Source organism: Loxodonta africana, chromosome 9 (genome assembly GCF_030014295.1).
Source record: "Loxodonta africana isolate mLoxAfr1 chromosome 9, mLoxAfr1.hap2, whole genome shotgun sequence".
NCBI classification, from domain to species: Eukaryota; Metazoa; Chordata; class Mammalia; order Proboscidea; family Elephantidae; genus Loxodonta; species Loxodonta africana.
Genome location: NC_087350.1, coordinates 116249565 through 116320810, shown reverse-complemented (window position 1 = coordinate 116320810; position 71246 = coordinate 116249565). Strand labels below are relative to the sequence as shown.

Here is a 71246-nt window from a genome sequence, read left to right as displayed (position 1 = left end):
GGCACTTGGAGCCTGCATCACTTGGGCCTTGCTCCTCACCTACTCCTGTTCTGCCTTTGCCACCTCCAGCCATGTGATCTTCTTGCCTTTTCTCAGATCCATCAACCTTGTTCCTGCCTCAGGACTTCTGCCTGGGCTATTCCCACACTTCCCCAGGCTGTCTGCTTGAGGCTTCTCTTGGGAGACCTTCATTCAACCCCTTTATCTTAAACAGCACATTCTATCATTCTCTCCACCACCTGTCTGTCAGCGTGTTGTACTGCGGAGGCTTACATGTTGCTCTGATGCTGGAAGCTATGCCCCTGGTATTTCAAATACCAGCAAGGTCACCTGTGGTGAATACGTTTCAGGGGCATTTCCAGACAAAAACAGACCAGGAAGAAAGGCCTGGTGACCTACTTCCAAAAATTAGCCAATAAAAACCTTATGGATCATGACAGACTACTTCCCAGCTCACTTGCTTTAGACATGTCATCAGGAGGAATCAATCACTGGAGGAGAACCTCATGTTTGGTGAAGGAGAGGATGAGCAAGGGCGAGGGAGACCCTTGGTGAGATGGATTGGCACAGTAGCTACAACAACGGACTCGAACATGCTATCAATTGTGAGGATGATGCAGAACCAGGCAGTGTTTTGTTCTGTTGTACAAAAAATCATCATGAATCAGAGCCAACTGGACGGCAGCCATCTATATCTATCTGTCTATCCATCCAACCATCCATCCATCCGTCCGTCCGTCTGTCCGTCTGTCCGTCCATCCGTCCATCCATCTGTCCGTCCATCCGTCCATCTATAACCATTCAAGAAGCCCTGGTGGTACAGTGGTTAAACACTTGGCTACTACGGAAAGGCTGGTGGTTTGAACCCACCAGTGGCCCCTAGGAAGAAATATGAGGTGATCTGGTTCTGCAAAGATTACAGCATAGAAAACCCAATGAGGCCGTTCTACTCTGTCTTATAGGGCCACTATGAGTTGGAATAAACTTGACAGCAGTGGGTTTGGTTTTTCTATCATTCTTTACCCCTTTAGCCTATTTTGTTTATCTTCACAGCTCTTATTATTCCCTGACATAGTGAATGTCTGGTCTGCCGCTGACTCTGGCGAGAATCAATGCCATGGAGGATGGGGCTTTGGCCTGTCTTGTTCTCCATTATTCCCAGAACCCAGGACAGTGCCTGGCACATAGGAGGGGTTGGACAAATGAATGCAGAAAGACAGAGTTTGTGTGTGGAAGGGGAGGGAGGGTAACTGAATGAACTGGTACATACATCCTTCCTCAATGTTGTTAAAATTTCAAGAACAAATTGTGTTTCCCGCCAACTGATGTTCAATCTGGGATATGCCAACTATGAAACTGTCCCGTAACATTTGGGTCCTATAACATTTGGGTCCTATAACCTCCAGCATTTATAAGCCCTTCTCAGAAAACCACAGGGCTACTCATCTAGGGTCAGGTCAAAAGGCAAATCTGCTTTCAGCTTTCAAGAACTAATCTTCCGTAAATCTCACAGGTAGAAGCGTGAACTTATGAATACATAAATAAATATGGAGGATTTAAAACGTACACCCTGCCCTGAACCAACCAGCAGGCAATAAATGCCTCTGAATTAGAGACTACAGTGTTTGCTAAATGTTTAGACCTGAAAGTTAGCATCCTCCAATGTTTCCTGGCTGACGGGCCAATCCCATATCCAAACACAATAAATCCAAAGAGTGTACTAACCTTAGCTTGTTGAGTGGTGAACATGTTAGCCTGTCTTCTTTCCCCACGATTAACCAGACCTCTCTGTATAATCAGTGAACTTAAACCAGTCACCTGTGTTGTTTAATCAACATAGGGTTTTCTTAAGGTTAATAAGTGTAGGACAATCAACCATCTTGATTGTTTGAAGTAAAGAAGATTGTCAAATGCTAGCTTTATAAAAGGAGACCAAACAAAGAGCATGGGGAAGAGCTGCCTCCTCAAAGTAGAGTCGACCTTAATGACCTGGATGGAGTAAAGCTTTCAGGACCTTCATTTGCTGATGTGGCACAACTCAAAATGAGAAGAAATAGCTGCAAACATCCATTAATAATCAGAACTTGGAATGTATGAAGTATGAATCTATGAAAATTGGAAATCATCAAAAATGAAATGGAATGCATAAACATGAATATCCTAGGCATTAGTGAGCTGAAATGGACTGGTATTGGCCATTTTGAATCAGACAATCATATAGTCTACTATGCTGGGAATGACACCTCGAAGGGGAATGATGTTGCATTCATCGTCAAAAAGAACGTTTCAAGATCTATCCTGAAGTACAACTCTGTCAGTGATAGGATAATATCCATACACCTACAAGGAAGACCAGTTAATATGACTATTATTCAAATTTACGCATCAACCACTAGAGCCAAAGATGAAGAAATAGAAGATTTTTATCAGCTGCTACAGTCTGAAATTGATCGAACGTGCAATCAAGATGCATTGATAATTACTAGCGATTGGAATGTGAAAGTTGGAAACAAAGAAGGATCAGTAGTTGGAAAATATGTCCTTGGTGATAGAAACAATGCCAGAGATTGAATGATAGAATTTTGCAAGACCAACAACTTCTTCATTGCAAATACCTTCTTTCACCAACATAAATGGCAACTATGCACATGGACCTCACCAGATGGAACACACAGAAATCAAATTGACTGCATCTGTGAAAAGAGACGATGGAAAAGCTCAATATCATCGGTCAGAACAAGGGGCTGACTGTGGAACAGACCATCAATTGCTCATATGCAAGTTCAAGCTGAAACTGAAGAAAATCACAGAAAGTCCATGAGAGCCAAAATATGACCTTAAGTATATCCCACCTGAATTTAGAGACCACCTGAAGAATTGATTTGACGCATTGAACACTAGCGACCGAAGACCAGACGAGTTGTGGGATGACATCAAGGACATCATCCATGAAGAAAGCAAGAGGTCACTGGAAAGACAGGAAAGAAAGAAAAGACCAAGATGGATGTCAGAGGAGACTTTGCAACTTGCTCTTGAGCGTCGAGCAGCTAAAGCAAACGGAAGAATTGAGGAAGTAAAAGAACTGAACAGAAGATTTCAAAGGGCGTCTCAAGAAGACAAAGTAAAGTATTATAATGACATGTGCAAAAAGCTGGAGATGGAAAACCAAAAGGGAAGAACACGCTCGGCGTTTCTCAAGCTGAAAGAATTGAATAAAAAATTCAAGCCTCGAGTTGCGATAGTGAAGGATTCCATGGGGAAAATATTGAACGACACAGGAAGCATCAAAAGAAGATGGAAGGAATACACAGAGTCATTATACCAAAAAGAATTAGTCGATATTCAACCATTTCAAGAGGTGGCATATGATCAGGAACTGATGGTACTGAAGCAAGAAGTCCAAGCTGCTCTGAAGGCATTGGCAAAAAACAAAGGTACCGGAATTGATGGAATATCAATTGAGGTGTTTCAACAAACAAATGAATCGCTGAAGGTGCTCACTCGTCTATGCCAAGAAATATGGAAGACAGCTTCCTGGCCAACTGGCTGGAAGAGATCCATATTTATGCCTATTCCCAAGAAAGGTGATCCAACCGAATGTGGAAATTATAGAACAATATCATTAATATCACACACAAGCAAAATTTTGCTGGAGATCATTCAAAAACGGCTGCAGCAATATATCAATAGGGAACTGCCAGAAATTCAGGCAGGTTTCAGAAGAGGACATGGAACCAGGGATATCATTGCTGATGTCAGATGGATCCTGTCTGAAAGCAGACAATACCAGAAGGATGTTTACCTGTGTTTTATTGACTATGCAAAGGCATTCGACTGTGTGGATCATAACAAACTATGGATAACATTGTGAAAAATGGAAATCCCAGAACACTTAATTGTGCTCATGAGAAAACTTTACATAGATCAAGACGCAGTTGTTCGGACAGAACAAAGGGATACTGATTGGTTTAAAGTCAGGAAAGGTGTGCGTCAGGTTTGTATCCTTTCACCATACCTATTTAATCTGTATGTTGAGCAAATAATCCTGGAAGCTGGACTATATGAAGAAGAAAGGGGCATAAGGATTGCAGGAAGGCTTGTTAACAACCTGCGTTATGCAGATGACACAACCTTGCTTGCTGAAAGTGAAGAGGACTTGAAGGACTTACTAGTGAAGATCAAAGACCACAGCCTTCCGTATGGATTGCACCTCAACATAAAGAAAACAAAAATCCTCACAACTGGACCAATGAGCAACATCATGATAAACGGAGAAAAGACTGAAGTTGTCAAGGATTTCATTTTACTTGGATCCACAATCAACAGCCATGGAAGCAGCAGTCAAGAAATCTAAAGACACATTGCATTGGGCAAATCTGCTGCAAAGGACCTCTTCAAAGTGTCGAAGAGCAAAGATGTCACCCTGAAGACTAAGGTGCACCTGACTCAAGCCATGGTATTTTCAATTGCATCCTATGCATGTGAAAGCTGGACAATGAATAAGGAAGACCGAAGAAAAACTGATGCCTTTGAACTGTTTTGTTGGCGAAGAATATTGAATATACCATGGACTGCCAAAAGAATGAACAAATCTGTCTGGGAAGAAGTGCAGCCAGCCAGAATGCTCCTTAGAGGCAAGGATGGCGAGACTGTGTCTTACATACTTTGGTCATGGTGTCTGGAGGGATCAGTCTCTGGAGAAGGACATCATGCTTGACAGAGTACAGGGTCAGCAGAAAAAAGGAAGACCCTCAACGAGATGGATTGACACAGTGTCTGCAACAATGAGCTCAAGCATAACAACCGTTGTAAGGATGGCTCAGGACCGGGCAGTGTTTCGTTCTGTTGTGCACTGGGTCACTATGAGCCAGAACTGACTCGACGGCACCCAACAACACCAACAACAAGGAACATAAGGAACCCTGGTGGTACAATGGTTAAGTTCTTGGCTGATAACAGAAAGGTCAGTGATTCAAACCCACCAGTCTAGGAAACCCTATGAGGCAATTCTAATCTACCAGATGGGGTCACCTCAGAATCGACTTGAGGGCACACAACAAGGAGAACATTTGCTTGCAAATGGAATTTCAATATAAGAATGTAGAGCAAAAATTGGATCCCCCAAAAGGACACAAGTAATGGATTTTAACTTCATTTTTATTTTTAAATGAATATTGGTTATTTGGTGCTAGGGAGAGAAACAGAGGCCGTTGTTCGAGTAAAGCACTTTATACATGTCGGCTCTATTTCTTAGGAAAACCCAGTGAAGCTAGGTTTTGTGCTTTTCAAAGGAGGACAGAAGCTTGGATGGCAAGCAACTCACCTATGGCCAGAGCTGGTTAAGTGGTGGAGAAAACAGCAGAACTCACGTCCATCTCACTGCCAAGCTGGCATTCACTCAACATCTCACTCATGAAGGACTCACTATGAAGTTTTTAAAGATTTTCTTTTTGATATTTTCCCTCTTCCCCAATTTTCTTCCCACTACTTTTTGGACCACCAGCCACCTGTCAGCTTGTCGTACTGTGTTGCTGTGATGCTGGAAGCTCTGCCATTGGTATTTCAAATACCAGCAAGGTCACCATTTGTGGACAGGTGTTACTGGGGCTTCCAGACTAAGACAGACTAGGAAGAAAGGCCTGGTGATCTATTTCCAAAAATCAGTCAATATAAGCCTTATAGACCACAACAAAATATTGTCCCATATAGCACTGGAAGATGAGCCCCCTAGGCTGGAAGATGCTCAGAATACACAGTGGCCACAATGAACTGGAGTATACCAACAATCGTGAAGATGGAGTAGGACCAGGCAACAACTAGTTGTGTTGTGCATAGGGTCAGCATAAGGTGAAGCCAACTCTATGACAAGTAACAACCACAACAGCAACACTTTTTTGGATTCCTTTAGGCAATTTCAAGGTTTAGCCCCCAGTATAATTCAAACAATTGAGCGACATTGCTTGGAAAAGTCTCAGATGGAATAGCCTAAGGTCATGAATAGTTAGCTGTACCTCAGAACAGAATCTCAACACAGACCACTGAAGGGCTGATGAGGGGAAAGTATGAGAATGACTTTTCTTGTCAAGGCCAGTCTTCTCCTGCCACCCTGGGACATCCCCCTTTAGCCGGGAGTCACTTGTTCTCAGTCACTCTACGGAGGAAGCTCTGGACCCGCGACCTTTGGTAGTAGTAGCCCTGCCTTTCATGGAAGGGGCAGAAAGGAATCTGGGAAGGTGACACACTAACTGCCTCTGGGGACCCACAAACTGTGTTTCAAAGTACGGCAAGGGTTTTGGGTCCAATCTGAAGAATCCAGGTCTGGGTCCTGCAGTTATTTCCCAGACAGAAGTGACTGAGCCATCTTCAGCGAGTGAACAAAAAAAAGAAAGAGTTGACCGAAAGCATTTATAAACATCCTCTAGAAAAAGGAAAGGCAAAAGCAATTGCTATCTCAAAAATAAACTTTTATTGAAATTAAATGTACAGTTCGTTAACAAAAGAAAAAAATTGTTTATCTACAGGTAGCAGGACTGGACACGCTCTAACACACGCTTGCAGAATTCTGGAGATTCTGAGTCTGATTATTTGGTCGCATGCCCTGGACTCCTGAGGCGTTAAAAAGAAACCAAACCAAACCCGTTGCTGTGGAATCAATTCTGACTCATAGTGACCTTATAGGAGTTAAAAATCACATCTTAGTATCAAGTGACTTTTTCAAAAGGGCAGTATGGTTTTGTCAAAGCGATTTATCTCGTTCAAAGAGTTATTGTCCTCCTGTGCAATGTGTACAAATTGAGAGACACCCAGTCTCCGGGGTAGATCCCAGAATACCTAAGATCTAGGCATGCAATTACGGCATCATCACTAAGCTCTTCTGATCTTCTCGGGCATGCCTCTCCCGACGAGAGCCTTAACATTTAAGTCATAATGTGTCACAGCTTGTTATCCCCAATGTCTGGGACACAGGAGTGATGTTCATGACCATAAATTCCTTTATGGAGTTTTTATCTTTTGCTTTAAAAAAAAAAATCCAATAATCTACTTCTGTTTCACACGAGTCACCAAGGAAAATAACGCTGGACACCCTAGCATTTTGCAGGCATGACATATAACCAACAAAGTAATTCTGTGCTGACCTGATGGACTTCCAGGACTCTGCCATATTGGAAGCCAGCTGTATGGGCATCTGAGACACCTGAGAGGAAGCTGCCGAAGCATCCTGATGTCCGTAGTGAAGGAACTCAGCAAACGACACAATCAATAGTTTTCCCATTTACGATGGTTTCCTATTGCCAGCTTTCCTGTCACCTCCTGCCTTCTCGTCCTTGCCCCTGGGTTAGTGTGCCCATTTAGTCTTGTTTTGTTTTATGGGTCTGTCTAATTTTTGGATGAAGGGTGAACCTCAGGAGTGACTCCAGTACTGAGTTAATTGGGTGTTCAGGGGCCACTCTCTCAGGGTTTCTCCAGTCTCTGTTAGTCTGGTCTTTTTTTGTGAGTTAGTATTTTTCTCTACGTTTTCCTCCAGCTCTGTCTGGGACCCTTTCCTGTGATCCCTGTCAGAGTAGTCAGTAGTGGTAGCTGGGCACCATCTAGTTAAGCTGGACTCAGGCTGCTGGAAGCGGTGGTAGTTGGGGTCCATTAGTCTTTTGGACTAATCTTTCCTTTGTGCCTTTGGTTTTCTTCATGCTCCCTTGCTCCAGACAGGGCAGGACCAGTGGAGTATCTTAGATAGCAGCTCACAGCTTTTAACATCCCAGATGCCACTCACCGAAGTAGGATGTAGAGCATTTTCTTCATAAACTATGTTATGCTAATTGAGCTAGATGTCCCCCGAAACCATGCACCCTAGCCCTCAACCCAGTAATTCAGTCCCGGGGGAGTTTGGTTTTGACTATGAAGCTTCCATGACCTTGCCTTGGTCATGTTGTGCTGGCTTCCCCAGTATTGTATACTGTCTTACCCTTCACCAAAGTTACCACGTATCGATTGTCTATTTAGTGTTTTTCCCTGCCCATCCCTCCTCTCCCTAGTAACCATCAAAGTTTGTTTCTTTTTGTATGTAAACCTTTTCATGAGTTTTTATAACGGTGGTCTCATATAATATCTGTCCTTTTGTGATTGACTTACTCCACTCAGCATGATGCCCTCCAGATTCATCCATGTGGTAAGATGTTTCCCAGATTCGTCATTGCTCTTCATCATTGCGTAGTAGTATTCCATTGTGTGTATGAATCATAGTTTGCTTATCCATTCATCTGTTGATGGGCACTTAGGTTGTTTCCATCTTTTTTGCTATTGTGAATAATGCTGCAATGAACATGTGTGTGCATGTCTATTCCTGTGATGGCTCTTATTTCTCTAGGATATATTCTTAGGAGTGGTATTCCTGGATCATATGGTATTTCTATTTCTAGCTTTTTAAGAAAGCGCCATATCATTTTCCAAAATGGTTGTATTGTTTTGCATTTTCACCAACAGCACGTAACAGTTCCAATCTCCCTGAAGCCTCTCCAACACTTGCAATTTCCTTTTTTCTGATTCGTACCAGTAATGTCGAGGTAGGATGGTATCACGTTATAGTTTTGATTTGCATTCTGTAATGGCTAGTGGTTGCGAGCATTTCGTCATGTTTCTGTTAGAGCCTGAATGTCTTCTTTGGTGAAGTGTCTGTTCATATCCTTTGTCCATTTTTTAATTGTGTTATTTGTCTTTTTGTTGTAGAGGTGTTGGATTTTCCTGTAGATTTTAGAGGCTAGAGCTTTGTCATAGCCAAAATTTTTATCCCAGTCTGTAGGTTCTCCTTTTAATCTTTTGGTGAAGTCTTTTGATGAGCCTAAGTGTTTAATTTTTAGAAGATCACAGTTACCTAGCTTATCTTTTGGTGTTTGTGTATTGTTAGTTATGGCTTGTGCAGTGTGTTAGGGCCTCTAGCATTGACCCTATTTTTATTTCTATGATCTTTGTAGCTTTTGGTTTTATATTTAGATCTTTGATCCATTTTGAATTAGTTTTTGTGTATGGTGTGAGGTATGGGCCCTGTTTCACCTTTTTGCAGATGGACATCTGGTCTTGCCTGTACCATTTGTTAAAAAGACTGTCTTTTCCCCCATTTAATGGACTTTGGACCTTTGTTGAAGATCAGGTGATCATAGGTGGTTGGATTTACATCTAGGTTCTCAATTCTGTTCTGTTGGTCATCGTGTCTGTCAGTGTACCAGTACCAGGCTGTTTCAACTACTGTATAGTCGGTTCTGAGGTCAGGTAGTATGAGACCTTCTACTTTATTCTTCTTCAGTAGTGCTTTACTTATCCAGGGCTTCTTCCTTTTCAATATAAAGTTAATGATTAGTTTTTCCATCTCTTTAAAGAATGCCCTTCATATTTGGATCAGAATTGCATTGTATTTGTAGATTGCTTTGGGTAGAATTGACATTTTCACAATGTTGTGTCTGTCTGTCCATGAATACGGTATGTTTTTTCATTTATGTAGGTCTCTTTGGTTAAGAGCTACGACTGCTAACCAGAAGGTTGGCAGTTCAAATCCACCAGGTGCTCCTTGGAAACTCTATTGGGCAGTTCTATTCTGTCCTGTAAGGTGGCTATGAGTTGGAATCCATTTGACGGCAACAGATAATGGGTAGGTCTCTTTTGGTTTCTTGCAGTAGTGTTTTTTAATTTTCTTTGCATAGGACTTTTATGTCCCTGGTTAGATTTATTCCTAAGTATTTCATTTTTTTTAGGGGCTGTTATAAATGGTATTGCTTTTCTGATTTCTGTAGCTCTCTCTATTGGTGTGTAGGAATCTCACTGATTTTTGTATGTTTATCTTGTATCCTGCTGGTTTTTGTATGTTTATTTTGTATCCTGCTACTCTGCTATATCTATTAGTTCCAGTAGTTTTCTTGGGGAGTTCTTTGGGTTCTCTACGTATATTATCATATCATCCACAAATAGGGACAGTTTTACTTCTTCCTTACCAATCTGAATGCCCTTTATTTCTTTTTCTTGCCTTATTGCTCTACTTAGGACTTCCAACACAATGTTAAATAGAAGTGGTGATAAAGAGCAACCTTGTCTTGTTCCTGTTCTCAAGGGGAATGTTTTCAGCCTCTTTCCATTGAGAATGATGTTGGCTGTTGGTTTTGTATAGGTGCACTTTATTAGGTTGAGGAATTTCCCTTCTATACCTGTCTTCTTGAGAGTTTTTATTAGGAATGGGTGCTGAACTTTGTCGAATGTTTTTCTCTGTGTTGATTGAGATGATCATGTGATTCTTTTATTTATGTGGTAGGTTATGTTGATTGATCTTCTAATGTTGAACCATCCTTGCATACCTGGTGTGAATTGCACGTGATTGTGATGTGTTATTATAATTATGTTTTTGATATGATGCTGAAATCTGTTGGCTAGATTTTGTTGAGAATTTTTGCATCTATAGATATTGGTCTGTAATTTTCTTTTTTTGTAGGGTCTTTGCCTGGTTTCAGTGTCAGGGTTATGCTGGCTCCATAAAATGAACTTGGAAGTATTTCTTCCTTTTCTATGCTCTGAAATAGTTTGAGTAGTATTGGTGCAAGCTCTTCTCTGAATGTTTGGTAGAATTCTCCAGTGAAGCCATCTGGGCCAGGGCTTTTTTTTTGTTGTTGTTGGGAGTTTTTTTTTTTTTTTAACTTTTCAATCTCTTGTTATGGGTCTGTTCAGATAGTCTACTTCAGCTTGTGTTAGTTTGGGTAGGCAGTGTGTTTCTAGAAATTTATCCATTTCCTCTAGGTTTTCAAATTTATTGGAGTGTAAGTTTTCATAACGCTCTGTTATGATTCTTTTTATTTCAGTTGGCTATGTTGTAATATCCCCCATTTCATTTCTTATTTGAGTTATTTGCATCCTCTTCTGTTTTTCTTTTGTCAGTTTGGCCATTGGTTTGTCCATTTTGTTGATTCTTTCAAAGAAATCAATTTTTGATTTTGTTCAGTTTTCTATTCTCTATTTCGTTTATTTCTGCTCTGATCTTTACTATTTCGTCTCTTCTGGTGGCTGTGGGCTTATTTTGCTGTTCTCTTTCTATTTGTTTGAGTTTTGTAGTTAATGTTTTGATTTCCTTCTTTTCTGATGTGTGCATCTATTGCCATAATTGACCTCTGAGGACTGCCTTTGCTATGTCCCAAAGGTTTGGTATGATGTGTGTTTTCATTCTCATTTACTTCTAGGGATTTTTTTCATTCCATTTTTGATTTCTTCTATTACCCAGTGGTTTCTAAGCAGAGTGTTTTCAGTTTCCATGTATTTTATTTTTTTTCCTTGCTCTTCCTGTTATTAATTTCCACTTTTATAGTGGTGTGATCTGAGAAGATGCTTTGTATTATCTCAGTGTTCTGGATTTTGTTGAGGGTTGTTTTGTGGCCTAAGATGTGGTCTATTCTGGAGAACATTGCATGTATGTTGGAAAAAAAATACATACTTTGCTAGTGTTGGGTGGAGTGTTCTATATATGTCTATGAGGTCAAGCTGGTTGAGTGTGGCATTTAGATCTGCTGTATCTTTGTTGAGTTTCTTTCTAGATGTTCTGTCTTTTACTGAGAGTGGTGTGTTGAAATCTCCTACTATTATTGTGAAATTGTCAATTTCTCTTTTCAGTGCTGTTAAGAGTTTGTTTTACGTATTTGGGAGACCTGTCACTGGGTACATAGCTGTTTATTATGGTTTTTGTCCTCATGGTGGGTTGTCCCTTTAATCATTATATAATATCCTTCCATGTCTTTTATGGTGGATTTCGTTAGAAAGTCTATTTTGTCTGAGATTAGTATTGCCACTCCTGCCCTTTTTTGGTTGTTGCTTGCTTGATATATTTTTTTCCATCCTTTGATTTTTAGTATATTTATGTCTTTGTTTCTAAGGCTTCTCTTGTAGACAGCATATTGATGGATCCTGTTTTTTAATCTATTCTATCACTTTCTGTCTCTTTATGGGTATGCCAATGCCATTTATGTTCAGTGTGACTATTGATAGATGTGAGTTAATTGGTGTCATTTTTTAGTGGTTTGTGTGTGTGTGTGTGTGTGTGTTGCTGATGTCATCTTTGTTCCTCTTACTTTTCTGTGCTGAATTCCTTTTGTTTGTATTTTTGTTTCTTTTGTTTTTGTAGATTTTGTGTTTACTGAGGCCTTATTTTTTCTTTATTTTGATGAGTAGGTTTGTTAACTTTCTTTGTGGTTACCTTGAAATTTACCCCTATCTTCCTAAGTTTAAACCAGTCTTTTATTATTTGATATCTCCTTGACTTCCTCTCCATTTGAAAGTTCTATACCTACACGGTTTATTCCCTCTTTTATTGTTCTCACGTTGTCATTTACAGATTGACTTCTCTGGTTCTCTGTCGTAAATCTTTTAGTTTTATTATTATTATTATTATGCCTTCATTTGATACTTTGGGTTGCAGGATTGACATTTGTTAACTCTTTTATTTAGCTTTTTGGGTCTTTGCTGTAGGGGGACCATATGGTGCTCCTGTCTATAGTGCTGTGTTGCCTCCACTCCCTCAAAACAATTTTTTTTTTTTTTTAATAAGTCACAGGGTAACCTGCAGATCCCAAACTCCTCACCCTTAGCTAGCCTTACTCCTGTCTTTGTGCCCATGGACAGAAGGAGATATACTGGGGGGCTGTCAGTCAGTGGTCCTACCTCACTACTTTTCCTCAAATAAGCCAGGCTCAGAAATACTAAGCAGACTCAGGAGATGCCAGACAGAGAGGTAGGATGCTACTAATCGGGTTCTTAGTAACTTATCTTTGGATCCCCAGATTTCACATACAGGAGCTCACCGATAAATTCTGCTTTTCAAACACGAAAGTATACATGAACGAAGTGCATACAGAGGAGGCTGGTTACCCTTTGTACAAAGCTATTTTGAGCTGGAAAATTTAAGAGAAGTTTAAAAAATTCATACCCCCAGTATGTGGAAAGAAGATAACTTGCATCATTTTTTCCTCCCTATTTTATGTATTCCTGAATTTTCATGGTTTAGGTCCACGATATGACTGGGACACAGACACGCATTCTCAACCTTTGCCCCCAAAGTCAGACTGAACACTTACGAAACCACAGTTTCAAATCTAAGGATCAAGATTAAAACCAAACCTGTTGCCGTCAAGTTGATACCAACTCATAGCGACCCTGTAGGACAGAGCAGAACTGCCCTGCAGGGTTTCCAAGGCTGTAAATCTTTGAGGAAGTGGACTGCCACATCTTATCCTGTGGAGTGGCTGGTGGGTTTGAACTGCCAACCTTTCAGTTAGCAGCTCAGCATTAACCATTGCATCACTACCAGGCTGGTATTCTTCATTTTTGGTCCTAAGTTATCATAGCAAAAGTGAATATGCTTTTACAGTTTTCCCCATCACTAAGTAAGATGCCTAGCTTTTGTTAGGGCTCAAAATAATGAACGGCTTTAATAGGTGAGATTTCACTAAATAAGAAATCTAGGAAATTATTTCAGTTCTACTACCTGGTACAAGAGTGAGTCCCACTGGAATCTTCTGGTTGAGGGGTGAAGATCGATAAGGTAGAACCTAGGTGGTGGTGGTTGTTAGTTGCCCTTGAGTTGACTCCAACTCATGGTGATCCCCTGTGTGCAGACTAGAACTGTTCCACGGGGTTTTCAGGGCTGTGCCCTTTTGGAAGCAATCATCAGGCCTGTCTTCCAAAGTATCTCTGGGTGGGTTTGAACTGCCCACCTTTTGGCTAGTAGTTGAGCACTTAACTGTCTGTGCTGCCCAGGGACCTTAGGTAGGCCTCCTGTTTCCACAGTATTCTTAACATTAGAGTTATTCCTGTAAATGATCCATAGTTTTCTCATTTTTGAGACAGGTTATCTGGCTTCCAAAGATAGAAGTGGCAAGTATCAAGGTTGACGTCTCACTTTTTTTTTTTTTTTTGCCTTATGTTTATCAAGAATGGAATACCCTAGGATTAAAAATGATATTGAGGCTTTAAACTAGGTATAAGGAAGCTTTAAGGGGCTAGTTGAATAACTGGAGCCCCTAGGTGGTAACAATGGTTAATGCATTCAGCTGATAACCAAAAGGTTGGAGGTTTAAGTCCACCCAGAGGTGCCTTGGAAGAAAGGCCTGGCAACCCATGTCCAAGAAATCAGCCACTGAAAACCTCGTGGAGCACAGTTCTCCTCTGACACACATGGGGTTGCCATGAGTCAGAGGTGCCTCAATGGCAACTGCGTTTTTTTCTTGTTGTTGTACAACTGGCAAGATTTCTTACCAAACCGGATAGTACACAAAGGCCGCTTAGAAAACTTGGACGCGAGGATGTAGCTGGATTTCTTTGCCAGAAGCCACAAACTCATCTTTCCATCAGCAATTCTTTGTAGCAATTCCTAAAGTCTCTGGAGGACCCCCTTTCAGTCACTTTGTATGTCAGGCTCATTTAACTCCAAACACCCTCTTTTAGTGTTTCATAAGGTTCACATTTTGCCTCGGAATTGTTCTCATCTCTTATATTAAGCTCTGGAGACAATACGTTTCACAAAGGATTCTTTAAGTCTGGTTTGGCTGCTAAAACCCACAGCCCTAGTCCCTTATGAACTATTATTACACGCTGAAGTGACTAGTGACCTAGCCAATGACGATTCTTATCTCAGTAGAAATATCTAACTAGATATTTCTTCAAGTGAGTTTGTGCCTCAAAGTTAGAATGTGAGTCCTTGGTGTGGCTTCTCACTGTGGAGCATGATGTAAAAGAATGAGATGCTTTAGACCCATCCAGGGCTGGGAGTTGGGGTCCAGGGCTGGGAGTTGGGGTCCAGGGCTGGGAGTTGGGGGTCCAGGGCTGGGAGTTGGGGTCCAGGGCTGGGAGTTGGGGTCCAGGGCTGGGAGTTGGGGGTCCAGGGCTGGGAGTTGGGGTCCAGGGCTGGGAGTTGGGGTCCAGGGCTGGGAGTTGGGGTCCAGGGCTGGGAGTTGGGGTCCAGGGCTGGGAGTTGGGGGTCCAGGGCTGGGAGTTGGGATCCAGAGCTTGACTGGAACACACTAGGAACTGGCTTCCAGGAGAAGATGCCAGCGAATACAGCTTTATTTTATTCTGAAAAAATGACGACTTTTGGCCTTAGAGTTGGTTCATGCCATATAATCCCTGTAATGGGGGAAAAGACCACTATCTGTAAACTCCTTAGCAATAAACTTTGTATTACTCCAATTAAAAAGTAAATCAGTGGTCTCTGTAGGATGGCAGTGTCAAAGCCCCAAACAAATGTCCTTCAGAGTTCAGACAGGATTAAAGCTAACTTACTTACAAATAGGCATGTCAGCCACCCAGCTGTTCATCCATTTATAGAGTAAGGGACAGGTGGTGAGCAGACAACCCGGCCTTAATGACCACAGCCTTTTCCTTCTACACGTTTAGCCCTCCACCTCTCCCACAAAACAAGTCCCAAGCCCATCCTTCTGCTTTATTTCCATTTGGCTAAATCACAAGGAGGAGTCCATCAAGCAAGATGGTAGAGAAGCAACTTTCGTTTCATCTAGAATTATTCATCTCCTGGCTTGAGCCCCAAGCAAGATGTCAACTGTTTTATATTCTATAAGCAAGTAGAATAAGACTTATCCACCAAACAATTTTAGCTACTCAGAGCACCCACTTTTTGTCCTTCTGTGGCTACTTTGCTCACTTCACCCCCAGAGGAATCACGACATTTTCCAAGTGGGCTCTCTATCTTGCTTTGAACTTAGGATTCCCGGGTGGTGCCAATGGTTTGTGCTGGATGACAACCTAAAGGCTGGAGGGTCAAACCCATCCAAAAGAGCTGCAGAAGAAAGACCTGGCAACCTGCTTCCATAAGGATCACAGCCAAGCAAACCACGTGGAGCAGTTCTACTCATGGGGTCTCCACGAGTTGGAATTGACTTGGCAGCAACAGGTTTTGCTTCGTTTTGTTTTTCTGCACTTGGAGTATCTTCCCTGTGTGTCAAGCCTTGTATCTTCTTTGCTTCCTGGCATCTCTAAGCTTTAGAGAAAGCAAGTTATGGTCACCCTGATGAAGAGCTCACCAAAGCCCAGTGCTGCTTTATCTGCTTTTCTTATGAAAAACTTCAGAAGTTGTCCATAGATGGAATATATTCGCAGCCAGTCAGGCTGAAAATAACATCTGGCTTAGAGCTATTACAGTGATATTCTCCATGAAGCCACATTCCAACCCAAACCCACTCCCATCAAGTTGATTCCAACTCGTAGTGACCTCATAGGGTTTCCTAGGCTGTAAATTTCTATAGAGGCAGACTGCCACATCTTTCTCCATGGGGCCACTGGTGGTTTCGAACCATGGATCTTTTGGTTAGCAGTCGATCCCTTCAACCACTGTGCCACTAGGGCTCCTTGAAGCCACATTAGAACAGAAGTTTTCAAACTTTACATCAGAATCGCCTGGAAGATTGTGAAAACAAGATTGCTGGGCTCCACCCCCAGAGCTTCTGATTCAGGTCTGGGGTGGGGCCTGAGAATTCTCACTTCTAACAAGTTCCCAGGTGATTCAGATGCTGCTGGTTCTGGGGCCACATTGAGAACCACAGCCTTAGATCAGATTGTCCAAGAAGGGTACCACTTACCATTTTTGTGGTAAGACTGTCTAGACTTACAGGAAGGTCCGTCCCCATGCCTTAGAAGGTATTTGTCCCTCACCTCTATATTAATGAAGGAACCCGGAAAACAGAAAGGACTTAAGGGTCAAGAAGCAGACTTGAATAGAAATCTTAGCACATGTTTCTAGATCAGGAAACAAGTTAATAAGAAAAGGAAATCACCTCCAAGTACCAGAGGAGTTCGAGGAACAAAGTAAGCTACTTAAACAGAATAAGAAATATTTAGGGAGCAGGTGTTAAAAGGAACTTTGTTGTGAAGTTAGTACTTGGCTGTAAGAGACACTAGTCCAATTACACGCTTTGCTGTACAACACCGAGATCCATGGCTCCCGCATTTCACAAGAACACTTGATACTATTCAGGCTATTGACGCGAGAGGAGCAGGCGCAAATTGTGGTTAAGTTGCTTGGTTTAATTTTTGAGCACTTGAAAAAACAATGTACAGTAGTTTGAACACTCAGTCTTTGTCAACCTCCCCGGAGGTCAAAGATTTCATTCATACATACAAAATCAGTTTACAATTTTTTTTTTTTTTTTTTGGCAATTTCATCTCAGTAACCCGTTTTCTCCTATTGCCATTGTCCCAACCATTGAAAAAGTTTACAATAATTTACATAGAAACATTTTCAAAGTGCTTAAGAATAGTGATTGTTCTCTGGGATATTTACAGGTGGCCTATACAACGTATGTACAGGTGGTATACACTATAGCACAAGTTTCATTGCTGGAATATGGCTTTCTAAGGAAAGTGCATATTTGGCCAGAGGTGGCAATACTGTCTACAAATTCAAGGGTTACAGATACTTGGTAACCACATCCAAAGCTGAAGTAGAATGTGGACAAGAATATTTACAAAAGTAGTATAAAAATGGTCAAAGACATAAGCTTGATCCACGCCAAGATATCTTGATGCTCTCCCAGACTGGAGGAAGAAAGAGACTTCAGCTGCTGGCTCGGTTACCATTCCGAAGTGTGGGATTATAGATTTAGACCTCAGAGGTCAAGACTTGTCCCAGAAGTCAAGCTAGGTCATCATCTGTGCTTACAACTGAAATCTGTGGAGAAGAAAGAGTATGGAATGACATTGGCGACCATTCCCTGGCAACAACTCCAGTCCCTAAAGTGGACCTTGCTTTTGAGTTGGTCGTTCAAGGACCAAATGAGCTTGAAAGGGACGGAAGACCGGATACCACGCAATATTGAGTTGTATCACTCATGCACTGCACTTGAACTTAACTGTATTCACTTGGTGGGGTGAGAAAACAGCATGATTGATTCTGCCTGTTCTAGTGAATGATCTTAATTCCTGGAGAAAAATGTGAAAAGACAAATGTGGACCATGAATTGGCCACAGTCCAATGTTTCACCAGAGACCTTGAGAGGGGAGTGTTCGGCAGTTGTTTTGTTCCAGCCTGTTCCTTATGCGAAAGCCAGAGGCTCCATTTGGGTTTCATCTGAAGGATAAGTGACCTACTCTACAGCGGAACGAAAAGCTTGCTATAATAGGTGGGATGTGACACTTGGCTGAGTAACACATTCGGTAATTTTGGCTAAGTGACTCTTGTCCACTAGGCTGACTTGAAGCCAACTCCTCTATGGTATGCTGTGCTAACTCACATTTAACAGTTCAAGAAGGAGCTACTTGGTTCATGCTAGGGTTTACATGTAGTTTCTATAACTGAAATATCCCAGAGTAGAGAGATGACCTTAATTTGACCTACGTGCCATTCTGTGTTGGTCAGGCACTTATCAGCTGACTTGCTTATGTTCTAACAGGTTAGACTGTCTAATTTCCAGATATTAGGTGAGGCACTGGGTGGCTTAACGGTCCCAATAGCTTCTCCTAGTGCAGGCAGCCACTCCTTACCAACAGTCACAAGCCATGGTGTAGAAAGGCATGAAGGTGACTTACTGCTGGGTACGTGTGTCCGACAGAGGCACTGTGTCTACCAATGTCTATTGAGAGATCCTCTTCGGTGGTCTTCAAGTACACAGGATTGTCAAAGTTCATACTCTTCGTGTTCTTGTGTTGCCAATTCCTCCACATCAGGTAGCCGCCTACCGCCGCCATCGCTAAGAGCACTGTAAAAAGACAGGGGTGAAGCTAGGTCTAGTTTCAGAACACACAGAACGGAGGTGTTCAAGAGTCCAAGACAAGTGACAGAAGTAAAAGCTTCACGGGAGCAGTGGCGGTCCAGTGGCAGAATTCTCACGCATTTCAGGCCGGAGACCCAGGTTCGATTCCTGGCCAACGCACCTCCTGTGCAGCCACCGCCCACCTGTCAGCAGAGGTTTGCGTGTTGTTATGATGCTGACAAGGTTTCAGCAGAGCTTCCAGATTAAGATGGACTAGGAAGAAAGGTCTGGGGATCTACTTCCAAAAATCAGCCAATAAAAACCCCGCAGATCACAACGGTCCGATTTGCAACTGATCATGCGGAGGGCACAGGACCGGAAAGCCAACTCGATGGCACCTAACAGCAACAACAAGGTTCATGTTTTATGGAGCTGGGACAACTAGGAGTCAGAATAGAGATGGGCCAACAGCTTCATAGGTTCAGACCAGCGGCTAAGTGTTACGTTATAGACTCACGCTGAGCTGGCCACACCCGTTCGGCCAAGCATGGAGTCCTGGGCTCCACCAATGGCCTACTGAATTAGAACGGCAGATGTTTCTAGAGAGCTCTTCAGGTTGTCCTGGTGTGTTGGCTAAGCTTGGAACCCAAGTACATTTAGGTCAAGAAGGCCATTATAGTGAACCACCTTATAATTTATATATCTAATAACAGCCTCACAGGTTCTTTTCCCTGGGTTTGAAAATTCTTAACTATTTTTAATTTACCCTCTACAAGTTCTAAAGCTGTCCAAGAAAGCATTTAAGCGCTTGTGTATCTACTCCGTACAAAGCATTAAACATATTTCAAAGGTGGATAGGACAGTAGTCTTTACTGAAAGGGACTTCTTATAAACTGGGGTAAGCCAGGCTAACAACCTTTCACATCCGAATTGAACATTTGTAACTGCCCGTCACTGTGCTAAGTACCACTGAAGAGAACGGTATGGACAACGTTATGGATTGAATTGTGTCCCCTCAAAATTAAGTGTTGAATTCCTGGCCCTTGTACCTGTGGGTCTGGTCTTGTTTGGAAATATTGTTTTTCTTTTCTTGTGTTAATGAGATCATACCAGCATAGGGTGAGTCCTAAGCCTAATCAGTTCTGAGTTACAAAAAGAGCAGAACAGACAGAGAGGCGCACACACGGGGAGGACAGATGCTATGTGATGATCAAGCTAAGGACCACCAAGGAAGCAAAGAACACCCAGGACTACCTACAAGGAAGGAATCAACACAGCTGAGACCCTGATTTGGACTTTTCACCCCCAGAACTATGAGAAAATTAATTTCTATTCTTACAAACCACCCTATTTGTGGTAATTCTAAAACAGCAGCACCAGGGAACTAGGGCAGAATCCTAACTCAGCGTTCCATATGGGGGAAGAAGCGAACGTAATCCGGCGTCCTAAGTGCTATGACAGCACCAGGGATCATGGGAACATTCAGGAGGGGTATCCCTCGATGAAGCGGGAATGTTCGTTTGGTATTTAAGAAGTTCTCTGGAGCCAGACAGGTAGGGAGTTCTACTTACAGAGAGGAAGGGTGGCCCAGGCAGCGGAAGTTCCCCTTGGGGGGACACTGACCTCCGACACTGCTGTGGTCACATTGATCCCTGCAGGGGAATAAAAGAAGTCAGTGTAGAAGGCTCCAAATTCAGACGTAGACAGCTACCCAACAGAGTAAGGGCCTCACGCATCTGTGCCCGTTATTGATGCTGGGTACCCACTCCAATACATACCAGGAAACATCTCTGGCCTAGAGTACTTGAGAATCACATGGCATAACAGCCATGCTCACTAATAGTATCTCTCTAACAGAAACCTTAACGAGTCAGGTCAGGCTAGGATTTGCAGGTTCTAAGCCTTTGGAGTTTAAACCTGGATTACCAATCAGTGGCAGAACCAGTAGATAAAGGCCGTATTAACTACTTAAGTGATAGCTACAAAGAGCATGGCTGTTAGTTGAGATGACCCGTCTGCAGTACAAAGCTCAGTACCTCCAGGAACTAGTCCACTAGTTGGTGAACCTTCTGTTCTGTGGGCATCTTTTATCTCACTGTACGTCACAGTAGTTGCAGTACCTGAATTATAAAAACCGAGAACCTGGTTAATGCCAGGGTTCCAGGGTGGCTAGCTGTTTAGTCCAGATGAGCCACACAATAGGGGGTTAACTTCACACCATTGGAAATAGACACGTCATTACTGAACTATGCTGTGACACTGATGTGTCAAAAATGACAGGGCAGTCTTCATGCGTACAAAGAACTCAAGATTCATGAGCCTTTGGGCAAAAAGGCCAGCATGTAGAATTTGACAATCCAAAAATATGCACAGACACACTTAATGAGCCCTCTAGACAATCTCCCAACCCACTGACCCATTGCCATCAAGTCAATTCCAACTCATAATGACACTACAGGACAGAGTAGAACTGCCCCATAGGGTTTCCAAGGCTATCATCTTTATGGAAGCAGACTGCCACATTTTTCTCCCACAGAGTGGCTGGTGGGTTCAATCCATGGACCTCTCAGTTAGCAGCTGAGCACTTAACCACTATGCAACCAGTACTCCTTGATAATGCCCCAGGCTCCTAGAAGTTTCAAGAAAAGCCCTGAAAACAGATTACCAGGCCTACCAGTCTCACCGCTGCCGAACTGTCTTGCAACTACTTTCTTAGTGAACTGAGCTTGTCCCTGCAGCAACCCATAATTAAGCGAATCCAAACCCTGCCATATGAGTTCCTCAATCACAACACGTGAGTTTAATTTGCCACTTAATACAAAGCTAAGGACAGAAGACAAAAATGCAGGTTTGGTTTAAGTGAGAGTTTAAGATAGTGTCACCCACTGAGGCTTTGGGGGTTCCTGTAACCACAGCCTTCCTTTAAGCATAATTTCAGCCCTCCCATCTTGGAGGTAAATACAAAGACTTTGTTTAATTATCTGCAAGTTGTCTAGCTCAGTGCAGTTACGGGCTTAATCGGTACAGATTAGTAGGATGCTGGTTGACACTTTAGTCACTTATAGGTGCATCTCATGTTGAGATGAGTTAAAAGGCAGGTCTTAAGTAATGGCATGCACACCTGCCATGCAGTTACAGCAGATACATTCTCAAATCTATTCCAAGAGTTGGTTAAAACAAGTCAGATTATATAGCTAGTGTCTTCCGGTATCGCCTGCTGTGTGTCCTGCTTATGGCTGAAAAGCAAAAAGCCTTACTTCGGCATTTGTGGCCATTCTCCTCTAGATTATACCCATTGGGACAGGAACAGGTGTACTTTGGAGAGTGGTCGTTAATCTGGGGTGCTGGCAGGCATAGATACTCGCATCCTCCATTCTCCATGTCTTCTTCACACCAGTTTTTACCTAGTCAGCAAAAAAAGTCCTTTCAAACAGGCATTCCAGTGTCTACTATGTACAAAGCCCTGTTCTAGACACGGAAGAGAGGAGTCCTTGTTTTCAAAGAGCTTAAACTTGCCTACTCTGTCCAGCATTCCAGTTAACCCAAGGCCAATGAAGAATAAGCATAAGGGCACAAGCAGCATACTATAAGAGAACGCCAGGTCCAAGGAGACTTCGTGGACGTAGAATACGCGTTAAGTCTGGTGTGGAAGGGGGCAGTCTGAGCACAGCCTGCCGCCTTTCCCTGTGACCCACGAATGAACCTTGTACTTTGGACCAGATGTGCTGGCCTGGCGTCTTGGACAGGATGAGCGTGGGATGACTCCCTTTCTAGAGCGTCTTGACCCAAAACACATCCCACAGCAGAAGGCATCCTATGAGCACATCTCTCCCCTCTTGCGCCGAGCACATGTCAACATTCCCAGGAACTACTTAGCTAAGCGTCTGTGTTATAGGGCACCTGGCCAGCCCCACAGCTATATCCATCCCCAGAGGAGGGGGGAACGGGGTCCTGCTCCTGTAGTACAAGAGGGGTGTGTGCAGACCATCTCTCTCCGTTGGCTGCAGAGTGAGACCCGCTGGCCATGGGGGACCGGTGCTTGCTATGGAAGCTGACCTTGCTCTGTCTCTTCTCTATGTGAGTTAGGCATTGTTCCAATCAATGCCTGCATGTGAGTCATGTCTTTCTTGGCAACCCCAACACCTGCAAACTACGGAGCAGGTTACTGTCCTCCATATAATGGAACTTCTCCTCTGGTAGTGGAAACAGGTGTCATTTGCTAGACAGGAGGCGAGGGGGCAGGTGGGAAGGAGGTGAGGGACCAGGGCTAGCACTCACTATTGGTCCATGACTTCGAGTGGAGGTTCAGAGGAGGAGAGCAAGCATGCTCTCCGGATTTATCCTGCCTCTCTCCTGCAAAATGGAAGGGAGCCCAGGTGCAGGGAAATTTGAGGGCTTTATTTAGCTAGAACCAGCCAAGGAACTTGAACAGGAGGCTGATATGACCAGGTGTGCTGGTAGATCTATGTGATCCTACATAAGGTGCAGAATGGAGGGAAAGTTTGTGGCACAAAAGCTACTTTGGAGACTAGTGCAATTGTCTCAGCAAGCGGAAACGAAGGAAAAGGGATATAGAATAGAAGGAAACAAAAGCTCAACACTGAGGATCGGGAGGGAACATAAAAGATGAAGTTCTGAAGCCATTTTATTGGGAAAATGGAAATAAAAGACACCAGACTCCAAGTTGGAAGTGTCTCAGGTAGGGTACAGAAGAACAAAAGTTTCATTTTAGGGAAAGTTGAGTTAGTAAAGAGTTATGGGCACCCAGCAGGCACCGCGTCATGCTGTTGCCTCTTAAGTAGCCATTGAAAACCATGTTACCTGATGGCTGTACAAGTTCATGATAGACAATGATGTCTTGGGCATCGTTAAGGTTGTTAACCAGAGTGGCCAGCTCCGATCCGGTGAATTTATTGGCACCATAAACTGCTTCGTTTTCCCCATCTATCCAGTAGACACGATCCTAAAACAGAACCCCCAAATTAGCATGTACACCAAAGATAAAACACAAGTCGATATCAAAGGTCATCATGTACTGGCCATATAATGGACCATGTTTATCTAATGTCGGCCTGAGACATCAGATGTAAGACAGCAACAAGAAGCAAGTCCAGGTTTCTCGAAGTACTTTGAGGAATTAGTATGTCAGCTGTACCAGGTTTAAGCGAAAGCTGTTTCTCAAGTCATATGCCTCTGCCCATCAAAATATGCCAGTTTTTTCTCCCCAGAGTGCTATAGGAACTCAAGGGTATACACTTAGATGTACACACACAACTTACCTCAAATATTGTTAGTGCCAGAGGGTGAGCGAGGAATTCCAGAGACTTGAGTACTATCCGACGATCCTGGCCATTCAAGTCCACACTGGATAACATGTGCAACTTGGAATCAAGCCAATAGAGGCGGCTTTTTATAAGGTCTAGGTAGGAAAAGAATTGTCATCGTTTGATATGAGGTATTAGGATGCTGGCAAACATCTTCGATACCTAAAGAATATTCTACTTTCAGGGTTCCTCCTGCAGCAGGGAGTCTTAAACGAGGTCCCACAGACCTCTTCAAACAGTACGCTGCGTCCGTACCTTTGTCCGTTTTTTTTTTTTCAGTGCTAAAAGGGTACCTAAGATCCTCAAAGTCACTGACATGAGAAATGTTGACCACATTATGCTGTTATGGTTGGCAACCGCTGAGTTGCTCTCGACTCCTGGTGATCCCATGCACAAAGGAATGAAATGCTACCCAGTCCCGCACCACCCATGATCGGTTGCAGAGCGGACCGTTGTGACCCATAGGGTTTTAATGGGCTGATTTTCAGAAGGAGATCACCAGGCCTTTCTTCCTAGTCTGTCTTAGTCAGGAAGCTCCACTGAAACCTGTTCAGCATTGTAGCAACATGCAAGCTCCACTAACAGGTGGGTGGGGGCTGCACATGAGGTGCACTGGCCGGGAATGGAACCTGGGTCTCCTGCATGGTAGGCGAGAATTCTACCACTGAACCACGACTGCCCCCAACCAAATTATAGAAGGTATTAATTAATAATTACTTAATTAATGGCTTGTGATTAAGAGGCTAGGGTTACGTTGTTCTTCTTCCTCAGTGGGCCAGAAGAAAACTGTTGTAAGATTGCAACCCAGGAAATGCTGTGTACCTGCACCAGGAATATTTAATACAAGAGGCCCCAAGATTTACTGAATCCACGTCACATATTAGGGCCAAATGGACAACAAAGCTAGTAATTACGGAGCATGTAATTTGTTAAGGCCACCATGCCGCTTGTACGGCTCAGATAACCAGCTGTCATCAAGTTTATTCCCACTCATGGCGACCCCACGTGTGTCAGAAAACTGTGCTCCACCAGGTTTTCAATGGCGGATTTTTCGGAAGTAGATCACTAGGCCTTTCTTCCGAGGTGCCTCTGGGTGGACTTGACCCTCCAAACTTTCGGTCAGCAGCCGAGCACGTTAACTGTTTGCACCACCCAGGGACTCCATCGCTCAGGTACTCTCATCCAAAACTTCCTGCTGTAGAAGGAACAATCAGAGTCGTCTGCTGTGGTCCAGACCTAACCACGGAGGGTAAGTTAAAATGCTGTGAAGCCTGTGGAACTGGTAGTCAAGGAAGGAAGGACATACGTACCCAGAGTAATGCCGTTGGGCCATTGGATGTCCACTGTCACCAGCGGCCGCCGGTCAAATCCATTCATTCCTGCTTTTTCTATCTTAGCTGGTTCGCCCCAGTCTGACCAATAAACAAAGCTGGGAAGAATTCAGTTAGAAATAAGCCTCAGTGGTTGAGAAGACATAAAGCTGTACTTACAACAGTTCAAAGAGTAAACAAAATGCTAGGGGTTCATTCTCTAGGGACAAATAGAAACATTTAAGGGTCTGAATTCTGTGCTTAGTAAGCAAATCTTAACACTAAAATCTACAAGCTCATTGCTAACTATGTTAACCTACATACAGCTGACATTTAAATTTCAGCCCAAAGTCTCACGGTTGTATGTTTGCTTTGTAAAAGATCAAGTTTTTCAGAAGAGTGGAAGATGATTGTCCTTCACATTTTATAGTAGGAGCTGGCTGGTCATGGTCTAGGGAGGCTTAATAAGGACCACCTGGGTTTACTACAGTCTCACAGCCCTGGTGGCATGACCGTTAAGCGTTCGGCTCCTAACCTAAAGCTTGGTGCTTGGAACCCACCCACTGGCTTTGCGGGAGAAAGGCCTGGTGATCTCCTCCCGTAAAGATTACAGCCTATGAAACCCTGTGGGGTGGTTCTACTCTGTTACATAGGCTCACTATGAGTAGGAATCAACTCGAAGACCTGCGACAACAACAGCCACCTTCCTAAGCTGCCTTTCTATGTAACTTAACAGTAATTTAAGAAAGTCCCTCCGCGAAATGTTTCCAGAAAGTTCTGTTATTTCCAGGGGACTTCCAGACAACTTGCACTTCTAGACATAAGCCTGGAGGCAAAGCAGTTACCTTAGTTCCAACAGTTTATGCTAATATTTAGGTTTGATCAGCTGCAGCCAACCCAGCCAAATGTTCAGACCAGAACTAAAATCATATCCACTGAGACGGGGTGGGCATAAGGCTGCAGATACAGCGCCTGGTGCTCATCCAGTCAGGAATGCTGTTTTATTAACGTCAACTAGCAATAATCATGGAGTCCACTGGCCGTACAAATGGTTAACGCCCTTGGCTGCTAACCCACAGGTTGGCGGTTCGAGTCCGCCCAGAGATGCCTCAGAAGAAAGACCTGATGGTCTGCTTCTGAAAGGTCCCAGCCCCTGAAAACCCTACGGAGCACAGTCCTACTCTGACACCCACGGGGTCACCGTGAGTTGGAATCGACTTGACGGCAACAGGAGGGCTTGGCACAGAGATGAGGCCAGAGCAGGACTTCTCCGCCACAGCACTGCTGACATTGTGAACTGGATCATTCTTTGTTGTAGAGGGCTACCAAGTCGCAGGATTTCAGTACTAACTCAGGTATGAGGAAGGGCCTTGGCCTATGCAGATAGCATCCAAAGGCGACATGATGAAAAACACAGAATACAAACCCAGACAAGGGGTCCACAGCTATGGAGGCAGGCTCTCGCAAGTCCGAGTTAAACAGCAACTTCCTCTTGGTTCCGTCTAGGGTAGCTACTGAAATAGTCTTAGAAGCCGCGTCAGTCCAGTAGATGGTCTTGTACACCCAATCAACAGCAATGGCTGCAGGATTATAGACATTGTCGATCATTTTAACATGTCTACCAACCTTGTCATCAATTGAGGCACTGAAACACAATAGGTCACAGGAAATTTAACAGTTTGACACCGTTGGAGCCTGGAGAACAGACTTTCTGCTTACACGCTGGTCAACGACTTTGTTCAGAGCAAACTCTAGTAACACTGCCGCTCACCCCTCAAATTCTTTACCATGTTGCTTGCTCATACTAAATTAGCAATATTATAGGTAATCTAACTGCTCCTTTGTATCCTATACACTAGAGCCACGAGTTTCTAGGGAAGCCGCTTGTTTTAGTAGCTATCAGCTGACTCTCTTTAGTTCCCAATAAGAAAGAGCTGCCACCACCATTTCTGTTTGTAATAACAATGAGGTTGGTTCTCAATTAACTGTAGAGCAAGGGGGGGAAATATGAGAAATTAAGATGTCTTCCGTTACAGTGTTATAGCTATAGCCGCCCTTTACTTCACAGGCAATTGCTAGTTTTTAATTGTTAACTAATAGCAGGCCCCAGGTGGTGAAAATAGTTAACATGATCAGCTGCTAACTGAAAGGTTAGAATTTCGAGTTCACCCAGAGGCACCTCGGAAGAAAGGACCGGTGATCTATTCCTAAAAAATCAACCACTGAAAACTCTGTGGAGCACAGTTTTACTCTGAAACACATGGGGTCACCATGAGTTGGAATCAACTTGATGACAACTGGCACTGGTAATTAGGAACTGACAGTAATTTGATTTAAAAAACAGAACCAGTATTTAGATTTATATTCCCAGGTAATCAGATGCTAGATTGGAGGTACAGATGAGAAACTTGTATGCTGAGCTTCCTCTCCAAACCTTCTCACAGGCAAAGCGACAATGGCTTGTGCTAAGACATCTAGAGTGGAACTGCAAGTTACCTGAAGATGGCCTTTTGGCTCAGATCAGCCCAGAACAGTTTCTGAGCAGCTATGTCAGCATCAAGAGCCACCGTGTTCCTTAGCTGTTCAACTAGTTGGATATATTCTTTCCTCTCTAAGCCAATCTTCCTGATGTCTCTTCGATTAGTGAAGATCAGACTGGGCTCTTTGCCTGAAAGACAGGAGTCGGGTTTATTTAGTCTTGCTGTTAGAAGGCAAGGTCCTTCCAAGTCACCTCTTCTCCACAGAGGAGCCCTCGCAGCCAAGGCACTGCTGGACACTTTGGCAGTACCCTGCCCAGGGTTCTTGCCCCTGGAACCCCCAAGTGCTTCCCATGATTGAGGAAGGTGGTCCTTGGGTCACTGAGTTCAAAAGCAGGGCGGTCAATGAATAATTTAGTTTCCTATCTGAATTGCACTCAAGTTTCCAGAAGCAGAAAGTAAGTAAACCTGGTAGGTATTCATGGTATCATACGCAAAAGAAATGCCCAAGGTGTTTCGTGCTAGGGAAACGATCTGCTATTAAGCCATGATATGGCACCATGGGGAATCCCTGGGTGGTGCAAAAGATTAACACACTCAGCTGCTAACCAAAAGGTTTGAGGTTCGAATCCACCTAGAAGCACCTTGGAAGAAAGGTTTGGTGATCTACTTCTGAGAGATTGCAGCCATTGAAAACCCTGTGGAGCACAGTTCTGCTCTGACACACACAGGGCCATCATGAGTTGGGATCAACTCAGTGGCAACCGCTTTTTGGTATCACACTGTGAGCTTCACAGCACTGCTCTCAAGTACTGCTTTCATTCCATGTTTAGTTTGCTGTTGTAGTCACTGGCTGTGCCTTTCACAAGCACTTACTCGTAAAGGTGCCCGAGCAACACCAGTCCAAGTGCGTTACCTATTGCCTTGCACACGCCAGTGGCAAGATCCATTTGATAGCCACGACTACATTCACACTTGTAACCGCCTTTTAAGTTGATACAAATTTGACTGCAGATTCCTGGATTTTGGCATTCGTCAATATCTAGGAGGGAAATTAGAATTAGTCTTGCGGTTCCTACGCCTTGCTAGACGGTTTCTGCCTGTTCCCGCCACCCCCAGGCTCAGGCTATCTTCTTGGACTCACCTCCACAGGTTTTCCTATCTATCAGTTCAAACCCAGCTGCGCAGTCACACTCATAGCCTATCACTAGGTCTTTGCAGATATGGGAGCACCCGCCGTTATTAACCAAGCATTCGTTCACATCTGAAATAAAAACGTAGCTCAGTTACTAGACGGCATATTCCAAATAGATCATTCGTCTCAGTAACATTTAAAATCCAGGCTGTCTGTGATAACTTATTTTGTTAGACTGGTCAAACCCATGATTAATCAAGGGCCTAATCATGTGTTTTGCAGGTTTGCATCTCAGGGTGCGTTGTGGTAGGGAGACTAACCCTAATCCCGAGGAGCCGTGGTGGCACAGTGGTTAAGCGCTTGGCTGCTGAATGAAAAGTTGGCAGTTCGAACCCGCTAGCTGCTCTACAGGAGAAGATGTGGCGGTCTGCTTCTGTAAAGATTACAGCCTTAGAAACCCTATGGGGCAGTTCTACTCTGTCCTGTAGGGTCACTATGAGTCAGAATCAACTCAACAGATTCGGTTTTGGTTTTTTAAACTTAACCCCCTTGGCAGGTTACCAGCTGGTTTAGCAGCATTTAGTCAAGCTTCTGTATTGTTTTGCAGTGAGCTATAAAACCAAACCCAAACCTGTTGCCGTTGAATCGATTCCAGCTCATAACAACCCTATAGGGCAGAGTAGAACTGCCCCATAGTGTTTCCAAGGAGTGGCTGGTGGATTTGAACTGCTGACCTTTTTGGTTAGCAGCCCAAGCGCATAACTACTGCGCCACCAAGGTTTCCCCAGTGATCTATAAGGAGGTTAAATTATGAACTAGTTTGTCACTACTTGGGCCGCTAAGTCATAAAATTTCACTCGTAAGCCTAGCAACTGACCCGAGTCGGTTAAGGGCGGTTTAACCTCAGTCTGACTCAGGGTGCGCACGGAAGCAGCCGGATCCACTTCAGGTCCCTAACCGGGTGCTACACAGTCTCCTCTCACTTACTACACTCTTTCAGGGGTTCGTCGCTCCAGTCCCTGCAGTCCTGCTCTCGGTCACACACTTGGCTGATATCGATGCACTCTCCACTCCGGCACTTGAACTTCCCAGGACCCAAACACTGGTTGACTGCAAAGCAAAACGGCCACAGAGATGCCTTAGTGGGCTGAGCCGGCGTCACCCCACCTCCCCGACAAGAAGAGCCCTCACCATTTTTGCAGTTGACTTCGTCGGAACCGTCCACGCAGTCTCGGATGCCATTACACTGCCTGGTGCCGTGGACACAGCTGCCATCCTCACACTCGAACTGGTCCGGCCGGCAGGTTCGAGAAGCTGCAGAGGGAGAGAAGGCGGTGGGATGAAGCCGGCCACGGCGTCACCCAGGCGGCCAGGGAAGAGGGTGAAGGTGCCACGCCGATGACGATGCTACTCACGACAGTGGACCTCATCGCTGCCGTCCTTGCAGTCGGGGTCACCGTCACAGCGCCACTTCTTATGGATGCACTCGCCAGAGCTGCACTGGATCTCGCTGGCTGGGCAGCGGGTGTGGGTGACCGGCTGGCGGCCACACTGCTCAAGGGACTCGTCCGACTTGTCTGAGCAGTCGGCGTCGTTGTCGCATACCCAGCTGAGGGGGATGCAGGACGAGGTGCTGCACTGGAACTCGTGGGGGCCGCAGGTTGGCGGCGCGCAGTCCAGCTCGTCACTGCCGTCACTGCAGTCGTCCTGACCGTTGCACACAAAGTTCCTGGAGACGCAGCGGCCGCTGGAACAGGTGAACTCGTCGGCGCTGCATGTCACGTTGCCTGTGGGGACAGAGGATGCCCCATCGGTAGGGCATCGGGATCGGTCCTCTCAAGACTCCTGCCCTAGAATCTGAGATGCAGACCTTTGATGCTAATCCGAGATCTCTAGCTTACTTGAAGAGCTAAAGCAGAGTTACATCAAGGTCAAGCCCCTGGAGTGCTAGGAAATGGTCTCATTGTGCCAAAAATGCAGAAGCACTGTGGGTAAGAATAGAAATAGAGAACCAAGAAAATAGTTGAAGACCAGACATTAACTTGAAATAAGAATTAGAACTGACTCTTTAAAGGACAGGGATTGGCACCTTAAACTGTAACCAGAGATTTCATTTTGGAAGGCGCGCACACACACACACACACACACACCGCACCTGTTGCTGTCCAGTTGATTCCGACTCCTGGCAACCCCATGTGTGTCAGAGTAGAACTGCTCCATGGGGTTTTCTGAGCTGTAATCTTTATGGAAGTAGGTTGCCAGGCCTTTCTTCCACAGCCCCACTGGGCGAGCTCAGATTGCCAACCGTTCTGTTAGCAGCCGAGTCCAAACTGTTTGCGCCAGCCAGGGACCTAGTTTTGGAAGGCAGAGCCTGAGTGAACTTCAAAGAACATACTGCTTTTCAGGGCAGATTCTATCATCAGTTGAGAAGACCAGGCATGGGTGTGCAGGCAATTGTAACATACGTAACAAGCATGAAGGCACTGTCGCCAAAGAGAAGCCATTATGTAATACCATCACACTCGGTGCCTTCTTTTTCAGGTCCTTTAAAGAGGGATCAGGAATAACAAGTCTTAAACACTTTCAGTTTTCAGAAAGTCACGCTAGGCCAAGGGTCACAATCTCCCAGCCAAGTCTGCTAATAATAAGCTCCGCACACTAGCCGGTTTTTACTTTGATTCAAATTCCTGCCAAACGTATTAAGGTCACAGTTTAGTGGTAATTTGGGTGGAGACCATGACTCTCTTGGGAAGCAAAGTCTAGTTTTAACAGGGAAACACTTGGCAGCTCCAGAGCTCACCAACATATAAAGCTCATTTCTGGGGTTGGCCACCAAAGCTCATTGGACTAGGTGCAGGGCTATTGGCCTCTGGTGGCAACTTCTCCATGTCAGACTGGTGTTTTGATTGCCAGTGCTCAGACCTCACTGTCCACTCTATCTGAGGCCCTGATGCCTGTCATACTTGGGAGCTATAGGCAGGGCTTTGAGCTGAATTTGCATTTCTAACAAGTTCCCAGGTGATCCTAGTGGCGCTGGTTAGGGACCAATTCTGAGAACACGAGTAGAGCAATGGTTCTCAAAATTTATTGTACATAAGAATCACCGGGGGATCTTGCTAAACGGTAGATTCGGATTCAGTATATCTGGGGGTAGAAATGCAAATTTTCAGCAGGGGTTTGAATGAACCGGTTTGAAGCCCTAGCTGTAGTTTTCAAAAGCCAAAACCAAGCCCATTGCCATCGAGTCGATTCTGACTCATAGCCACCCTATAGAACAGAACCGCCCCATAGAGTTTCCAAGGCTCTAAATCTTTAGGGGAGCAGGCTGCCACATCTTTCTTCCATGAAGTGGCTGGTGGACTCAAACCGCCGACCTTCTGGTTAGCGGCTGAGTGCTTAGCCACTGCACCACCAGGGCTCCTCATAGGTTTGAGAGGCTCTATAAAAAGGACGGGAGCTTGAAAGAGCTTTCAAGCAATGTTTACTCAACCTAGAGATTTTCCCAGGACCTCACCTTTAACACATTGCATTTGATTACGCATTCTCCAAGAACGGAAAGATGAAAGGGTAGGAAACAGAGCTGGCTTTCCCAGATAGGAACTGTGACAGGTGACAAAGACACCACAGGTTGGGTAGGGTTTGCTCTGGGTAGCTGCTGCGAAGGTGCTAATGCATGTTTCTGGGCCAGCTCAACTTTGGGAAAGGGTACGGCACTGGGTTTACAAGAGAATCTAGCTTGGGGGTTAAGAAGCGCTTGGATGACACTCAAGCAGTTTAGACTTGTGAATGTGCGTGTCTGCCCCACTTTCCCTTCCAGTTTTATTGAGTCAACGTGAGGAAGGCCCACCAATCACTGCAGTAACAGAGGCAAAACCAGGTGCTATCGAGTCATTTCTGACTCATGATGACCCCATGTGTGTCAGAGTAGAACTGCGCTCCACAGGATTCTCAGTGGCTGTGATCTTTAGGATGTAGGTTGCCAGGCCTTTCTTCTGAGGCACCTCTGGGTGGATTCGAACCTCCAACCTTTTGGTCCGTAGCCAAGCGCTTTACGACTTGCATCACCCAGGGACTCCTAACGCAGGCAAAAACCCAAAAACCAAACCCCCTGCCATCGAGTCAATTCCGACTCATAGCAACCCTATAGGACAGAGTAGAACTGCCCCATAGGGTCTCCAAGGAGTCACTGGTGGAGTCAAACTGCTGACCCCTTGGTTAGCAGCCAAGCTCTTAACCACTATGCCGCCAGAGCTCCAAAGCCCACACACTTTCGGCTTCACTGAACTTGTGCTAAATGTTTAAGTGCCTTGAATGCCTTACCTTCTTACTTCTATTTGTCTACAAGAAACGCCAAAGCAAGCAATGGCCAATGACCACGAGAGCTCCTTTCAGAGTCTTAGGGCGGTTAACGAAGGACAAGTGGTTAGAACGCTAACGTTGAGCAGATAGTGAAGTCGCTGAGAAGTGAGTCAATCTAGCTGTGTCTTCCTGATTCAGTAGCTTCCCCTGCCCCCCCTTTTTGCAGGAAAGGGGTCTGTAGGACAAGCCCCTCAACACTGGTCTTCTTACCACAGTTTTCTTCATCTTCTCCACTGTCACAATCACTTTCACCATCACACCTCCAGGACACTGGGACACACTGAGTGGAACGGGCACCACAGCTGATTTCATTTATGCGACATGTTCTCATATCTGTTGACGATATACAGTCTCAAAAGAGCCTCCACACGGATCAGTGCAAAGCTGCCGCTCCTGAGCTGCCTGGAAGCGGTAACACTCGTCACTCAGTGGCCTGGAATTCTGGTGACATGGGTCTTACTATCGAAGCCTGGTTGGATCACTGGCCGGCGCCATTCCTGAGAAGCCATGCCAACCAATGCTACCTGGCAGTACACCTGAGGGCCTTGGCAATGTCACTCCTTCAAGCTTCCGTGGCCGTTCTCAGGCCTGGCTTTTGCTTTACTCGGTGTATTGTTATTTTTGTGTGTCTACAAGTCAATTCTGACTAATGGCAACCCTATAGGACAGAGTAGAACTGCCCCATAGGGTTTTCTAGGCTATAATCTCTATAGGAGCAGATCGCCAGGTCTTTTCTCCCACAGAGCTGTAGGTCGGTTCGAGCCACCAACCTTTCAGTTAGCAGCTGAGCATGTAACCGTCTGCTCCATCCAGGGACTCCTGGCCTGCTCCTAGACAATTATTTATCTGAAGGCTATCAAGTGGGCACACCCAGACATTGTCACCTAATCCCAACTTCCTTAATGGCCAGATGGTTTCATACCTGTTAAGTCTTCCCCTGCTAGGTCCCTTTACAGGCCTCCTCGGCAACCACCTTTGGATTTATGTTTCACAAGGCAGGGAGACGCTTTCGTTCTTGACTCCACCAGGTCATCCACCACTAAAACCAGGGCTGCATCTTTATAGATCCTGTCTTTGCCTGCGCCATCTCACCCGCCTTGACTAATATCCTAGTTATTTCCCTCACTTCTTACTTGGAAAAACTGAAATGAACACACTCTCTTCCTTTCTATTTGGTTTTATTTTATAATAATTTTGTAGATGTAAACTTTGTTAAGCTCTGCCTCCACTTACAGTGCTTTGACCGGCCTCTAGTGCCTTAAAATGGACTCCAAGCTTTCTTCACCTTGACCTTCAAAACTTCTCAGAGGATCCCAAACCATCAGCCTGTATGACCTCTTAGCCTTGTTTCTGAACATCAGCCTAAGGACACGGCTATACATCACGTAAATAACGTATAAAAAACTGGAGTATAACAAGAGGGCATATTTAAGAATCCAAGGGAGAGGAGATTTGAGCCCTTCCATCCAAGGGGTTGGTTCAGATGAACCAGCTGAAAGGCACTGAAGCTGCCAGCGCTACTTACGTATCTGTGGAGTTTCTTTTATTTAAGAACAAGCTAGAGGATCCCTGATTCAATAACTTCAGTTACATGTTTGTTAACAGCCACCATAACACCTAATTAACAGCTCACCCTTTGAGTAATAGATTTTTTTATAATACAAGGAGTTCTGTCTCCACAAGCTTATACTTGGCCCATGAGGGACCTTCTCACCTTGACTTACCTTCCAGGACTAGAGTACCAACTGCTCAGAGTCGGTATTGTCAAACATTTGGAATCTATGCCTCTAGTCAAGGAGTTCTTAATCAAATCTGCTGGCTTCAGTCTGCAGCATTCAATAGTGAATAATGAAGCTACCCAAGAGAATGTCAGTCTTGTTAGACTGACAGGACCATTCTGGAAAGGAGACTGGTCAACTGTCAATGGCCTGATTGACTTTGGAGTCCAATGGTCTAACCTATAGGGTGGACGGGAAAACTACTACCAAGTGTCAGATTAAGCAGTGCTTAGAGGCACGAGACACAGAACAGCTGAGGAAAGTTCGAGCCCAAAGCAAGTCACACTCACGGCATTGTTCTGGGCTTTCATCTGAACCGTCTTCACAGTCGGGGTCCCCATCGCACTGCCATCTGTTGGGAACACACTGGCCATTGTTGCACACGAAGTCAGACTCAGTACACGTCTTCTTTACTACGAAAGAGAACGTTTATTGCAGGGTTGAAGTTGAAGCCACTTACATAAGAGCTCCACTTTTCTTTCCCATTAGGTGTGAAACTATGTATTAGTGGTGCAAACGGTTAACACACTGTGGCTAACCAAAAGGTTGGAGGTTCGAGTCCACCCAGCAGCACCTTGGAAGAAAGGCCTGGCGATCTACTTCTGAAAAATCAGCTACCGAAAAGCCCGTGGAGCACATTTCCACTCTGACGCACATGGAGGGGGGTCACCATGAGTCGGAATTGACTTGACGGCAACAGGTTTGGTTTTTTTCTTTATTCTAAAAATATAGCTGAGTCAATTAGCATTCAACTGCCAATATCCAGGGGAACTGCAGAAAAAGCTTTCTTTCTTCAGGAGATGAAGGTCGTCACTTGAGAGACTTGGAAAACATTGAAGTCAAAACCAGACAAAGAGCTCTCTACAATTAACTTCTTGCCTCTTTTGGAAATGCTGAGATTAAGTAACAGATTCATCCTCTTCCCGTATGTCTTCCAAGTCATTAAAGTACTTGGTATGTTTCCTAGCCAATAAAGTACTTGGTATGTTTCCTAGCCAATCATCCCATCCCATGATTGGATCACAGTACCACTGTTTTAGAGCCATTTCCTGACAACACCGACGCATTCAGGCAGAGATGGAAGGGCAAGTCCCAGTAATGAATATCACCCCTCCTGGTCTACCAGGGCAGAGAACCCCACCCAGCAGGAAAAGGGGAAAGCTTACACTGGAGTATAACAAAAGAGGGCATCCTCGAGAATCCAAAGGAGAGGAGTTTTTAGCCCTTGTATCCAAGTGATGGAAACCCTGGTGGCGTAGTGGTTAAGTGCTACGGCTACTAACCAAAGGGCTGGCAGTTCAAATCCGCCAGGTGCTCTTTGGAAACTCTATGGGGCAGTTCTACTCTGTCCTATAGGGTCGCTATGAGTCGGAATCGACTTAACGGCACTGGGTTTGGTTTGGTTTATCCAAGTGGTAGGTTAAGCTCAACCAGCTAAAAGGCATTGAAGCTGCCAGATCTAATATCCACAGCTGACTGAAAACACCAAAACAAACCAAACCCATTGCCTTGAAGTCGATTCCAACTCATAGTGATCCTCTAGGACAGAGTAGGACTGGTCCATAAAGTTTCAAAGACTGTAGTCTTTACAGAAGCAGACTGCCACATCTTTCTTCCAGGGCTGGTGGGTTCGAACTGCTGACCTTTTGGTTAGCAGCTGAGTGCTTAACCACTGCGCTACCAGGGCTCCTTTTCCATAGCTAAATACTAGAGTTGAAAAACAGCTTAAGGCAGGATTTCTTTTTTTTTTAATTGTGCTTTTTAGGTGAAAGTTTACAAAGCAAGTTCATTTCTCGATCAACAACTTATACACAAATTGTATTGTGACATTAGCTGCAATCCTCGCAATGTGTCAACACCCTCCCCCTCCCCACCCTGGGTTCCCTGCTTCCATCTGTCCATTTTTCCTGTCCCTTCCTGCCTTCTTGTCTTTGCTTCTGGTAGGTGTTGCCCATTTTGTCTCATACATATGATTGAACTAAGAAGCACCTTCCTCACGTGTGTTATTATTTGTTTTATAGACCTGTCTAATCTTCGGCTGAAGGGTGAACTTCAGGAGTGGCTTTAGTTCTGAGTTAAAAGGGTGTCTGAGGGCCATAGTCTTGGGATTTCTCCAGTCTCTGTCACACCAGTAAGTCTGGTCCTTTTTGGTGAATCTGAATCGTGTTCTACATTTTTCTCTGCTCTGTCTAGGACCCTCTACTGTGATCCCTATCAGCACAGCTGGTGTTCTGGGCTCAGGCTGGTGGAGGTTGTGGCACCTGTGTTCTCTTAGTCCTTGGGACTAATCTCTCCCTCATGTCTTTGGTTTTCTTCATTCTCCTTTGCTCTGGATGTGATGGGAACAGAAGATGCATTTTACATGGCCACTCACGAGCTTTTAAGACCCCAAATGCTCCTCAGACACTACTCACCAAAGTTGGATTTAGAACATTTTTTTTCATGGGGGTCATCTAAATCAATTAAGGCAGGGTTTCAATTCTTACTATTAGGAAGACGCTTTCCCCTTTGGGTAGGCTACCATGCAATTTGTTGCTCAAATTGAGGCAGTCTCTAGAAAGAGGACATATTAATGATACCAGGAAGATAAGCACCAACCAGGGCTGCTCTCAACAAACCCAGCTCAATGGTCACCCAGTCCATGAGGGAAGCACAGAAAGAGAAGGTTCTTTTTTTTTTTCTATGTAATTTTTTTATATTGTACTTTAGATGAAGATTTACAGAACAAACTAGCTTCTCATCAAACAGTTAATATAGTACACATACTGTTTTATAACACTGGTTTACAACCCCATGGCATGTCAACACTCTCCTTTCTCAACCTTGGGTTCCGTATTACCAGCTTTCCTGTCCCCTCCTGCCTTCTAGTCCTTGCCCCTGGGTTAGCGTGCCCCTTTAGTCTCATTTTGTTTTATGGGCCTGTCTAATCTTCGGCTGAAGGGTGAACCTCAGGAGTGACTGCATCATTGAGCTAAAAGGGTCTCCAGGGGCCATATTCTCAGAGTTTCTCCAGTCTCTGTCAGGCCAGTAAGTCTGGTCTTTTTTGGGGAGTTGGAATTTCGTTCTACATTTTCCTCCAGCTTTTTTTTTTTTTTGTCTAGACCCTCTATTGTGATCCCTGTCAGAGCAGTCGGTGGAGGTAACCAGGCACCATCTAGCTGTGCTGGACTCAGTCTGCTAGAGGCTGTGGTAGTTGTGGTCCATTAGTCCTTTGGACTAATCTTTCCCTTGTGTCTTTAGTTTCCTTCAAGGGAGAGAAGGTTCTGGATGATGTAACCATACAGAAATTCTAGGCTTATCCTTCCTAGACTGTGTTCTTCCTCTGTGCCTGTATTTTTTTACCTGAACTTCCATCTTAAAACATTCTTCTCTAAAAAGGATTGTATGATGGTAAATTGGCTAAAAGCCCACAATTAGCTGAAACTTTGAAAGGGATCCCTTCAGGTCAGGGTTGTTTAAGTTAGATGGAGTTCTCAGAGTTTAAGGCTTACCCTTGGACCACTGCCTGGTATAGCAACAGAAATTATAAAGGGGGAGATAGTGATTATAGTTAAGTCCTAGAACTCAAGATGGGATGAGAGTTAGGATGACCCAAATAAGATTATTCATCGCCTTGAACTGTGTAGACAAGGAAACAAATGCCATGTTAGCTCTTTAGATTTACAACTGTTCTAGAGTCACCAAAACACTCAAGCTTAAGTGTTAATTTGGCATAAGCAAGATATCCAAGGCCACGTGGAGCCCCTGGGTGGTACAAACAGTTAAGGTACTCTGAGGCTAACCAAAAGGTTGGAGGCTTGAGTCCACCCAGAGGCTCCTCAGAAGAAAGGTCTAGCAATCTACTTCAAAAAAAATCAGCCACTGAAAACTGTATAGAGCACAGCTTCACTCTGACACACGTGGGGCTGCCATGAATTGAAATCGATCCACGGCAACTGGATTTTAAGGCTCACGTTCATCTGAGCATGCAGGAGTCACAGCTCCCAAAGTGGCCAAAGGGTCCACTGAGTTAGTTGCTGTAATTCAGCCTGTAATACTCCTGGGAATTTGCAAAAGAGAGGGTAGGGAAGGGCTCTGAAAGGACCACGTGATTTGAAGGAGTAAAAACGAAACAGAAATGGGAAAGCTTGGCTGTATAACAGAAGTGTTTCAGCAAAAAGATGAATACCAAAAAAAAAAAAAAACCCACCAAACCCACAGCCGTCCAGTGAATTCCAATTTCTAGCAACCCCATGGAAACCCTGGTGGTGTAGTGGTTAAGTGCTCAGCTCTTAACCAAAAGGTCAGCAGTTCAAATCTACCAGCTGCTCCTTGGAAACTCTACGGGGCAGTTCTACTCTGTTCTAGAGGGTTGCTATGGGTCGGAATAGACTTGATGGTATTGGGTTTAGTTTTTGGGTTTTTTTAGTGATCCTATAGGACAGAGCGGCTTGTGGATTTGAACTGCCGATTTTTTGGTTAGCAGCCGAGCTCTCATCCGCCGCGCAACCAGGGCTTCAAAGATGAACAGAGACAAAGCTCTACAGAGTCCATCTCTCTCCACTCTGAACACAGACTAGGAGAGTGAAGAAGGGATCTTTAAACTGGACCTTGACAGATGGGTAGAAATTGAGATGGGCCTCAGGGGAAGAGAACTAGAAGTCTCAAACTTAGAATATCCAAAACAAAACAAAAAACTGGGGGCCATCAAGTCGATATAACTCATAGTGACCCCACATGTGTCAGAGTAGAAGTGTACTCCATAGAGTTTTCAAAGGCTGATTTTTTGGCAATAGATTGCCAGGCCTTTCTTCTGAGGCATCTCTGGATGGACTCTAACCTCCAGTCTTTTGATTAGCAGCCAAGCGAGTTAACCATTTGCACCATCCAGAGACTCCTAAGGTATCTAAATTACTTATTAATCAGCTCAGTCTAACGTTTATAAAAAGAATGAGTTACAGGACCAATAGAAGCACATGGCTTATGGAATTTCTAAGCTGACATTGACTACGCATGCCAACTGACATGTTTGGAAGACAGAGCCCTGCTGAAAATTGTAACCAAGCTCCACATCAAGAGGTTAGATGAGAAATAGGAGGCGGCTTTGAGAGTTTTAATTATAGTCATGAGCTATATAACATCTGTTTGGGCAACAGCCAACTGTGGTCCCATAAGGTTTTTGTTTTCAAGGGAAAGACCCCAAAGCCCCAGTGTGAACCAGCAGAGGGTTTCCAGGGGGTATCCCAATAACCACAGTCCCTCCTCCTCTTCCTCTTGGCTTCATTCATCCGCTGAGCAGCCACGCAGCCGTTCACTCCTGGCACAGGGCAGCACCTGCCACGGCTCGTGCCGCAGGCACTGACAGAGGTGCCTGCTGGGCCAGGTTGCTCATGGGCTCTCAGCTCCGGGAGGTGGTGGCGGCGGCTGCACACGATTAGGAAGTGGCCGTACCAACAGAGTGGCAGCAGCCAGGACCGCCACAGCCAGCCGTGCTCCTGGCCCCGCACGCCCACTCCCGAGGCCACATCTCCACATCCCCTGTGCGCCCCATGCCCTGTTACCGTTGACTCTGCTCTGACTTGTGGCGACCCCATGTGTGTCTGAGTAGAACTATGCTCCACAGGATTTTCTATGGCTGATTCTTCCGAAGTAGATTGCCAGGGCTTTCCATGTGGCTAAAAGAGGTTAAGCGCTTGACTGCTAACTGAAAGGTCAGTGGTTCGAACTCACCAGTGGCTACATGGCAGAAAGACCGGGAAATCTGCTCCCTTAAAGATTATGCCCCATGGGGGCAGTTCTACTCTAAGGAGCCCCGGTGGTGCAGCGTGGTGAAGTGCTCGGCCGCTAACTGAAAGGTTGGTGGTTTGAACCCACCAGCTGCTTGGCGGGAGAAAGATGTGGCCGTCTGCTTCTGTAAAGATGGCAGCCTTGGGAACCCCGTGGGGCAGCTCTGCTCTGTCCTGTAGGGTCACTACGAGTGGGAGTTGACTTGGTGGCAAAGGTTTTTGGCAGAAGAGGCTACTTACACAAAGACTATTTTAGGAAAAGCCAGTGATTACTTCTAAGACGACCCAGGTTAGCTTCTACTAAATTAGTCACAGGGTAAAAGTAGACTTCTGCAACATGAAGAGAATAATTACTCTCTAAGGAAATGCAGCAGGTTTTGCCAAATACACAGTTTCCGAGAGAGGAGGAACTGCCACGTACACCGAGAGAACAGTCATCAAGGTGAGGGCCTTTGGTGAGAAATTTAGCGAGAGAACTCTATCACCAAGGTAACCCAGAAAAGGTGGAGAACTCCACGTCTTGGGGAATAGATGAAAATCACGAGTGTTCAAATGCAAATGATGGAAACGTGATAGAGAGGAGAACTAAGCGTCCTCCCTGAGACCGCAGAATGGGCTTTCCACGGTTCCAAAGGAGCCACCCGTCGGCATGTGTCGTGAAAGCATCCGTGGGGTTGCCCCGAGACAGCACGCATAGGACCGGCCAGCCAGGCTGTCTTCTCTAGCCCGTTTTATGAATTACTCATGAAGAAGATGGGAAGGGCGCAGCAAGATAAAACCCACGTCTAACTTCTACTTCTCTCCTTTATTTCTTGGTCGTGCAGTGAACAGCTGTATCAGCAGCATTCACACACAACGTTGTTTCAGGATTTTTACAAAACAAGGGTTGTGACTGTTGCTGTTGTGTGCCATGGAGGCGACTCTGACTCCCAGTGACGGAGAAGAACTGCCCCACGGGCAGTAATCTTTACAGAAGATCGCCAGGTCTTTTCTCTCGTGGAGCGGCTGGTGAGTTTAAACCACAGACCCTTCTGGTAAGCAGCCGAGCAGTTAACCACTGTGCCACCAGGGTTCCTTAGAACAAGGTTATCATAAAGCAGACTAGGAGTTGGAAGTGACTTGATAGCAACAGGTTTAGTTTTGTTTGTTTGTTTGTTTGTTTTGGTTAAATGTCATCTTAGGAGTCTGCAGGTAGTGCAAACGGTTAAGTGGTCGGCTACTAACGGAAAGGTTGGTGGTTCAAAGTGACCCAGAGGCACCTGAGGGAAAGGCCTGGTGATGCCTCCAAAAAGTCACAGCCATTGCAAACCCTGTGGAGCACAGTTCTACTCTGCAGCATGTGGGGTCCTTAGGAGTCAGAACTGACTCGACGGGTTTTAAAAATGTCATCGTGACATGCAGCCCTCAGCTGACTTGACCTAACATGAGGTTACATGGTTTGCATAGACAGGTGCTTCCCACAACGATATTTGGTAGATGCTCATCAGCAGGTATGACTGTGGCCCTGTTCTCTTGAGGAGGGAATGTCTTCTACCTCGCCTAATGCGTTAAAGCTGTGACCTACGGTAGGGAGAGAGTCAGAGAGGGTCCTCCTCTCGTCTGTGGCCTGCGCCAGCTTGCAGTTTCTAGGCCAGGGGTTAATTAACCCCTTGAAATTTTAGGGTCTTTCTTAGTGTCCATGGCTTGCTTTCTTTTCTGGTATTAGAGCTATTTGAGAATTAAAAAAAAAAAAAAAGGCACTCATAAGCAATCCTCTGTTTGTCTCGACTTCTGTTCTGTGCTCCCCCCACCCCCGCCCCCCTGCTTCCTCTACCAAATGTTTGCCTGATCTCAGATAAGCCAGGCCCTGTCATTTGAAAGGAACTCCACTTTATCTTCAGAATTGCAATACTCACGTTGATAACCCCACGTCAGACACCGAATTCTATTCCTCTAGACCAGGAAGTATAGGTTCTGCGGACTCTGGTGTGTGCAAAGCAACGCTTGGGAATAGATTCTACATTTTTTTTTGGTGGTGGAAAATGGGGGGGGGGGGGACAGCAAGCCCATTCATTCATTTCATTAATTCATTTTTTGAACCAATGTGCACACAGTATTGTTATGAACTCAAGCCCACAGTTTACATGATGGTTCACTCTTTGTGTTGTGCAGGCCCAGGTGTTTTTTTTTGATGGAGGGGGGAGGGTAACCTTTTTGAAATGTCTGTTGGTTTGTTTTCCCTTTTTTTCTTCCTCTTGTGCTGTCTCTCCCTTAGTGATTTGGTTTTTATATGTGTGGATAAGAGCACTTTTTGGTTGCTAGTATATGAGTTGGAATCAACTCGACGGCAGTGGGTAGTGTTTTATCATGTATCTATCATCTATTTATAATCCATCTCAGGTTTTTGCATGAAAAGCAGCCCTGAATTTTAATATCAACTAGTTTGTCACTTTATCATTATTTTTTTGTGGTTGTTCTATTAAGAGAGTTTTCCCTAGTTTAAGAGAAAAGAGACCGTGCTGTCCACTCTGCTGGGCCATACTTGCTGGGGACACTAAGCCTAACTGTCAGAGGCATCAGAACAAGGACTCTTGTTTTTGCGGTCTGGCGCTTTTGTCAGTGTTTATTGTTAAGAGTTATTCCAAGAAGAAGGTGAGGACGTCCCCCCGCCCCCACCACCCCATAAGATGGTCACCTGGCAGCCTGCCCCCGGAAAGATTACAGCCCAGGAAGCCCTATGGGTTCTGATAAATCCATTATGTCACGTATCCACCATTACAGTATCATGCAGGACAGTTTCACGGCCCTAAAGATGCCCTGTGCTCCATCCATTCATCCCTTTTCCCTCCCCTATCGTCCTGACAGCCACTGATCTTTTTAGTCTCTAGAGTTGGAGCCCTGATGGTGCAGTGATTAAGAGCTACAGCTGCTAACCAAAAGGTCGGCAGTTTGAATCCACCAGCTGCTCCTTGGAAACCCTATGGAGCAGTTCTACTCTATCCTAGAGGGTCGCTATGAGTCAGAATCGACTCGACGGCGATGGGTTTGGTTTTTGGTTTTAGAATTCTGCCAGGGGCCCTGGTGATGCAGTGGTTTAGCTTTCGGCTGCTAACCAAAAGGTCGGCAGTTTGAACCCACCAGCCGCTTCACGGGAGAAAGATGTGGCAGTCTGTTTCTGTAAAGATTTACAGCCTTGGAAACATTATGGGGCAGTTCTACCCTGTCCCACGGGGTGGCTGTGAATCAGAATGGACTCAACGGGAATGGGAAGGGATACGTGAGTCACTCTACTATCTGTCCCCATCCTTGAGGAGAAGAGCCCTGGCGGCGCAATGCGTAAGTACTCGGCTGCTAACCAAAAGGTTGGTGGTTCGAGGGAGAAAAAAAACCTGGCAATCTGCTCCGGTAAGATTACAGCCTAGGAAACCCTACGAGACAGTTCTACTCTGTCCTGTCTGGTCACCATGAGTCAGAATTGACTTGACAGCAATGGGTTTTGGCTACAGTTCTGCCATGGCATCCCTGGGTGGCGCAAGCGGCTAAGTGCTCGACTACTAGTTAAAAGGTTGCTGGTTCAAACCCACCCAGAGGCGTCTCCAAAGACAGGCCTGGCGACCAGCTTCCAACAGGTCACAGCCTTGGAAACCTTATAAGGCAGTTCTACTCCGCGTGAGTTGGAATGGACTTGATGGCAACTAACAACAACAACTACCTGTGTTTTATCGACTATGCAAAGGCATTCGACTGTGTGGATCATAACAAACTATGGATAACGTCGCGAAGAATGGGAATTCCAGAACACTTAACTGTGCTCGTGAGGAACCTGTACATAGATCAAGAGGCAGTTGTTCAGGCAGAACAAGGGGATACTGATTGGTTTAAAGTCAGGAAAGGTGTGCATCAGGGTTGTATTCTTTCACCATGCTTATTCAATCTGTATGCTGAGCAAACAATCCGAGAAGCTGGACTATATGAGGAAGAATGGGGCATCAGGATTGGAGGAAGACTCATTAACAACCTGCATTACGGAGATGACACAACCTTGGTTACTGAAAGTGAAGAGGACCTGAAGCACTTACTAATGAAGATCAAAGACCACAGTCTTCAGTATGGATTGCAACTCAACATAAAGAAAACAAAAATCCTCACAACTGGACCAATGAGTAACATCGTGATAAACGGAGAAAAGATTGAAGTTGTCAAGGATTTCATTTTACTTGGATCCACAATCAACAGCCATGGAAGCAGCAGTCGGGAAATCAAAACACACATTGCATTGGGCAAATCTGCTGCAAAGGACATGTTTAGGGTGTTGAAAAGCAAAGATGTCACCTTGAAGACTAACATGAGCCTGACCCAAGCCATGGTATTTTCAATCACATCATATGCATGTGAAAGCTGGACAATGAATAAGGAAGACCGAAGAAGAATTGACGCCTTTGAACTGTGGTGTTGGCAAAGAATATTGAATATACCACAGACTGCCAGAAGAACGAATAAATCTGTCTTGGAAGAAGTACAACCAGAATGCTCCTTAGAAGCAAGGATGGCGAGACTGTGTCTTACATACTTTGGACATGTTGTCAGGAGGAATCAGTCTCTGGAGAAGGACATCATGCTTGGCAAGGTACAGGGTCAGCGGAAAAGAGGAAGACCCTCCATGAGGTGGATTGACACAGTGGCTGCAACAATGGGCTCGAGCATAACAATGATTGTGAGGATGGCACAGGACCAGGCAGTGTTTCATTCTGTTGTGCGTAGGGTCACTACGAGTCGGAACCAACTCGACGGCACCTAACAACAGCACCACCACAGTTCTGCCTTTTCCAGAATGTCGTATAGTCACAATCATACAACATGTAACCTTCTCAGACCAGCTCCTTTCACTTAGCAATATGCATTTAAAATTCCTCCACGTATTTTCATAGCTGGACAGCTCATTTCTTTTTATCTCTGAATAATACTCTATTGCACGGGTTGTTTTGTTTACCCATTCATCTACCAAAGGACCTCTTGGCTGCTTCTCATTTTTGGCAATTGTGAAGAGAACTGCTATAAGCATCCATGAGCAGGTTTCCATGTGGACCTAAGCGTTCAATTCATTGGGGTAAACAGATACGCAGGAGCATGACTGCTGGATCCAACGGTGAGAGTGAATTCCGTTTTCAGAATCTCAATACATTTGTAGAAACTAAGATAACACCATTGCACTTCAATAAAACGCCTAAGTCCAAGGGAGGATGCAAATAAGGCCACGGAAGTCTCTACTCACCACAGTTCTTCTCGTCACTGCCGTCAGCACAGTCCTCGTCCCCATCACATTTCCACAACAGAGTGATGCAGCGACCGTTGGTACACTGGAACTGGGAGGGTTCGCATTTGGCTTTTCTCCCTAGAATCAGAAAGGAACACTTAGCTACGCAGGGACAGAAGGCAAATAAACTAGAGATGCGAGCTGCCCAAAACCCATGGACAGGGATCCTCGTGGAGGGAGGGTCTCAGACTTAGCAGGTGATAACAGAGCTGGATGAGTCTTGGAGGAATGACAGTAACTGAGTTTTCAGCTGGGTACACGCCATCTAGCTAAAGAGTAGGTTTACCAGCCTCTCTTGCAGCTAGGCATAGCCACGGGGCTAAATCTGGCTAATGGAATGTAACCAGAAACAGTTCCATGCAACATCTTCTCCTTCCCATTATTCCTTTCTGGTTCCTGAAAACTGAGCATAGTGGCTGGCCAATGGAACCAGACCAAGATAGAAGGAACCTGATTTGCCCAGATACCCAGGGCACCTCAGACCTGTCTTTGTACTAATTTCTGTCATTCGTTTAAGCCACTTCTGGGGCTGTAGTCACAGGGCTGAATCCTAACCCTTTAACAGCATTTCTTCTCCACATTCCATGCTATTCATTCATGAATGATATTCCTATTACAAGCAAAGTAAAGGATACTTAGAAGGGGGAGCAAGGAGAAGGTTTAGAGGGTTTCAAGGTTTAATGCATGGTTTCTGGTCTTAAGAACTTGAAGTTTAATCAGAAAGAGACATGTTTACAACATAGCTTTAAGATAAAACACATCAAGGAAAAAAAGCAGAGTTAAGAGGCAAAAGGAGGTAATTTCTGACATAGTGGTGGGAAAGAAGGAAAGTGAGATAGAACCACAGACCCAGATTCTGTTTCTCTGAACCTCAGCTTTCCTCTGCTTAATGTGCCAGCTACTGTCAAGTCGACTCCAAGTCTTGGTGACCCCGGGTATGTCAGACTAGAACTGTGCTCCACTGGATTTTCAATGGCTCTTTTTTTGGAAGTAGACTGCCAGGCCTTTTTTCCCAGGCGCCACTGGGTAGACTCGAACCTCCAACCTTTTGCTTAGCAGTGGGGCGCATTAACTGTTTGCACCATCCAAGCACTCTTATGCTTGAGGTAGGGATATTTAATTAATTTAATTAAGAACTAATACTTGTAAGTCAGGCACTTGGTGTTTTGCCTGGCTTGTAACAATTAACATTCAGGTATTTTCTATCATTAGCTGTTCTGTCCTTTGGAGGGTGAGACTTTGAGATGACAGGCACAAATCTGATTACTTAAAAACAAATATACTACAAGTGTTAAAAACCAAACAGAACAGCCCAGTGGAGCCACAAGGTGGATGCGGATGACTCAGGGAGGGCTTTTAGCAGCAAGCTTGCAGATTTCCTGCCTCCTTTCCAGTGTCTGCAGCTGTGCCATGCTGGCCTAAGAAGGCGCACTACGGCACCAGGCACAGACTGGGACTCTTGTGTTATGCACACAGTGTTCTAACTGGTCCGCTCCTATCAGCTACTCCTTGCTGTCTGGGAGCATTCTGTGCTCTGTGGCTCATTCTCAGGGAGATTACGACTTGGCCCAAGTCAGGTTTACGTATGGGTGTGGCTCCTCCTTAGGTACTGAGTGTGTTGCTTTGAAAATTATATCACTCTGCTGCCATGAGGCAAGTTAGAGCCCAGATACGAAGATAGAAAGCAGTATATATACATATGCATACATGGAACCCTGGTGGCGCAGTGGTTAAGAGCTGGGCTGTTAACCAAAAGGTGGCAGTTCGGAGCCACCAGCAGCTCCTTGGAAATTATGGGGCAGTTCTACTCTGTCCTACAGGATTGCTATGAGTCAGAAATGACAGTAACGGATATACATATATCCGTTACTGTCATTTCTGACTCATATATATATATATATATATATATGTATGTATGTATGTATTTTTTCCCCCTTTTGGTGGTAAAATGGTATCTCAACAGTTAAGCACTTGGCTGCTAACTGAAAGGTTGGTGGTTTAAACCCGCCAGGCAGTTCTGCAGGAGAAAGACCTGGCAATCTGCTTCCTTCTGAAAAGATTAGAGCCGAGAAACCCTTATGGGGCAGTTCTACTCCAATGGATTCACTACGAGTCAAAATGGACTTGACAGCACGTAACCATAACAAAAATATACATAACATTGGCCATTTTGACATTTTTGCACACACAATTCAGCAACATCGATTACATTCATTGGGTTGTACAGCCAGCTGCTATCCGTTTCTAAATTTTTCCGTCACCCTTAACAGAAGCTCGGTGCCCCTTAAGCAATGGCTCCCCATTCCCCCCCATACCTGGCAACCACTAATAAAGCCGTATGTTTTCATGGCATTTCCTACCTACATTTCATAGTATCCATTCATTCTACAAATACTTTATTCAACATAATAGGACTTTAGAAGGAGAACGAGAGGAGAGTGGAGGTTACTGCCGTCCCCTGCTAGTTTTTATACTGCTAAAGCCCTGCTGTCACAACCGTTAAGTGCTCGGCTGCTAACCAAAAGATTGGCGGTTTGAACCCACCAGCGGCTCGTGGGAGAAAGACCTGGCCATCTGCTCCCATAAACCCTATGGGCAGTTATACCCTGTCCTACGGGGTTGCTATGAGTCGAAATTGGCTGGACAGCACCACCACGAACATACCAAATACGAGGACCCTGGCTTCCCTCTCTCCCAGCATCACTGTGTTCTCAGTATAGACCCAGTGCTGGGGGGGACGGTGTGTTTTGGGGGCCCTTTGCTGCAGTTCTGTGTCCTCACAACTTCTGAGAACCATGGAGTTTGTAAGTATTTACTCTGAGAACTTGATTTGCAAAAGTAGAAAAAGAACATAGAAAAAAGGCAAAAAAGAGTAATTCACAGTCAGGCCATATAGACACCAATATCCTTGGAAAGAAGAGTCAGGTTGCAGTTGGATACGACAAAGTCAGGAAAACTCTGGATTTTTTAATGGTCTTAGTTCCCAAAGGTCGTTAAGTCAAAACAAGACCAAAAAACACTGACATGGACATCCACATGATCCAAAACGTGACCAGAGAGTCCAACTTGGTTAGGGACTTCAAAGTAGGTGTTAAATGATGAATTTTCCCTCAGAGTAAGACACCTGGAACCTGTTGCCACCAAGCTGATTCCAACTCATAGTGACCATATACAACAGAGTAGAACTGCCCCATAGGGTTTTCTTGGCAGATGACCAGGTTTTTCTCCTATGGAGCGGCTCTTGGTTTCAAACCACCAACCTTTTGGTTAGCAGTTGAGCACTTAACCATTGTGCCACCTGGGTTCCTTAAGACAGCTGGAAGATCTCCCTAAACATGAATTTTGAAGCTACAGGTTTCAGAGACACTCAAGTTGGTTTGGGTTAAACACAGGTACACAATCTCTTAAGTGTAGTATTTAGTCCACTAACACCTTGAAGAGAGGCTCTGGACTTAGTTATAACACATAAACTATCAGTGGTGATCAGGAGCCCTGATGGCGCAATGGTTAAAACGCTTGCCTGCTAACCCAAAGGTGGATGGTTCGAACTCACCAGCAGCTCTGGAGGAGAAAAATGCAGCAATGTGCTTCCATAAAGATTACAGCCCAGAAAGCCCTATCGGGGCAGTTCTGCTCTGTCATATAGGGTCGTTAGAAGTCGCAAATCAACTCGACAGCACCCACTAACAACGTCATGGGTAATAAGTGATATTAAAACCCCAGCAACTCTGCTGCAAGAGTCTACACCGAGCGGGCTCGTGACAGACATGAGCGGTGCCTTCGTGTTCATTCTAGCAGCCTAACACAAAGAGGAACGGAATGTCTACCCTTTCGGACCCCAGGTATCTCCCCTTCACCTAAGTTTCGGCCTGGCTGTCGTAAAGCCGGCCTTGACCATGGCACCCAGCAGATGCCATCGGGCAGGAGGAACCTGGGGAAGGCGTCCTGGCTGTCGTAAAGCCGGCCTTTACCACGGCGCCCAGCAGATGCCATTGGGCAGGAGGAACCTGAGGGAGGCTTAGGGTCTGCACCTAAATGTCCTGTTTGTTTTAAAAGAGGAGCGGGCTTGGGTGGCGGCGGGCGAGCCCCGCTGGCTTTATGAATTAGTAAAGCCGGTTGCCGTGCAGTTGACTCCGACTTACAGAGACTTCGTGTGAGTCAGAGTGGGACTGTGCTCCATAGAGTTTTCAATGGCTGATTTTTTGGAAATAGTCACCAGGTCCTTCTTCCAAGGCACCTCTTGGTGGACTTGAACCTCCAACTTTTCAGTGAGCAGCCGAATGCGTTAACTGTTTGCACCAACTAGGGACTCCAAGGTTTATGAAGGATCCTTCAAAGAGAGGCAAATGAAGACCTTCAGCTCTACAGGCATCTGCTTAGTTTCTTAGCTTCCTAAGCACTTCATTTTGCAAGACTGCTACTGGGCAGGAAGTGCTGCTAGTTCTGCTCAATACCTGCATCGCACAGCGAGGGCAGTGGAAGCCCAGACACAAGTCGGTGCTGAGACCTGAGCTGCCAGACTGGGGCACTGGGGGCTTCCCATCCAAGATGCCAAAGATTCTGTCTATCCACCTCTGCTGCTCAGCTGGGAGGGCTGCCTTACAGCTCCACGAGAATCAAAGGCACCAAAGGGGTTAAGAAGCTTTGGGTTTCCAGGACTTCGGGGATTACGGGACCGTGGACCTGTGGCCTATTTCCATCCATGAAAGATAAGCCTCAAGCTCAGTATTACACTTTCATGAAACGAGCAAGGGGAGCTTGGAAGCATCTCCACCTGAGCTGCTTTTACGTCTTAGGCTAAGCTAAAGCAAGACCACCAGTGGCTGTCGAGCCAACTCTGACTCATGGCGATCCAATGTATGAGAGTAGAACTGCACTCCACTGGGCTTTCAATGGCAGATTTTTCAAAAGCAGATCACTAGGCCTTTCTTCCAAAGTGCCTCTGGGTGGACTCGAACCTCCATCCAGTCTTTCAGTTAGCATCCTAGCGTGTTAACCGGCTGCACCACCCGGGGACTAGCTAAAGCCAAGGATGTCTCAAAGAAAAAAAAAAACCCTGGAAGTAGAAGCGCTAGGTACTCTATATTCCAGGGTCTATGTACTCAGAAAGGTGAAAGGTTGGAGTACGTATGCTTACTAGAGGGTTCCTCAAAGCCACAGGGTTTCAGAGGAATGCCTTGGGGCCAAAGGGGATGGGGGAAGTGGAGGAAAAGACCCTAGACCTTCCACCTCTGTTTCAACGCCAAAAGCTTTGTTTTGACTACTGGAGAGCTGCACAGGACTTAGAGAAAAGTACTCCTGCTTTAAGGAATTCCGCTGCCGCCGAACCTGAAGACTGTAATCAATGCCACTGAATTGCACGTGCGGAAACCGTTGAGTTGGTGTGGGTTTTGCTGTGTGTATATGTCCTCACCAACAACAAGGCGAAATTAGAAACACAAAGAAATGAAATCACACTGTTGGAGGAGATCGGGGTTTCCTCCTAGCTCTAATACTCAGAACGAACACCACTACCTTTTTTGGTGGTTAAGAGCTCAGACGACTAACCAAAAGGTCGGCAGTTCAAATCCACCAGCTACTCCTTGGAAACCCTATGGGGCAGTTTTACTCTGTCCTATAGGGTTGCTGTGAGTTGGAATCGACTCAATGGCAACGGGTTTGGTTTTTTGTTTTTGAGTTTTATCCTTTTCGGTGAGGGGTTGGAAGTCACTTGTACCTATTCCCTTATGTGAGTGTTTAAACTTGTCATGAATGCCCAGGAGTGTGTATGAGTTACTTGCTCATACCGTCACTTACATAGATGGCGTTAGACTGTAAGAACAGTCTTACAAGACGCCATGTCCCCGGAGCCTGGCTTACCTAAATAGCGAACGTTGCTACCCAGACGTGTTGGCAGTTCACTGGCTCTAGGAGCTCTGAGCTTGTACTGCACACAGAAGGCAGCCTGCTGCTGACTAACTCTCCCTAGGAGAGTTAACATGGGAGAATAGCACGTGCATAAAAACCGAGGCAGCTTTTTACTGATTAGGTGTTCAGAGTCAGCCCCCGACTCATAGCGACCCTGTGTGACAGCACAGAATTGCCCTACATGGTTTTTATGGGGCTGTGGTCTTTACGGAAGCAGTAATGCTGAATGGGTTAGAACCGCTAACCTTTAGGTTAGTAGCGGAGTGCTTAACCATTTGCGCCACCCAGGGACCTTAATATGTATGTAAGCTTCGGTAAGAAACTACATAGATCGTCTGGGAAATGCCAGGCCTTCAAACCGGGCTCTGACCAGCACCTTGCCAGAAACTCTCCTACTTGCATACCTGGAACCCAGATAATATGGGGGTGACACAAACTGTTAACACGCTCGGCTACTAAATGAAAGGTTGGAGGTTTGAGTCTACCCAGAGGTGCCTCAGAACAAAGGCCTGGTGATCTGCTTTAGAAAACCCTGTGGAGCACAGTTCCGCTCTGACGCACAGGGGTCACCACGAGTCAGAGTCGACCAATGGCAACTGGCTTAACATGTTTCCAGGTACCCAACTGAGACGCATCTCTCCGCCTGCACTGGGGTGCTCATGCTGCCCGCTGCCGTGGCTTCCGGGGCCCGGTGCCCACTTCTCCCCCACCCGTCCTCAGTGCTGGAGCATACAGGTGTCATTATCTACTGGAATTTCTCCAGTCCATTTGTTTTGGCACTTCTGGGACTGCCAAGGGCATTTATTTTTAGTCCAGATCACTTGGACTGCTTGCCACTTGAATGCCGATCTTTCTATTCATAGGTTAAAACTCATTTTAGGACAAGCAGATTTCCAAGTCAACCAAGTTTTCCTGCAGAGAAGATTAGCAGGAGGCAAAACACTGCAACAGAGAGAAGGAGGAAGGCCAAGCTGCCAAGCTATAAGGCTGTGTTCTTGTTTTAAGGTCAGCCCTTTAGGCATTGTAAGAGCCGGGTGTGGGGCGGACGAAAAACTGTCAAACACTTGAATTAATCCTTCTGATTTGCTGAAATAAGATATTTTGCATATCGATTAAGCAATTTTTCCATTTACATCTGATCGAGGTGGTCTTTGAAGTCCCTGGGTGGTGCAATCAATTAAATGCTTGACTGCTTACCAGATGGTTGGCAGCTCAAGTCCACTCAGAGGTGCGTTGGAAGAAAGCCCGGGCAATCTACTTCGGGAAGGTCACAGCTATTGACAACCCCATGGAGCACAGCTCTACTCTCACACACATGGGGTCGCCGTGAGTTGGAATCGACTCCATGGCAACTGGTTTGGTTTTTGAGGTGATTGTAAGAATCACGCATAGTAAACGAATGGTTGCTGCTGGCCCAGCACTGTTCTAAGACTTCATGTCTCCTACCCCATTTAATTGTCATGCTAAACACTATGAACCCCTTTTACAGATCAGAAAATCTGTTTGGAAAAGCGAAGGAACTCGCCTAAGCTCATCCTGGGTAAAACTTAGGATTTGAATCCAGTCAGTCTGGCTCCAGATTTAGTGCCACTGAGCATACACGCAAAGCAGAGCACCTGACTCAGCACTGCGTTCTTCTATGATATTCCGCTGACTTGTTGTAACTTAGGTCGTAGAGCCAGTTTAAACGAATCCAGAACTGAGTAGCTTCACTTGCCAAGATGACACTGTTCTCACACAGTATACAGTTGTGATGGAGCCCTCTCTCCCTCCCCCACTGCAGTTAAAAAAAAAACTGTTAGGATTTTCTCAGCAGGTATTTTCTTGCAAGAACTACAGTTTGTTTTCTTGGCTAGGGCACACTGGTGTCCCAATAAGTCTGGGCAAAGGCCCTCTACCGCTGGAAGTGACTAGCTTCTCGGGGTGGTAAGTAGAGTCTGTGGTTCTCAAACTTTAGCATGCTTCATGTCACCTGGAGGGTTTGTTCAAACACAAGAGGCTGCCCCCGCCCCCCGAGTTTCTGATTCAGGGGGGATAGAGTGGGGCCCCCACCACCCATCTGTCACTTTGGTACTTGGGGCTTGCGTGTTGCTGTGACGCTGCAAGCTGTGTCACCTATATTTCAAACACCCCAGCAGGGTCACCCACGGTAAACCGAGCAGAGCTTCCAGACCAAGACAGACTAGAAGAAAGGCCTGGCAATCTAAATCCAAAAATTAGCCCATGAAAACCGTAAAGGTCACAACAGAACATTGTCCAGTACGAAGCTGGAAGACGAGCCCTCTAGGTTGGAAGACATTCAAAACACACAGTGGCCGCAACAATGGATTCGAGTATACCGGTGATCCTGAAGACGGCGCAGGACCAGCAATGTTTCGTTCTGTTGTCCGGCATGAGTCAGCTGACCTAAGAGCAATGAATGGCAACCACAGGGTGGGGCTCGAATTTGCATTTCTAATGAACTCCCAGATGATGTAGAGGCTGCTGGTCCCAGACTTTGAGAACCACTGCACTAAGGCTTCTACCCACAAGGAAGCCAGTAATTTCATTTTCTGGGTTGGAATATATCCTACTAAGCCGTTTGATGACTGAATGGACACAAGTGAGGCCTTGGGGTCAGTATTGTCGTAGTTGTGTGCCATTGAGTCGGTTCCACTCATAGCAACCCTACAGGACATAGTAGAGCTGACCCACAGGGTCTTCTAGGCTCTAATCTTTAGGGTTCAGATTGCCAGGTCTTTCTCCCTCAGAGCCGCTGTGTGGGTTTGAACCACCAACCTTTTGGTTAGCAGCCAAGTGCTTAACTGTTTGCACCACTCAGCGCTTCTTTTGTGCCCATTCGGAAGGTACACTGTATTTGGACACCTGCTACCACCGCGCAGTAGGTGGTTTCTTCTCACACCTACTGTGCCCTCCCCGGGTGCCCCATCTTTGACTGGCCCATCACTTACTCTAAATCAGAAGTCTACTAACGAGCCCAGACCCTCCCTGACATTCTGTCATCAAGCCTCGGCAGCGTCCAAGCCCTCATTTTCACCTGATCTAAATTTGAGTTTCCTGCTCCTCCCGTTCCAGTCTGCTGCTTTCTCTATCCTAGTTGAGGCGGGGATTCAAGTCGCCCAGAAGGGCCACACAATCCACTGGTGATTCACGGTAGAATTCTCTCCTTCCATGCGGGAGACTCAGGTTCAAGTTCGAGTCAATGCCCCTCGTGCGCAGCCACCTCCCGTCTGTCAGTGCAGGCTTGTGTGTTGCCAGGATGCTAAATAGGTTTCAGCAGAGCTTCCAGACCAAGACAGACTAGGAAGAAAGGCCTGGCAATCTGCTTCTGGAAACCAGCCAACGAAAACTCTAAGGAGCACAACGGAACACTGTCTGATCTCTAAGCCACCATGAGGATGGGCATCGTTTCTTTCCATTGTATACGGGGTTGCCAGCAGTTGGGGCTGACTCGACGGCAGCTAACAACAGAACGGCCAGGTATGCCAAGGCGGGCCTCACTTCCTGGCTTCTCACTGTGTCTAGGATTGAGTCTAAGTGTTTTCTCAGTGTATTCCCAATGAGTCACCACTCACCATATGCTCAGGCTGTACCCGCTGAGCTAACAGCCCCAAGGGCCCCATTCACTTCCCTCTCCCCCTCCTGTTTTGGTTTGGCTCCGTTATCCCTGCTCACTTACCCACCAGGAGTGGGCTCAGATGTCATTTCTCAAATGAGGCCTTCGAATCCTTCCTTTCTCAGCAGAACTAGGTGTTGTCTGGCTGTGTCCCTGTAACCTCAGGCCTGCTACACAGCCGGCAGGTACCGCGTTGTGCTTACCTATCTGCTCCCACCTCTAGGAAAGGGCTGGAACTTATCTCTGAAACTCAGGGCCTGGCGCCTGGCATATAAAGATTCCCTAGGCGCTAGTTAGTATTCCCGGAAGCACCCATTGATTTATTAGTTCACTAACAAAGCAGGTCTGAACTATAGACTTTTCTCAAAGCATTCTTCCCAGCTTTACTGAACTTGAAACCAAGTGTGACCAGCTGTGTCACGAGCTAGAATACTTTGAAAGACTCTAGGTTTATAAAGGACATTTCCCTTTGCCTTGTTGAGTGCTGCCACCTCATCTTTGGGGCACTTTGTCATTTGAAAGCAGTGCATTTTCACACGCCTGTCTGTCAGAAGGAGTGTGGCGGTGTGGCTGTGCTGGGCTTTCTTCCCTGTCAAGAAGAGGTTCTGGCACGCAGGAAAGTTAGCAGACGCTAGCGGGTAAGGTAGGAGCCCTGGTGGCGCTACTGGTTAGCACTCAGCTGTTAACAGAAAGATTGGTGGTTTGAACCCACCAGCCACTCTGTGGGAGAAAAACCTGGTAATCTGCTCCTGTAATGAGTAAAAAGCCAAACCCAACCTGATGCTGTCAAGTGGATTCCCACTCGGAGTGACCCTATATGACAGAGGAGAGCTGCCCCATGTTTCCAAGGAGCAATTGGTGGATTCGAACTGCTGACCTTTTGGCTGGCAGCTGAGCTCTTAACCGCTGAGCCACCAGGGCTCCCCTGTAAGATTAGAGCCTAGGAAATCTTATGGGCCAGTTCTATTCTGTCACATGGGGTGGCTGTGGGTTGAAAATCGACTCGACAGCACCTAACAAGACAACAACAATGGGTGAGGTTAGAAATGTGATCTCTCAGACCTGGATTTTACTTCTGACACGTTTTAATATCCTTGTGGCAAAGTTGGCAGCAACGCGCTGTCACTGGAATCTTGTTATTTTGCAAGATCATCTGTAGAGCTGGTGTAGCTCCTGGTTCTGTCAGATGAAAGCCTAAGTTCTTGGAGACTTTAGGAAACTCCCTGGGGTGGCGTAAACTACTAACATAAAGGTTGGCGATTTGAATCCACCTAGCAGCACCATGGAAGAAAGGCCTGGCAATCCGCTGTAAAGAATAAGGCCAAGAAAACCCTATGGAGCTCAGTTCTACTCTGTAATCTGTGGGGTTGCCATGAGTCAGAGCTGATTCCACAGCAGCGGGTTTGGTTTGGGTTGGTTTATTAAGTTATAACATATGAGATGCCTTGCAAATGTGATCACCAAGATTTTTATCCTCTCCCTTCTTTGGTAAACTGCAAGCCCCTTGCCACTACCAGCTCAGATCACTGTAAGGGTGGACACATAAAGGCCACTGGCCAGCAGGGCCAACCCAGATACCCCAAGGTGGTGATGCCATCAGCCACTTTGGTCACTGCTCTCATCTTAGCTTTGCCCTCCAATGTTCTCTCTTAACTACGAGTCATGCATACCTTTCCCGGCCCACATAGCATCTGTAAGACTGCAAGTAGGTAAAGGTTCACTAAGCAAACATCACTTCCTTTTAAGCAGAATCTCTGGACTAGTAACTCTCACAGCACCTAGCATTTTCTTGTTAGTGGCTCAAAATAACTAGCAGGCCCCGGCTTTCCTGGGAGATGTCACCTTATGACTGGACACCTTATTTTGTTCCTGCGGCGTGGTTAGTGTGCCTAGAGAGGTGATACTAACGGTGTTAGAGTTGAAAGGAGAGCAGTGCTGGTTCATGGTAGAATTCTCACTTTCCATGTGGAGGGAGAGCTGAGTTCAATTCCCAGCCAACGCCCCTTACGCACAACCACCACCCGTCTGTCCGTGGAGGCTTGTGTGTTGCTGTGATGCTGAACAGGCTTCTGTGGAGCTTCCAGACGAAAACAGACTAGGAAGAAAGGCCTGGTGACCTACTTCTGAAAATCAGCCAGTGACAATGCTATGAGCCACGATGGAACACCATCTGATCTGCAACCCATTGTGAGGATGGCATGGGGCTGGGCAGTGATTCGTTATACTGCGCATGGGGTCGCCATGAGTCGGGGCTGACTTGATGGCAATAACAAAACTGCCAGAAGCGCCAAGGAGGGCATCACTTCCTGAATTCCCACTGTCTCTACAATCGAGTCTAAGTTCCCTACGGGACTAAGGTGGGCTAGGAAGACAGGCATGGTGATGCACTTCCAAAAATCAGCCGGTAAAAACCCTGTGGGTCACGACTGTTCGATTCTGTCGTGCATGTGGTCATCGTGAGTTGAGAGACGACTTGACAGCTAACAAAAGCAGTCTAGTGGAAGCCAAAAGAGCTTGCAGAAAGATATTGATTCAGACTGAAAAATGCAGAGAGTGAAATGGAGGCGATTTTTACGTACAAAGCCAGATTCTCCCAAAGCAGAGTCACATTCTGCTTTTAAGCCCTCAGGAAAACTCTCAGTTCTCACGTTCCCCAGCCAAAAAACTCTGGCCAGGGGACAAAAATTGTCTCTGGACCACTTATACACCTTTCTAGCAGGTACATCCCATCCATCACCTCCGTAGGAGGTATTTTGGGACCCTGCCTTGAAAGTAGTTTCTCTTTCTGGGGTCCAGGTACTCTCAAGATTTACTTAACTTAAACCCACTGCCGTCGAGTTGATTCCGACTCATAGCGACCCTATATGACAGACTAGAACTGACCCATAGAGTTTCCAAGGAGCGCCTAGCGGATTTGAACTGCCCTTAGAAGGGAAAAAACTAGGCAATTTTGAGCCTATTAACTAACCGTCTGCAGGGCAGCTCTACTAGCCTACCATAAGAAATTCTCCTAAGGCAGGTACATTGCACACCTTATCACAGGACTTTCAGGCATTTAATTTCTTATAGGCTAGAATGTGACAGTGGTTTTCCAAGGAACAGTCAGTATCCAAAGGAAATGTGGTTACATGGTTATGACTTCAAGCCACAGCAGCTGACTGCCTAGCCTTGATCACTCTTCCCTCTTTTGAAAAGACTTTACTCAAGCTCTGTGACATACAGTGAACAGTCCAGATATTTAATATGAGCTATTTACACTTCCGTGCTCTGAGTCTTTGGTCTTTGGATCAAAATCCACAGCCATATAGCTAAGAACGATCTGTTTCCTCAATCTTGAGGCAATGTTCTAGTCTAGGACTTCTCACTAGGGCTAATCAGTTAGATGTCCCTCTTGGAACAGAAGGGTTGTAACTATTTTTCACGTCCTCTAGAGCTCAACTACTAGCTGAAAGATTGGCAGTTCGAACCCACCCAGAGGCACCTCAGAAGATAAGACTGGTGATCTTCTTCTAAAAGGTCACAGCTTTGAAAACCCTGTGGAGTAAGTGTAGTCTGTACAATTGGGTCATCATGAGTCATAATCAACTTGAAGGCAACTAACAACAGAGCTGGCCAACGAAAAGGGAAGACAGAAGGGGAACAGATACATTTGAACTGTGGCATTGGGAAAGAATATCGAATATACCGTGGACTGCCTGAAGAACAAACAAGTAAGTCTTAGAAGAAATAAAACCAGAATGCTACTTACAAGTAAGGATGGTGAGACTTTGACTTGCTTACTTAGGACACGTCATCAGGAAAGACCAATCACTAGAAAAGGACATCATGGTTGATAAAGAAGAGGGCCAACAAAAACGAGGGAAACCCTCGGTGCAGTGGATTGATGGAACAGCCACGACAGCAGACTCAAACATACCAAGGATCGTGAAGATGGCGCGAGACCAGGCAACACTTCCTTCTGTTATACCTGAGGTCGCGATGAGTCCGAGCCGACCCAATGGCAACTAACAACGTCACAACTGTAATGAACCTACTCAAGTGAAATCACGTCGAGGGTTCCTTAATTTATAAAAGGCAGGAAAACTTCAGTCAGGCCTCCTGCTTCCGTTGTTGCTGGGGTCAGCCAGAGTTACCCTTGCTGGCAATGTAGTTTGTTTACAGTATTTAAGTGGCAACGCTGGTCAGTTCTGCTGGACTTGGCCTTTCAGCATGTTTTAGGTATCCGAGGACTCAAGCAATAAAAACAAAGAGTCAAAGTGACACAGGACAGACATTTAAGCTAAATGCCACATGAAGTGGGCAAGAGGCCAGTCTGGAGAACAAATCTGCTCATGACTTCAAGAAGCTGTCACTGCCATCAAGGACTTGGCTGGTGATCCTGGTGTAGAGGCTCTGCTCGTATGCTTATTCCCTGACCTACACGAGGACCACTATCATCGTCACACCTGCCCTTTTCTCCTTCCCCACCTCTCCGGGTCTGTAACTACTGCCAGTCTTTACCAACCCCCTTTTCTCAATGAGAGGAGCTCCTGTGGTGACTAGCCACGGGGTCACCATGAGTTGGAATCAGGGGACAGCAACTGTGGTGTGATGGCTTGCTTTTATATGGCCTTTCTTGCCATGGTCTTGTAACGCCCACCAAACAACTGGGTGGGACTATGCAAATAAGCTGCTCACGGCCTACCAAGGGATTGGACAGCTTGCTAATAATGCACACTCTTTGAATGGAATCCCTGTGGGGGGTTGGGCCATGCAAATAAGGTGTATGGAACCCTAACAAGAGGATTGATCAGTTTTTCCATCCTGCTAGGCTTAAAAGAAAGTCAATCCCAGAGTAGAGGGGGACCTCACTACCACCAAGAAGAAGAGAAGGGAGAAGAGAGTGTCCTTTGGACCCGGGGTTCCTGTGCTGAGAATCTCCTAGGCCCAGGAGACAGAGAGCTGTAACAACAGAGACAGCACAAGACGGTGAGAAGGAGCAGCAAGTGCAGCAGAGAACTGGCAGCAGCAGAACCAGGAGACCATTAGGAGACGATGCAGCGGGCTTCCCACCCATGGAGAGAGAAAGCTGAGTGCCTTCAGGCAGGAGGCTTGCTGGCAGAGTGGGGTGCCTCCAGGCACTTATTGGTGGAGCTAAAGAGCTTTGTAACACTTGCCTGGGCAAGCAGAGGCCAGGCCAAGGGGCCAAGGGCCAGGGAGAGGCCTGCCTGGGGGCATGGCTGAGATCTTTCTTGACCTAAGGACTGAATCCTGAGTTGTTCCTGATCCTGAATTATAACCTGTTACTTCCCTAATAAACCCCATCATTGTGAGTATGGTCTATGAGTTCTGTGCGGCCAAATGAAATAATCCAACCCAGCAGAGAAGTAGAGTGCCGTGGCAGGGATGGCTGGCGTCAGAATTGGTAAAAAGATTGGATGGTGGAGGTATGTTTGACCTCTGCGACACTGGGATTAATCTCGGGCTGATGGCGATTCTCTCTCCCTCCTGAAGTTTGAGGAGGACCTCCAATGCCCCCCATGCCATTTTTATAGCAACTAACAACAAGAGCCATATATGAATAGCTCCCACAAAACTGTGCTTCTAGACTCTGGCCTTAAAGAACATACGTTACCCTAGATCCTAACTTTGACTTCGTTGGCTGGAGGAAATGTTCTAGAACCCCTCTGTGTTTTGCTATCAAGCACAGTATACCACTGAATTTGACCTTCTCTTAGTAGTTTGACTTAGGTTTCTTGCCAGAGTCTTAGGGTACCCTTGCCCTTGTCCTGGAGTATTTTAAACCAGTACCATGAGCATGTGGGTGTTGGGAGTGGTACTGTGAAAAAAAGAGCTAAGTGTAGAAGACCTGGGCCAGGAAGTCAGTCCATATGCCTTGGGACTATGAACTTAAAACAGGGTCAGTCTGGGTTGGCTTAGGGTTGATACCTGCTCGGCCAACCCCAAACTCCCTCCAGTTCAGAAAGGATGTGCCTGCCCGCCTTCCTTGGAAAAGCTGAAGTCTTGAGTGGGTTTCCCTCTCCCAGTGTTCATGGCATGCCACATATTTTCCAGGTGACAAAAAGGAGTAAAGGGACCCTTACTTACACAAATACTAGGAATACATATGGCTCCAACTAACTCTTTGAACAGTTAGCTGTATTTTTAGCAACCTACAGGGAAAAGTGAAACTCTAACCTAAAGGGTTGCATGCTAAATTCAAAGACTATGAAGGAGCATGCAGGAAAAATGAATCTTTCCTCCCAACTCTGTGGCCACTTATGAGGCGTTTCTGGCACACCTTAGAGTTTTGACATGGTACTGAAAAGTGTAAAGCAAGACACAGCACTGTCCCTCCAGAAGTTGTTTAGTTAAGCTGGTTTTGCTGTCCATTAATAATTAGTGGTGGGGTCTGCAAACGCTAGGAAGCAGGGCTTTGCTAGTCTCTCAGGTTTATTACACATCAAGGACCCTCTTCACTGCCTGTTGGCCGCTCCGGAGAAGTCTGAGCAGGGAGAGCGTTTCTGAGCACCGTCAGTTGGCGCGGCCAGGTCTCTCACGTTTCCCTTAAAGATAACGCTTCTCACGCTGCAAAGTTAGGAGCCCGCGAAGCCATGTGACCAACCCAAACGTGATCGGGCGGCCGGCCAATCGCAGGGGACAGAAGAGCGGGTCCCAGCTTAGCACGTTCGCTGGGGACTGTGGAGACCAGGGGGCAGGGGTGCAGCTCGAGACTTAACCCCAAGTACTCAGACACGGCCTGAACACAGACTTTTAGGTTTGCTCTCCTTCTCAGAAGACGCACGTGACTGTAGGCAGGCGGGCCCCCTAAGCCATCAGGGACCCGAGAAGGTGCTTAGGGCCAAGGCAGCTTTCTGCCCCAATTCCCTAGAGCTGCCAAGCCAGCCTGTTGATGTCATGACCACTTCAGGGACCCACCAGGATTCTGACCGCACCCCCTTAGAGCAGCGTTTCCTGTCACCTGCCCAGGAAAGTTGTTGCAGCCCCAAAGTGGTCTGAGAGTGGTTGAAGACAGGGCCTTCAGGCCCAGTGCGGCAGAGCCCTGGGGACTCCACGGTGGTCCCCCCACCCTCAACAAGCCACAGCCACCCCTCAGCGCTCCCAGCCCGCGCTCCTCCTCTGATCTATTGTTTAGAATGAAGGCTAACCACAGTCACTAGACTAAGGCTCAATTCCTCTCCAGGAAACCTCACTGCAGGAGGATCAGTAACTAACCTGATTGTGTCCTCGTCCCCACTGCCCCTCCCCCACTCAGCAAGCCCCGAGACCCCGGAGTGTGGGGTGGGGGTCCCAAAAGCCGCCAGAAGGGTGGGGAGGGAAGGCAGTCGTCCCCAAGGGAAGTCCTATTTAAAGCCTCTTTCCTCCCCTAACCAGCACCCGGGAAGGGGCCCGGCACCGGGGGGAGCGCAGGCCCGGTGCGCCGGCTACGCAATGCTCCCGGCGGGTGCCCACGGAACGCGCGCCTACTCACGGCGGCGGGGACACCCTGGCCCCGGTTGGCTCCGGCGCCCTGCGTCCCTGATGTCACCTACCCTCGCCCACCACTCGCTCGCACCATCCCTGAGACCGAGGAGCTTGCCCGGGTGCCGACACCGTCTTGGCCTGGCCCTCTGCCTCCTTTCTAACACTCCGCGCGGCAAAGGAGGCAGGACCATTGTTCCAAGGGCTGCGGAGCCACATCCCCAGCCCCTGCCGGGTGGGTGAAGAATGAGGCCAAGCCGCGACTTTGGGGAGGGGGTGGAAGGAATGCGGACGAGTTGAGGTGCGGCTTTAGGATACCCCGAATCCCACGTCTCGCAAGCTCATGAGCTGCGGCGCTGACAGCTCCGAGGCGCCACCGGGTGTTGCGGGAGGGGGGAGGTTGGGAGACGAGGAGCGCGGAGAAGCGCTTCTACTAGGTTGGGCGCAGGAGCCCCTCAGCCGCCCCAAGGTCCCCGGGTCGCCCGCGGGGGGTACGTTCTCACTCACCCGCTCCGGTGGCGCCGCTCCCCCGGGGCGCCCAGCTCAGCGCGAGCAGCAGCCAGAGCGCCCAGCGCGCGGACGTGCCCATAGTGCCCGCTGGGATGGTGCCGCCGCCGCTCGGCACAAGTTACCAGCCTTCGGAAGGAGGAAGGAGGTGGGGGCGGGGCGGGGAGGAGGGGAAGGAGTTAGAGGGGGACCGGGAGCCGGGAGAAGAGGGCACCCCCTCCCCGCCGACTTGCACAATCTCCTCCCCACCAGCAGCCCACCCGCCCGCCCGCCCGCCCGCCTCCCGGCTGCAGCCGCCGCGCCAGCCGGGCCTGCGGGCAGCAATAATGCAGGCGCTGCAGAGCAGGGGAGGGGCGGGAGGGGACGGGGGGGCCGGAGGGGACGTGGGGGGGTGCGGGAGGAGCGCCGAGCCAGCGAGCAGGCGCCCGGCACCCACCCGGCGCGGCCCGAGCGCTGGGAGCCGCGGAGGGCGGGAGGCGGGCAGTCGGCGTCCGCTCGGCCCTGCAGGGTGTGAGCGCCAGCGAGCGAGCGAGCGAGCCGGCGGGCGGGTGGCCGGGCGCGAGTGGCCGTGGCCGTGGCCGTGGCCGTGACCGCCGCCGCCCGGACTGCTCCTGGCCCGGCTGCTCCGCGCGCCCGCTGGCTCACGGGGGCCCGGGGCGGCTGCTGGTTGGCTCGCGCGCCGCCCTCGCCTCCAATCCCCCGGGCCTGCCCTAATTTCCTGATCCAGGGAACCTGCCGCCGCCGCTGTGCGCTCCCTACAGTCAGCACTGTTCCCTCCCGGCAGCCACCAGCAGTCAGGGCAGCGGCGACAGCAGCAGTTAGCGCTGATGCAACCGTCGTTGCTATTGCCAGCGCCTCCCCACTCACGGCGCTTGCAGCCCGGGGGACTTGAAGGGTCCAGGGGCTACACCCTCGCCCGCGCCCCTTCCCCCCACCCCTCCGGCTGGTACTGTGAGGCTGGTAGGTAGCCGCTTCCTTGGCCCTCCTGAAAGTGATGAAGAGGAGGGGCCAAAACGTCTGGGACTGCTCTGATGTGGGGTTCCGGGAGCCCGTCTCCATTGCACGTTGTAAAAATTAAATCTGCCTTTAAATGTATGTGGGAGCGTGCGTACGGTTGTGGCTTGTTCTCTGTAATAGAAAAAGGCTAAATATAACCCAGTCTGGGACAGGAGGGGAATTGCTCGCGCGGCTCTGCATTCTCTCGTCAAGGATTATAGTTAATTGCTAATTGCACAAAATGATAGTTTGAGGGCCTGCAATTAAAAGCTTAACCTTTTCTTGTTTGGGGAGGGGGCACGTGTGGGTTTGTTCTTCTTGATAGACTTGGTAACATTCCATTACAAGGCATAAGGAAAAGAAAAATAGGAGGCAAAGGTAAGATTCAGAGAAAGAAATGATTCTTGTTTTGTTCCTGAGAGTTCCCGAATCTATAATTTGTTTTTTGTGTACTTCAGTTTTCTTGCATACTTTCCTCTGGTTGAGTGCCTGGCCCTCTGTGGTCTGCTAAGCATCCTGCAAGGGTGGGAGGGCGCACCAAGCTAGTTGGTCTTCTTAAATAAAGGCTTTTTATAATGTTGAAAAAGAAGAAAGCTTCATTTTCATCTTGAATGACTCAAACTTGGCAGATTTCACTCAGACCAGGTTCGGCTCTGTCCCATTGATGATCTGAGAGGTGGTGCTTGTTGCCTAACTCTATTCTCTGTGCCCTGATTCTCTTCTGGCATCTATCAAGGCTGGCCAGTGGATGGGACCTGTCTCAAGAACTTACTGCACCCAGGAGGCAGAGAGGAAAATTCCAGGTCAGGAGACACTCGGGGCGGGGGGGGGGGGCCCAGAGGATTGCATAGATTGTGGCGGATAAGCAGGAAGCAGCTTCAGTCTCCCCACGGATGGGGTCGCAGTGTCGCTCATTCCAAATGCTATTTTGCCCACCTCTGTGGTTGGCTACAACTTTGGTACAAGCTGCAGCAGCCACCCACGTGTTGCACGTGAAACTGAATTACAAAGCCTTTTACGTCAGTTGGTAGTGAAGATGCACGTTGGTGTTCACCTAACAGGCATTAAGGTGTGACGGTAAAAGTTAGGCACATGGCGTCTTTGGTGTTCTCCAGGTGGTCTACAAGGCCATCTGACAAGCCATGCCGCTTTCCAGAAGAAGGAAGGGGGTAGAGGAAGTAGGCAGAATCAATACGAGAAAAAGTACGTTAATGAACCATCACGCGGCTTGTTTTCAACATTTTACTCAGAGATGAATGTACACCACAGTCTAAACACTGATATGGTGCAATCAGACTTATCTTTAACAAACATGTGTTACTCTTTCTATCTCTGCAAGGGACACAAATAAACTGTTACTGAAATTAGCAGCAGTTCTATGTTCAACTCTGTGTTCTGTATTCATTCCTGCGGTTTCTTTCTTTCTTTTTTTTTTTTTTTGTGGAATCAAAAAGAAAAGCGGAACCTTCAGCTCCACCTCTGACTGGCTGTGAAACTTGGGAAAATCAGTGTGCCTCTCTGTGCCTGCCTTCCGACCTGTAAACTGAGAACAGAAACCAACCTGCATAACAGCAAGTGCTCCGTGACCTCAGCTCCCTGCAAAGCACTGATTAGTAGAAGTATTATCAGGAGGAATGTATTTGATTAATGTAGAAAGTAACCAGATAACCAGCAGGAGGAATGTATCAGGAGTGGAGCTTGTGTGGTTGAGCTAACTGGGCTCAGAGAGCTCGGCACTGCGGGACCACCAAAGCGTTCAGGTGAATCGATAGGCAATCCCACTCACTCCCGTGATCCGCCACATTTGTTTGCTTGTGGAGGCAATGAACATGGAGTAGCCCAGGGTAACAGGCACTGTCTGGGCATTGGGCATAGAGAGACGTTACCCAGGGAAGCTCACCATCTGGTCAGGAGACAGACAAGCAATTGCAGTAGCCTGTGTACAGCACAGTGGTCCCTGGACGGTGCATAGGGTTAACATAAAAAAAAAAAAAAGCGAACCCGATTCCAACTCATAGCGACCCTATAGGACAGAGTAAAGCTGCCCCATTGGGTTTCTAAGGAGCGGCTGGTAGATTTGAACTGCCGACCTTCTGGTTAGCAGCCAAGCTCTTAACCAGTGTGTCACTAGGGCTCTGGGGTTAACATACTCAGCTGCTAATTGGAAGGTTGGAGGCTCCAGTCCCCACTCAGAGATGCCTTGGAAGGAAGGCCTGGCAATCTACTTCCAAAAACTCAGCCACTGAAAATCCTACAGAGCACAGGCGGTGGCTGTGAGTCAGAATCGACCTGATGGCAATTGGTAAACCGAGCATCTTCATCTACCGAGGTTTTGGTACCTCAGCACAACCTTGTGTTCACAGCAGGTGAAGGGGAAGAAAGGCCATGGAAAACAGAGGGAACTGGGACAAAAAAGCGTCATGTATTCAAGGAAATACGGGGGATTCAGGACGGCTCAAGTAGGCTAAAGGTAGAAGCAGAGGCTGGGTTAGGAGCTGTGGGTGTTTGTCACGCTAAAGCTTTGTATGTACTTCATCCCATGAGGCTGCGGCCAGAACTCATTATGGAGTTTTTTGGTTTTGTTTAGTTTATTTTAAAGATATTTATTTTGTATTGTGGTGAGTATATACGTAGAAAAAAAAAAAACTTGCCATTTCAACATATTTTACTTGTACGATTCAGTGGCATTAATTCCTTTCGTCACATTGTGCAGCCATCACCACTGTTTTCATTCCCCTTAACAGAAGCTCAGTGTCCCCCAAGCTTCATAATGGATTTCGATCAGAGGACAGACATCTAGTTTGTTCTGGAAAGATCCTTCTGGCAGTGGTATGAAGGTGACTTATTTAGCGGGGTGGGACAGAGGACTGTTGTTGTGTGCCACTGAGTCAATTCCAACTCATAGCGGCCCTCTGTGACAGAGCAGAACTGCCCCATGGGGTTTCCTAGGCTGTAATCTTTATAGGAACAGACTACCAGGTCTTTCTCTTCAACAGTGGCTGGTGGGTTCAAATTGTCGACCTTCCAGTTAGCAGCTGAGCGTTTAACCATTGCACCTCCAAGGCTCCTTAGGAGGAGATTAGAGGAAGAGCAATTAGTTAGAGGCTCCGGTAGTGAGGGAGGACAGAAAGAAAGGGAGGAAGGAACCATTATTTTCCTTTCAAGAAATGTTCACATACGTAATTCCTCCGGGAGATTTTTCTCCCCAGCCCTTTGGGTATATTTCTTAGACCGCTGTTTTCTAAACAAGCAGGTTCCATTAGAATCATTGGTAATGCCTGTCAAAATGCAGAGTCCCAGGCCCCCCCCCCTTGGTGCTCCTGCTTCAGTAGGTTTAGTGTGGAGCCCAAGAATCTGTATTTCTAACCCTACTCCAGGTGATTCTTAAGACCCAGGCTGCTTAAGAAATTTTCTAGAGAAAAAGCTCTGCCTTCTACAGTTTTAACTGCTACGTAGCTTTACTTCTGTTGTTGTTGGGAGCCGCGGAGTTGATGTGGATTCATAGCGACCCCTTGTGACAGAGTAGAACTGCCCCACAGGATTTCCAAGGCCGTAATCTTTACAGAAGCCGACTGCCACTTTGTTCTCCCGTGGAGCGCTTTAGCAACTGTGTCACCGAGGCTCTGTAAAGATTGTGACAGAGTAGAACTACCTCACAGGGCTTTTCTAGGTTGTAATCTTGACGGGGCCTTGGTGATGCAGTGGTTAAAGCGCTCTGTGGAAGAACGATGTGGCAGTCTGCTTCTGTAAAGATTAGGGCCTTGGAAGCCCTGTGGGGTAGTTCTGCTCTGTCATATGGGGTCGCCATGAGTCGGAATGGACTGGATGGTACCTGACAAAAACAACATAAGGCTAGATCGGTGCTTCTTAACTGGGGGCAATTTTTCCCCCAGTGAACATTTGGAAATGTCTCGAGACATTTTTAATTGTCCCCCCATGGAGAAAGACCACTGGCATCTGGTGCATCTAGCGGGTGGAGGCCGGGGATGCTGCAAAACACCCTGCAGTGCACAGGACAGCCTCCACGTGCAGAATTTTCAGGTCCAAATGTCAATGGGCCGAGGCTGAGACATCCTGGGCTAGATTTATGAGAAGTCACATGACTACAGTGTAGGAGCTTTTGGTCTAGGGTACAGTAAACCAAAAAAAACCAAACTCGGTGCCGTCGAGTCAATTCCGACTCGTGGCAACCCTACAGGACAGAGTAGAACTGCCTCATACAGTTTCCAAGGAGTGCCTGAAGGATTTGAACTGCTGACCCTTTGGTTAGCAGCCGTAGCTCTTAACCACTACGCCACCAGGTTTTCCAGGGTACGGTAGGGGGACAATATTAGATGGCCTAACAGAAAGATGCTCTCTCCCTAACAAAGAAAGCCCACTTGGGGTTTTTTTCTTTCTTTTTTTTTCCTTGGTCCAGTAATACCAAAAACCCATTGCCCTTGAGTCAATTCCGACTCCTAGTGACCCTATAGGACAGAGTAGAACTGCCCTCTAGGGTTTCCAAGGAGTAGCTGGTGGATTATAACCGCCGACCTTTTGGTTAGCAGCCGAGCTCTTAACCTCTGTGCCACCAGGGCTCGGTTCAGTCAATGGCAGGTGTGAATACGATGTGAGAGAAGGTCATCATAGGTGGACCTACAGACCTGGGAGACATAAGGTGGACCATAGCAGTCTACATTCCCAATCGAAGTAGATCAGGATGACATCCACCTTCTGGCTGGTGGTGACTTCATTGTGTCCTTTATTTTGCAGAAATGTCAGGTTTGTTTGTTTTTCAAGGCAGGAATGAAGTACTGGGCCACTTTTACTTTACTTTCCAAAAACCCTAATAACTAATTTCTGGGATTCTGGCCCCAAATGTGATTGTCCTAATTTGTCAGGAATACAACTTGCAAGAGAGATCGGAATGCGGCTCTGCAGCCTTTAGCTCAGACAATGGGAGCTTTGTGGCCCCCTACGGAGCCAGCTAAGCATAGATTGCTTATTAGGAGGGAGGAATTTTAAGCTGCAAGCTATGAGCAAGTTCTTTAACTGCGTCGCATTGGACCACGGTTTTTAAATTTTTAGGAGTTTTGAGAATACGGACAGTGAGGTGTCTAACGTTCTCTTACCGTTCACATGTGTATAGTTTAAGTCCACTTGATACTGCTGCGCACCCTCTTTGAGGGGCTGGGTCTTCTGAATGAGTGTGCTGCCTTCCAGCCTTGCTTTTGGGGGCAGTTTTGTCTTACCTCCTCTATATTGTTTTAGAAACACATTTTTGAGTTCTAATGCTATTTTTTGTTTGTTCTTTTTTTTTAATGCTGATAAAGGAGTCCCTGGATGGTGGAAGTGATTAACATGCATGGCTACAAACCCAAAGATTGGAGGTTCGAGTCTACCCAGAGGTGTCTTGGAAGCAAGGCCTGGCGATCTGCTTGCAAAAGATCAGCTACTGGAAACCTTTTGGGATACAGTTCTACCCCCCCACACGTGGGGTCACCACGAATCAGGGTCAACTCCACAGCAACTTTTTTTTTTAATGCTGGTAACAACTGTACCTGGAATGTGGAGGGGAGCCTGGTTGTCGAGCCTGCTGCTGTGGCTCTAGGGTGGGTTCAAGGAACTGCGAGCGATCCAGAGCCGTTGGAGGGAGAGCGAGTGTCTCTAGGAGGAGATACCAGAGAGCAGGCGAGGACAGTTTAGGAAGGTATTCATATGTTGTTTGGATTTTTATCCCATAAACAGTAAGCTATTGAAGGCTTCTGGTCAAGGGATGATGGATCAGATAAGCCTTTAGAAATACGACCATGTGAGGAGGCGATTACGCTCGTACAGGGTGCAGAGGGCACGCGTGTGGTACCTGGGAGCCTCGTGCATGGAATCAGTGCTTAGATTAGGGAGGCGCCACTGCCAGCTGCTGCGGAGTTGGCTCCGACTCCTGTGGCAGATAGAACTGTACTCCACAGGGCTTTCGATGGCTGATTTTTCAGAATTAGGTCTCCAGGCCTTTCTTCTGAGGTGCCTCTGGGTGGACTCAAACCTCCAACTTTTCATTTAGCAACCAAGCGTGTTAACTGTTTGTACCACTCAGGGACTCCAGAGAGGCAGTGTAGGTTAATGGTTAAGACAGTAGATGCTGGAGCCAGTCTTCCTGGGCTCAAAGCCTGGTCAGTCACTTACTAGTTGTGAAATCTTAGGTGAGTTATTTAGCCTTTTTTTTTTTCTCTACCTCAGTTTTTTCACCTGAAAAGTGACGCTAACAAGAACACCCACTTCTTACAAGGGTTCAATGCATTTACAAAAGTAAAGCAATGAGAACATTGCCTGGCATATAAAAAATGCTCAAAAGTATTAACAATTATTGTTAAGGATCCCTGATGGCACAGTGGTTAAGCGCTTGGCTGCTAATCGAAAGGTCAGTGGTTCAAATCCACCAGCTGCTCCGTGGGAGAAAGATGTGACAATCTGCTTCCGTAAACATTAACCCATTGCCGTCGAGTTGATTCCGACTCATAGTCAACCCTATAGCACAGAGTAGAGCTTTCCCATGAGGTTTCCAAGGAGCGGCTGGTGGATTTGAACTGCAGACCTTTTGGTTGGCAGCCAAGTTCTTAACCACT

General features: G+C 46.5%; 1 protein-coding gene across 5 annotated transcripts; it reads right to left on the bottom strand.

The window, feature by feature from the left end:
- Positions 1-17014: 17014 nt before the first annotated feature.
- Positions 17015-63848, bottom strand: VLDLR (very low density lipoprotein receptor). 5 transcript variants are annotated; one of them, XM_003420479.4, is made up of 19 exons: positions 63649-63845; positions 46116-46235; positions 35390-35512; positions 33532-33654; positions 30378-30749; positions 30154-30276; positions 29950-30072; positions 28972-29091; positions 28744-28869; positions 27847-28018; positions 26777-26995; positions 25351-25469; positions 23996-24135; positions 23538-23679; positions 21974-22120; positions 20753-20836; positions 20288-20368; positions 18553-18722; positions 17015-17695 (listed from the first exon to the last, which is right to left on the bottom strand). In XM_003420479.4, exons 1-19 carry the CDS (start codon positions 63728-63730, stop codon positions 17660-17662), a joined length of 2622 nt encoding a protein of 873 aa, XP_003420527.2. In that variant the 5' UTR covers positions 63731-63845; the 3' UTR covers positions 17015-17659. The 5 variants fall into 5 exon arrangements, with proteins under 5 accessions (XP_003420527.2, XP_064146645.1, XP_003420528.2 ...); XM_064290575.1 differs by lacking the exon at positions 33532-33654 and having other exon boundaries at positions 63649-63848; XM_003420480.4 differs by lacking the exon at positions 20753-20836 and having other exon boundaries at positions 63649-63844.
- Between the last annotated feature and the right edge of the window lie 7398 nt (positions 63849-71246).

What these genes read in the sequence shown, in the direction of transcription:
- VLDLR (XM_003420479.4), bottom strand. Translation starts at nt 63,730, where the DNA reads ATGGGCACGTCCGCGCGCTGGGCGCTCTGGCTGCTGCTCGCGCTGAGC. An exon ending in CGAACCCCTGAAAGAGTGTA is followed by an intron (nt 29,092 to 29,949) that starts GTAAGTGAGAGG and finishes TTTTTATTTCAG; the next exon opens with ATGTGAACGAATGCTTGGTT. An exon ending in TGAACTTGTACAGCCATCAG is followed by an intron (nt 22,121 to 23,537) that starts GTAACATGGTTT and finishes TTTGCTGACTAG; the next exon opens with GTAAAAACTGGTGTGAAGAA.